Source organism: Patiria miniata, unplaced genomic scaffold, assembly GCF_015706575.1.
Source record: "Patiria miniata isolate m_02_andy unplaced genomic scaffold, ASM1570657v1 HiC_scaffold_11, whole genome shotgun sequence".
In the NCBI taxonomy this organism is placed as follows: domain Eukaryota; kingdom Metazoa; phylum Echinodermata; class Asteroidea; order Valvatida; family Asterinidae; genus Patiria; species Patiria miniata.
This window is the reverse complement of record NW_024037049.1, coordinates 2,658,050-2,722,941: the sequence shown is the minus strand read 5'-3', so window position 1 is coordinate 2,722,941 and position 64,892 is coordinate 2,658,050. Positions and strand designations below refer to the sequence as shown.

General features: G+C 40.0%; 1 protein-coding gene across 3 annotated transcripts; it reads right to left on the bottom strand.

Annotated features, from left to right (window-relative positions):
- Window positions 1-4,408: 4,408 nt before the first annotated feature.
- On the bottom strand, window positions 4,409-44,998 carry LOC119741755 (protein SSUH2 homolog). 3 transcript variants are annotated; one of them, XM_038217640.1, is made up of 10 exons: window positions 44,786-44,997; window positions 25,214-25,404; window positions 20,848-20,984; window positions 18,539-18,668; window positions 17,741-17,801; window positions 17,414-17,538; window positions 12,122-12,184; window positions 8,412-8,542; window positions 5,210-5,302; window positions 4,409-4,547 (listed from the first exon to the last, which is right to left on the bottom strand). In XM_038217640.1, the coding sequence occupies exons 2-10, from the start codon at window positions 25,391-25,393 to the stop codon at window positions 4,424-4,426; spliced, it is 1,044 nt and encodes a 347-aa protein (XP_038073568.1). In that variant the 5' UTR covers window positions 25,394-25,404; window positions 44,786-44,997; the 3' UTR covers window positions 4,409-4,423. The 3 variants fall into 3 exon arrangements, with proteins under 3 accessions (XP_038073568.1, XP_038073576.1, XP_038073587.1); XM_038217648.1 differs by lacking the exon at window positions 44,786-44,997 and adding an exon at window positions 35,197-35,242; XM_038217659.1 differs by lacking the exon at window positions 12,122-12,184 and having other exon boundaries at window positions 44,786-44,998.
- Between the last annotated feature and the right edge of the window lie 19,894 nt (window positions 44,999-64,892).

The window sequence follows — 64,892 nt, the reverse complement described above, 5'->3', positions numbered from 1 at the left end:
TTGGAGGATTGTGGTGAGATTTTCAGGGAGCGGCGTACCATGGGTATGCGTTGAGTCTTTTAACCATGTGATGGTCCTACGCAGAACTGAACACTACTTAATACATGTATGCATGATATACATACAATTATTTTGCATCGCACAATGTGCGATTTATTTTGGAAAATGCGTAGCACTTTGTGCATATTTGCGTCGCAAAATGAGATGCGATACCGGGAAATCGAACGCTGACCACATCTATCAATGTCAGTCGGCGATGGCACCCTCAGTTAACATACCTACCACAGCCTGTCAATTGTACCAATATGAGGCCAGTTCACAGACCTATTAAAGCCTGTCACCGGATAGATTCTGACGTTTAGCTCATCAATACTGAGGTTTAGAAAAAAACTACTTCTAAAATATATGCAAATATACCATTCCAAACAATTTTCAGGTATCACCCCTTCTAAATGTGCTTTGTATCGCCAATAGACGTGCCAAATTTGGTGCTTTGGCCAGTCTCACGATTCGACCCTAAGCCACCGTCTATTTCTAGCTTTAAGCTAGGAATCACTGTGACTATTAATTGAGGTAAATGCAGAGTAGAGGTTTGATTTGTTTCCCTTTGGTGGAAATTTCATTATAAGTAATCACATTTGTGTGCATGTACACTGGCAATGCATTTGTACAAATTTTAGGTATTGGCGGGAGTATTTTCTTAGAAACTATAGAAAATCCCAGCAGATTTGTGGAGATTCTTAATAGTTGCTACCTGGCAACTTTTTTGGAATTTAACTTGGCATGGGATTACCACATTTTATAACTTCCCATATAGAAAATACATTAGCATTCATCCCAAAAAAGAACTTCGAGTCATTTTCCAGTTGTTGAGATGTACATTTCTTTTGTGAGGATGTGTACATTTCATAGTGAGGAGGTACCGAAAGATAATCTATGACCCTTAAAATGGTTCCCTTGTAACATACAGGAAGTTCATGTAAAACAGTCAGGTGTGGTAACAGACACAAATGCCCCGCAACCGTGACTGTTCCCATGACATGACTTCACTCATTTAACATCAACTTACATGTACCTGGGTCACATGGAACGTTCATTGACATCATAATTGTTTTCTGTAGGATATATGAATTAATCCAATGATCTCAGAATAGATATAACGTATTTCCTTGCTTTTCTGTTGGGAAGTCATTGTATGTGACTTAAAAGTGTGAGTGAATGTGAAGAGATCTTGTACAAACAAGCTGAATTTAAAAAAAAAACAGCTCAGGCCTTCATTTTTAGAAATTCGTGGAGCTCAGTTAATCGCTCCTCCTGGGAATCCGAGGAGCTCAATTTGAGCACCCAAATTGCTCTCCTGGGAAGTCCGAGGAGCTCAATTTGCATGTTTGTGCTCAAAGTAAAAAATGAATCCAAATCATTTCCTGAAGCCTTTCATATCATGCACACACACTTGCATCAGAACTGAGACAGATGCGACTGTTCACTACAAATTGAGTGCTTAATTCATGTCAATTTATTAGGTTTAAGTTTTACTTTTGTTGTGAATCATCCTGATGTGGAATTGGAAATAAAAATGAAAAAAAAATTGGAGTTGACTTGTGGTTCTTTAGTGGGGTTTTTTGTGTTCTATTTTACTTCGTTTTTATTATATTCACTTTATTTTATTTTTATTTTTTGTTTTATTTATTGTTTATTTCAGTTTTTTATTTATTGATTTTTTTTTTATCAAATAGTTTGTTTTGGTTTACTAACTTTACTAAAATTTGTTTTTGTTTAAATTTGCATATGTATCATGTGGTGTAACTGTGTTTTTGAGGGGTTCTAAATTTATATCCAAATTGATGAATAGAGCCCCCCCCCCAAAAAAAATCCAATTAATTTAAGTCCGGTCATACATCTGTCAAAGAAATACTTTTTTTGTCACATAAATCCTCAAAATTAGTAAAATAGAAAAGGAAAATAATTATATGAATATTTGGTTTTGGGCACAAAAAATAAAAGGATCGAAAGTAAGGTCACAGAAATGTACAAGTATTAAACGCCATTACAAAATGTCGAATGGTACTACGCACAAACAATGTCACCGTGCACGGGTGGCCAGTTGACCGCCGCGCTTGCGGGCATAGCCCGGTAGTCGACACACGGAAAATCGCTCTGCACTCTATCGTTGTGGGACAAATGAGCTCAACCTTTCGTAAGGTATTTCCAACCCAAACTTGTCAAAAATGAACGCTAGTTTCTTGTAGATGTACCGGAGATCATTCAAAATGCCGTTCAAAAACTCTGGCTCCCTTTGGAATATCACAACTTCCAGAAAAACGATGTAATTTCACACTGTTAATTGTCTGGCTGCACAGTATTAGATCGCGCACAAGTACAAGTAGGCCTACGCGTACTATGCGTGGGATCGGGACGGGAAACCGTCGCGATCGCCCGGCACCACACTCAACACGTGTGATTGGGCCACGTCCATTTTATCGAAAAATAGGGGTGTTGGTATTACAAAGTAGGTGGTTTTTAATTGCTCGGCCCATCCATTTCATAATTGTTTTGTGTTTTCACTTCATCGGAGGTTTATTTATTTAGTTTTACATTATAAATATTTATAAACTAATTTATAAACTGATCTCAACCGAAATTATTATTTCATTTTATTCACTTAATGGCGTGGTGCACGTCTGAATGACGATCCTGCCATACCAGTAACTGGTACCCTGCCTTGATCATAATGGAACGTGCTAAATGTCGTTGATGAAAAGAAATGGCTAATGTGTCCATGTACATGATGTATGGGATGGGCTCGAGTAACTGCGATGTTTACAAAATCCTTGCGATGATTATGGGTGGATTTTACGTAGGTATTCGACTTACTTTTGTTGATTTTTTTCACAACAAAATCGTTCAAACATCGGGATGACAAGTTAAGAAATCAAGTATATAAAATTTGGATTGACAAGATTTTACTGTTGGCTTTATGTAGACAAAAACTGGAGTCGACAATTAATAAGCTTACAAATTTACCCAGGAGCGCTATTATTCGCGCGCCAGAAACCGTGTTAAGGAGCGCGAAGGAGCGCGATCGCGCTCGCGCTCCTTAAAAATGAGCTGCTGTACATAAAACAAAATAAAGGATCCCATTTCAATTTGATACTGAACAAGATTTAAGATAGGCTTCTTACGGTTACCAAGAACAATCCCCAAACCAAATCTGAAGTTCATACGTAAAGTATTTCTCAAGTTATCGTGCTGACAAGATTTCTATTGTTTTAGCCACTGTTACCTTGACCTTTAACCTTTTGGCCCCAAATGCAATAGGCTTCTTAGGATTACCAAGAGCAATCCACAAACCAAATTTGAAGTCCACATATATGAAGTATTTCTCAAGGTATCGCCCTGAAAATATTTCTATTGTTTTAGCCAATCTGACCTTGACCCTTGGCCTTTCGGCTCTAAATGCAATAGGCTTCTTAGGGTTACAAGAGCAATCCATTGACCAAATGTGAGGTTCATATGTTACGTATTTCTCAAGTTATCATGCTGACAAGATTTATATGGTTTTAGCCACTCTGACCTTGACCCTTGACCTGAGTTCGAGTCCCACCCGAAATGCAATAGGCTTCTTAGGACTACCAGGAGTGATCCACAAACAAAATTTGATGTTCATATGTTAAGTCAAGTTATCCCGCTGACAATATATGTCAGTGCAGGGCAAAACCTAGTTGTATGAAGATTTCTATTGTTTTAGCCACTGTGACCTTGACCCTCAACTTTTCAGCCCCAAATCCAATAGGCTTCTTACGATTACCAAGAACAATCCACAAACTAAATTTGAAGTTCATACGTAAAGTAATTCTCAAGTTATTGTGCTGACAAGATTTCTATTGTTTTAGCCTCTGTGACCTTGACTTTTAACCTTTCGGCCCCAAGTTAGGCAAGTTATTCGAGCTATTCGAGCTGACAAGATTTATACATTGGTGCAGGGCAAAACCTAGTTGGATGAAAATTTCTATTGTTTTAGCCACTGTGACCTTGACCCTTGACTTTTCGGCCCTAAATGCAATAAGCTTCTTAGGATTACCTAAAACAATCCACAAACCAAATTTGAAGTTTATATGTTAAGTATTTTTCAAGTTATCGCGCTGACAAGATTTCTCCGGACACACACCAAACCCACCCACCCACCCACAGGAGGACAAGGCGGAAACAGTATGGCCCTTTGGCTTCGCCGCGGGGCATAAAAGACTAACTTTTTTGATGGTAGATGTTACATTACAGGAACCTGAGTGCAGGCGAAGACTTGAATCCACGTTTAGTCTTTGATTATTACAACTCCGCTTTCAATGATATATGATATGTATTTGTAAGGGTTTTATACCAAACATTTATTGAGGTTTTAACCATCACTGATTGTTTGCAGTTCTTACAAGACACGCATGCTTACCCTTGGTTGTTCCTCAGTGAAAGCAACTTCTCCTGTGACACCTCGGATCAGCTCATCAGGCAGAGAGGTTCTCTCCACAATACTATCACTCAAATGGTTGAACCTACCATTTATCAGAAAATACATTCAAGTGTACATGTCATTGTCTTTCTTTTGTAAAGAAAAATAATCAAATTCCATCTTATAAAAACTTTGGTTGTGGTACCTGCTGCTACATCAGACTCGAACCGACCGGCTGACCCCAACAAGCTAGGTGGTTCAGAGGTAAGACGTCTGCACTAGTAGGCAGGAGGTCATGAGTTCGAGTCCCACCCGAGTAAGCTTGTTGAGATTTTTGCAAGCCCTTGGACAACACTGAATATAACCATCCACAACCAAGAAGTATTAAAATACCTATAAGCATGTTTGTAACTCCACTGGTGCATGTAACACCCCCCCCCCCCTGCAAAGAGCTATGTTTGGTGGTTTATGTGGGTAGCCACTGAAATTTGATCAATCAATACTTTTTTTTCTAGACAATCTTTAAGGGATAACAAATGACAACTAGTTTTTGATACTGCCTGTGAGAAGAAACTGGTTGGTTTATCAATTAAATGTCTAGAACCAGGCCAAAAGAGATCGATGAAGTCACACTATTTTTTCAATATGAACAGGCACAAAAAAGGTACTGTTGTCTGTCACTCCCTGCAATCAAAAATTCTAAGGCATCAGATTATGTAATGTCGAGTCATACATTTATATAATGCACTGTAGGCCAATACTTACCACTCAATGGTGAGCTTGATGAAAACTTTCAGGTTTCCAGCTCCAGCACAACTGCCACAAGTCACTTGTCCATGGCCATGACATGTTTTACATCTATATGTATCAAATACAAATTAAATAGCACCAATTGGTAAGTACCATATCGTAAATATAAATATATTGTAAGACATTATGTCAGAATATTCAATCATTAACTACACATTTTCAATGACAGACTAACTTGATACATGTAAAAGCACAAAGGCACTTCTTGTAAAAGATTCCTCTCCAGTGTCACATGATACGAGGTCATGTAGGAATGACTTACATGTATGTATGAAGAGTTTCTCTTGGAAAAACACTTCTAATGAGGGGCACCCTTGTGCATAGTAGACTATTCACAAAGGCAAAAGACTAGAGAAATGTATGCAAAGACAACTTTTAGCACTTTCTAGAACCACCATACTTTACTAATCACTACACTGCAAAATGAAATATGAAGTATCTTACAATGGATACATCATGGAGGAAGGAACATCCTCCATGTTCCTTCCTCCATGGATAAATGAACATGTATTTGTATCATTCAGGAAAGAATGTGACATGCTGTCAAAATCAGATACTTCTTGGCAGTTTGGCAAAAATAAGTTTTGTACTGTACAAATAAAGATCTTACCCCTTTGAAATAACAATTTAAAACTTTCACATTATATTTTAGACACATTTTTTATCGGGTCATTCTATAGACTTATCTGGTGACTGCTGTTTTCTGAGGTAGTGCCAGGCTTGCACGAGTCATGCTCAGGTAGTACGCACCCACTGGTCGGCTCCCCCGACCAATAGAGAATACCAAAATGCAAGCACACATTACCTTTAGGAATGCCTGCAGCATGCTTGCGGATGTGGTTCCACCTCCAAAATAGCTTCTAATTTTGTTTGTCGGATTAATCTATGAATTTGGGGTCCACTTTTCCTGTCCCTGTTACATCTGGCACCTATGATGTTATAATTCTGATGCACTCCTTAATGCAGTCATCCTCCAAGAGAGATCATATATTGCAAACTACTTACCCAACATATAACAAAATCATTTAAAGTTATTCTTAATGATACTTCCATGGCAATTGCAAAGTACCAAAGTAACAGGGACAGGAAAATAGGACACCTAGAACCTTAATTTATAGAATGAAACGCACTTGGTAATGGGGCGTGGAACATTTTTATTTGAAATTGTCAAACTCAGTTGTAAAGATTTTAATGAAAAAAAACAGTTAAATATGAAATTCAAACTTGTTATACTTTTAAGCATTTATTAATTTGAACAAATGCAATATAAATGATGACATCACGATAACGTCACAACTTATTTCACATCTTTGGATATGGGTTCATGTTTGTAAAAGGTTTCATCTTTATCCCTTGAACCATTTGAATGAAATTACGTCTGTCTTAAAGGGAAAATACAACATTTGCAAACATCAAAAAATAAAACTACCAAATGATTTTGAATAACCTTGCTGGACTGTTAGTGAATGACAGTGTAAAGCATCCTGTAAAATCATGGCAACTGGTATACTGTCATTTTCAAGAAAAGTGCTATTTTTGTATCAATTTCCAACGCTGATCGGCCGATCAGCGTTGGAAACAACTGGCTTTTTTTCAAATACTGGCCCCAATTGACCATCGCACTTGTTTGCAATCGATTACACACCTATGAACGGGTACAAGCCAGCTAGACTGGTTCCCTGACCTTACAATTCCCCAATGTATGTAAACTGCTCTGTTTCTTCTTATATGGAGTCAGGGAACCAGACTACAGGAAAATGATTGTTTTCTTGGTTTTTATAGCATTTTCGAACCCAAAACCTCAAAAAAGTCAGTGTAACTATATTTGCTATATATTTCCAACCCCCCAATTCCATCCATTTCTGAAAATTACAGCAAAAGCAAATGATGTATATTCCCTTTAATATCAACAATTATTTCGGTATTTTGAATTCGCCAAAACTTGACCATTCTTTAAACCCAGAAGTAAAGGTCAAGTGACTTTACGTACAAATGTTTATCAAGGCATGGTCTTTCAGATAATAACTTATGAACATGATTCTATATTTTGATCATGAGTTATGATTGGAACATAACAGTGACTTTATGAACTAAAATTGCTTGTAATTTGACAGATTATGTCATCATGACTTCACACTTGTATGCACACCTCTGTATCAGGGTTGATGTTCATTCCAAACTTTGAAGTTCATGCACTGTTTGAAAGAAAAGCCGCAGAGAATTATTGTCAAGAAAAAAAATTACACACAAGAACCAAGAAAGAAGACAAAAAACAGCCCCATCACCCAATACAGAAAGGGAAAACATTCATCTCCGCATTGTTTTTTGAGTAGGTAATATCTCCATTTCAAGTGCTGCCCGACAAGTATCTGATTCTGACAGGTAACATCACAAATATAATACTGGATGGCTTTGAGGGTGATAAAAGTATTATTGCACTTGCTATAACACAGTTGCACTTGTCTACGAACTGTGCAATATTGTTATAGCAAGTGCAATATATTCTTTTATCCCCTGAACAAAGGCATCAAATGTTCTATAATTATTATTTATATCAGGCTGACTTGATCCAAAACATTATTGTTATTTATATTGGACTGACTTGACAAAAAAAACACCACAAATTTCCTGATGGTGCTTTGTAATAATTGCCATCTGCTTTCCTACTTATACATTTACCAAGGTTTAATTTAGAACTTTGACAAAAAACCTGCAGCGTAAACTTTTTCAGCGTCTTAAAATCTTTCCGTAGATTTTTCTCTGCCAAATACACTGGCAGTATATTTACTCTCGTCTTGGTTGCTTTCAAGATATTTCCAGCGTCTTGAGTTTTCAAATTTTCATTTAATTATTCTCTTGCAAATTTTGCACTGCTCGAAGCTACCCATATTTGTTGTTAATAAATAGAGTGTATTATACCCTGTGTGCGCCTGCGCTCTGTTGACTGGTTGAAAACTTTGAGTTTCTACACTCTTTGAGTGTGGGATCCAAAAATGAGCGTTGATACCTTAAAATATTGCGTTGTCATCCAGGGTTTTTTTCCAGAAAGCATACAATATGACGTTGATTTATTTGGACTCTGTGGAAGCTTGATATAAATAATAATTTATCACTGTTTTCTGTAAAGTATACTTTATGTTATGTAACAAGCGCTTACTTCTGATGTCCAGTTCCATGGCACCAGGTGCACTCAACATGGTTGTCATGGTGATGATGTCCATGGTGGTCATCATCATGCAAGAGAGGACTATGAACATGACCACTACCATTACAGTGATGACAATGAATCTACAAACCCAAATTAAATAAAACAAAATTTGAAAACCTTTGTAGAAATCCTTTACATGCTATAGCTGGGAATTAACCAACCAAGACCCACTTTCGTTGCTCTGCTAACCACAGAATTCCACACTTACATGTACAATGACCATTCTGTGCTTACGTGCTGTAAGCACAGAATCCTTATTTATGAGTGAGTGTAAGCCAGAATTCCTCACTAACCTGTGAAATATGCAAGGAGTTTTCTGCTATAGTAAGCAGGGATTTTCTACTTACAGTATACAAGCCATAATATCGGGCCCAGGATTTAAACCTGTCACCTTCCATGTACATGTACATGTATAATGGAGTCCCCTATGAAGGGTGGCATGGGTGGCTTGTGCATAAAGCGCTCGCCTCTCACCAAGGTGACCACGGTCCGAATCCTGGCCGCGGATTGCATGTGAGTAGAGTTGTGCGTTGGTTCTCTCCTGTGCCAAGAGAGTTTTTCTCCGGGCCCTCCGGTTTTCCTCCCTCCGGAAAAATCAAACACTTTCGATCTCAGGCTGTGCTCCGTGGTCATATATGGGTCGATGTGCCCGGCAGCCATAGGCGCCTTTACGTGCCAGTGGCCCGACCACGTTGTAGCCGCGTCCTTCACAATTCAGCATACCAGCTGCGAGTAAGGTTGATTAGCCTCCCAAATTATTATTATTGTTATTATAAATGCAGCGCACTTTGATATTTCTCCCCGACTTTCCTCATGCACTGTTTTAAAACCTCCTTGTTGACAAACTTCAAATTCATTCAGTTAAATACTGGTACTTAAATTTACTTAAATAATGCTGGCTGTTTTATACCTTTGTGAACTATGTCACGAACAGTGTCATGAAATTTAGTCAAATATTACAAATGTGTGATACGGATACTGTGCTCGGTGTAGGCATGGATGTACAGTGCCCGTTCGGTTTCCTGACGAAAGACTCCCTAACGATGCTTGATTGAATGGTAGAGAAGAGTCTGATTCAACAACAATTTTCCAGCAACATTTTTTGAAAATGAGGATCTGAATTTGGGATTTTAATATTTTAATTTTTTTTACAATTGGGAAGCCCTTTAAATCCTGAAGTTCACTTTTAAAAAATATTGAGGGCGAAACCTTTTATGAATTTGGTAAAAGTGTAAACTACACAGTACCTTTGAGCCTTTGGGGTTATCTTTGACCTTTGCTTTGTATTAAAGGGGTAAAACAATGAACTTTGTCCTAGTTCTCAACCACGATGATGTGCAATATTTGTGAATTGTGTTAGTGTATTGGTGTCGATGAGAACACTACTTAACTTAAGATTCATAAAAGGACTTGGACTCGGCGACAAGGACTCAGACACCAAGGACTCGGACTCAGACTCGGATACCAAGGACTCGGACTCAGACTCGGACTCGGACTCGCATACCAAGGACTCAGACTCAGACTCGGATACCAAGGACTTGGACTCAGACTCGGATACCAAGGCCTCGGACTCAGACTCGGACTCGGACTCGGATACCAAGGACTCGGACTCGGATACCAAGGACTCGGACTCAGACTCGGATACCAAGGACTTGGACTCAGACTGGGATACCAAGGACTCAGACTCGGATACCAAGGACTCAGACTCGGATACCAAGGACTCGGACTCAGACTTGGATACCAAGGACTCGGACTCGGACTCGGATACCAAGGACTCGGACTCAGACTTGGATACCAAGGACTCGGACTCGGACTCGGATACCAAGGACTCGGACTCAGACTCGGATACCAAGGACTTGGACTCAGACTCGGATACCAAGGACTCAGACTCGGCCTCGGACTCGGATACCAAGGACTCGGACTCAGACTCGGATACCAAGGACTTGGACTCAGACTCGGATACCAAGGACTCGGACTCAGACTCGGATACCAAGGACTCGGACTCAGACTCGGATACCAAAGACTCGGACTCAGACTCGGATACCAAGGACTTGGACTCAGACTCGGATACCAAGGACTCAGACTCGGCCTCGGACTCGGATACCAAGGACTCGGACTCAGACTCGGATACCAAGGACTTGGACTCAGACTCGGATACCAAAGACTCGGACTCATACTCGGATACCAAGGACTCGGACTCAGACTCGGATACCAAGGACTCGGATACCAAGGACTCGGACTCAGACTCGGATACCAAGGACTCGGATACCAAGGACTCGGACGGGGTGGGGTGGACTGGACTACAGCACCGATGATCGGTGCTTGATGTACACATTGACATGTACACATTGATTTGGGATCCCAATGATGGAACACTCACTATACAATGTGCATGTGTGGTGTCTGCCGTGTGCGATCAGCCTGACGGGAAAATTCACTAAGCGCTCCATATGCCTCTTTCTTTTATTAAGCGCTGTGTGATTGTTATTTACAAGCTGATAGGAAATTCATTACTCGAATCGTTCATTTTTTAGGCCTTTGAGAACTCAATTTAAGCATTTTTAATGCTTTTTAATGTCTTAAAACTAGTTTCTTCATCTTACGATTTTTAAAGCTTTTTCCACATCCTTTCTTCAACCTTACAAAGTATGCCTAAATAAATTTCATTTGCTAAAAGCTTTGTCAGATGCAAACAATAATGGCATTTTGTAAAGCTTCTTTGAAAGATTATCTATCATCAAAATAATAAGATCATTTAATATTTAAACTTATTGCTGTCCTAAATCTAGGTAACTCTTCGGTAAGATATTTAGGCCACTCTAGTTACGACAATGCAACAAATGAACTGGAAATCTATGCCATAACATCCCAGCTATACTATAAAAAAAGATATACGTTTTCGCGAGTTTGTTGAACGTTGAACAATAGAGGACAATAGGGCCCTCAATTCCCAAAGGTCCCCAATTTGGTGATAGTGTACAAAACATATGGGAGATCTTCCTAAAAAGCTAGAGTACAAACAAAAGTGGGACAATAGTGGTATATGCTATGTGGACATTCCTTTGTTTTCGTGTAGTTAAGAAAACTCGGTACAAAAAATAACTTTGCTTAAACTGTGAAAACTCTTTCAACCCCAAATTTGTTTTTGATTTCCTTGAATGTTTCTCTTCATTCTGCGACAGATAACCCTAACCCGAAAATGCCTCTAAACCTGTTTTCCAGAGAGGGCGAAACGTTATGTGGACACGGCTTAGGCCACAACGTCAACACAACCTGCATTATGTGAACATCTTTTGTTCACATGTCCACATAGTGACTGTGAGACAACTCACTTGTGTGTGTGTGAGTTTGTTTCTGCATTCAATAGGGGACATCGATCAACAAATGACTCTACAAGGATACAAATTTCAGTTTTGTATGTCCCTCTTTTGTTTGTACTTTGACCTCCCATATGTTTGTATCTATTGTTAATTGTGGACCTTCAGAAATTGGGGACCCTATTGTCCTCTATTGTTCAATGTCTCCTATTGAATGCAGAAAAACAAACTCATACACAGACACACACATGGAATACACTACTGCAAGATCCCCCTTTCTTGGCTTAAAAGCCAAGGGGATAAAAAAAGAAACTTGATTAATGATAAGTACATGTAACTTACATTACCATCTCCATGGCATGAATGGCAACGTTTGCGTCCAATACCCACGCAGTCATGGCAAGGCTATAAAGAAATGTCATATGCATACATGTACATACATAGTGATGAAGCAAATTCATTGTGGAGGAAATCACCAAGGGTTCAGATTTACCCTGAAATAAGAGAAATGTTAAGTTTGCAATATTTGCTGTGAAAGTTTTTGACATTTTCATTCAAGTTATTGTGCCCAGGACATTAAGTTTCCTTAGCTACACATGTATGTTCACAACTGCTTTCTACTAAGATTGTTATTCTCCATAATTTATTAGTAATGGGCTTTTCCATAAATAGGGGTCCAAAGTGGGACACTGTTATATACAGGGTGAGACAAAAAAAGAAAAGCCAAAGTTCTGTATGTAGCACTTACGAAATTTAAGATATCAAAGCCCAATTAATAAGCTTTCTTTTAGTAAAAGAATCATTCAAATCACTCATGTACTTTTCAAGTTACAGAATTTTAACGCAAAGACCGTTTTAAGTTCTGTCCGAGGATCACAAAAAAGGTAAGTGTTCTTTCAGCAAAACAAAAACAATTCACATAGGGAATTTTGCTGAAAGAACACTTACCTTATTTGTGATCCGTGGACAGAACTTTACAACGATGTTTGTGTTCAAAATTCCGCAACTTGAAAAGTACATGAGTGATTTGAATGATTCCTTTTTCAATATGGAGGTATCCTGAATCTGCCGAAATACTCCAAAACAGGGGTATGGATTTTGATGGATTCAGGATGGTTAGGGATAAACATAAATTTTTCATTTTCTGACTTGATTTTCTCTTTACATGTCGAAAAAAAATGGTTCACCATGTAACAGGAACATCGACATGGTACGTGTGAAATTTGTGACTTATCTGTGCCATTACTTATGTTGGTTTTCATTAAATATGCTTAAAGTTCATATATCTTATAAAGCAATAAAGATACCTGTGTACGAACATTTGAATTTTCAAAGACAGGCTTAAGAAATATAAGCCTATCACAAACAAGTTGCTAGAATCACATGTAACAGGGACACCATGGTGTCCTCCCAAATGTCCTTTACAGTGTGAAGCAAAATATACTTTTGTGCAATATATCTGTTAGTCTGAGTAATATCCGTTATCCACGGAGCCAAATCTCCTGTATCACGTCTGATCTAAACATCCAGATATATGCAAGCAGCTTGCCAGCCAATCAGAGTCGACTTTACTAAATCGCAGTGTTGTAGTCAAGTACGTTTTGCCGAGTACCGAGTACTGCCGAGTACCTAGGTTGCCTAGTAGGAATACGAGTACTTGTGCTTACGAGTACAAGAACAGGTCTCCGAGTACGAGTACTTGAACATCCGAGTACGAGTACTGGTGCTTACAAGTACGAGTACTTGTATTTACGAATATACATTGTGCTTGAAGCCTAAAATTATGTGTTCTGTGATAATTGTGCTTGAAGCCTAAAATTATGTGCTCTGTTAATCACTTGTGATACAAACTAGGGTTCATCTTTGTAAGCTTTTTCAATTAATTTGTTTTTTTAAATCGGCAACAGCAGTCTCTGTCAAATCAATGTAAATGTATTTTCCAAGGAAATGCTACACAGCTGAGTTACAGACGTGGAAGTTTAGGTCACCTGTCATTTAATAAAATTATTTGTATTTGGCTTTTCTGCATAGTTGCGGAAAAGCCTTTCTTTTTGTTAAGATTTCTCTTTCTGAATCTTCTTCTTTTTGTCGCCTGAACCCCATAGACTTTGTACATGTTTTTTCTCAACGCCACTTTTGGCATTAATCTTTGTCGTACATCATTCAAAGTCAGCATAGGCATAGTCCTTATGGCATAGTTGCGTCCCGAAGAGTGACGTCATCATTACGTCATCATGGGTCACATGACGTCACGTTAAAGATTAATAGACTTAATCTTTGAAAATCAGTATAAAATTAGCCGTGAGAGACCCGAATTTGACGTTTGCGGGAATTGATAGAATAATCCAGGATCTTCACTTTATCTCGTGTGAGCAGAATCACGTGACCCTTCCTTCCAGTCTAAGCCGGAAGTAACTCGAATTACCTTATAATTTAAAATTGGAAAAAGGTGCGAATTAGCTTGCAACGGTGTTAGTCTGTGGCTAGGTTGCACTTTTTAAAAAATTTACCAGTGACGTCATAACTTGTTAGATCGCCCTCTAGTAGCAGTTTGAAAAAAGTGTAAAATGAATTTTCAGTAGATGTCTGTGGCGAAGTTAGCGGTAATCACTTCAAAATTGGTTTATATGAGTTAGGCATCTCTGTTTTCACAAAATACACATTTACAAAAGTAGCAGGTCTCCAAGACGGCGTGGTAAGTGGAAAGCAAACGTTTTTGTCTGAATGATATAAACTATGTGGACTCTCAGTGTTTTTGGCAGAATTTTGTTCCCTCAAAGTTGGGGTGTGATTTTGAGGATGAGCTTTTTTTCAGTTCCTTCGCTATGACTGGACTAGATTATGAAAAAACTTATCCCATACATCGATGAAGGAAGCAGCTTTCGTCACGGTGTGGCGACATGTTAGTTGTTTGTCTGCCATGTCTTTCGGTTTGTACGCGGAGCGTGTACAGTAAATCATCATGCACATGAGCACATTTTGGGGGGCTTCGGGGCACATTTTTAGGTGGCTGATTTTTTCATGTCATGCATGTTAAATTCCTGTTGTTATGCACATTTTGTTCATATTTATAGAAATGTGTTTACATGTATTTACAATTTTTCATTTTCTTAATAGATGGGACAGTATGTACAGCTTCCTAGCTACGGTATTTACTCCCGAATCCTAGTTTTAGCGAGCTATCTATGAATGTCTGCTTTTCGTGAAGACAGTTGGTTTAGTTTTGGAAAATTCACTGGAAAACTAGACAACATACGGTGCATTTAGGCTGTACAACATATGTACACTGTACTTTGTGCTTTCGGTCATACAAAGAAAAACTTACTTGTCATATTTTCTTTCACTATCAATACAGGAACATGTCCCAGCCAGTTAAATGCCTCGGTCCTCAGATGCCGTTGACAGTTTCATTGCCTCCAACATGAGAATATTTCTTGAGACTCGGATTCATGCAGCATTAAATTCCAGTGTGCTCAATTTATGATTTTTGTATTTCAGTGAAAAGGCTGGTTCATACTTTTAATAGCCAATGGAAAACGATTCTGATGTCATGAAACATTCGCTTCAAAATTCTCCGGAATTGGACCGTGCCCAACTTTTTGCAAAATCACAGTGCAAAAACGTGTTGTGACATCAACAATTGCATTTGCATTCGCAAAGTATGAACCGGTCTTTATATGCATTGCGTAGTGCCAACAACATTGACAAGTATCATCTCCAGTTTGTTGTTGCTATGTTTACAAAAATGGTTATGTAAACTCATGCCACAGACATCCACCATGCCAAATAAAGTAACCAAGGATTATCTCAAATTTACCTGTGTACATATAAACATTGTTTCATGTACATAATTATCGTGCTCAGTGACACTATGCCAAAGAATGTGGTTATTGTTATCCTCTTCACTGTAAATTGTTTCAACTGAAAGTGTTAAAACCACCAGATTTTAGCAGTTTTGATTGTGGGGGAGTTGATATTTTTGATGTTGATTTTTATTGATGTTTATTTCTTAGCCAAAGATGGACGTTTGCATACATGTACGGTATGCCAAAGCTCATTAAACTGTTTTTGCCCCTCCTTTGCACTTACTTGCTGATATTTTTCTGGCTCCAAATAGTTGGCATTATTATTACTTTGTGATGTGAGATGTCATGAAAAAAATAAGGAGGGTTTACGTTTTCGAGTAATTTGACTAGTATCAAACTACAGTATGTCTTAAATTTCTTAATTTAGTTGTTAGTTGCAATGTAAGGAATTGTTTTCAAGCCCAAGTTAAATGTAAATGTGAACTGCTTCCATTGAGGCCTGGTGAAATCATTATATAATTATTAGGCATGCACAGTTGATTCATTTGATATAATTGCTGCTTTGGCTTACTGTGCTTCTTAAAGAGTAAGGCAAATATGCTACACACTATTGTGTACCCATGACTTTTAATATTATATCTCAGGTTTTGGGTCCAAGCCCTTGGATCGGACTGGGTCTCGGCTAGCTGTTGAGTGGGTTCTCGGCCTGTTGATTGGTTAATTGGATTCAAGCCATCAACTAGACCAGTTGTGGACCCCAGCGTGTCGTTTGGACCTTACTTCAATGCATGATCCCATCTACAGTTTTCACTTGAATCACAGCTCTTGAACTGGAACTGGTGACCCAGGAAACAGATTATCTTTTGAGGAATTCTTGTCTCTGTCTATTACTAGGAAAGAGTCAGACTGAAACCCAGGGTCATGGTAGATTTGTATTTGTGTTTGCGTGCTCATTTACTCATCGTTTAGTGTTATTTAAGATTTCAGTTTTCAGTTTGTTTGCTAAATGAAACAGGTTAACTCAATATGCATCAATATACAAAATCCGAAATGACATCAACATGACGTCATTAACAAATTTCAAATATTTTATATCTGTTAGCTACTAGATCAACATTACTTTTAATGAACTTTGAACAAACTTTGAACAAACAATATCATTAACATGACAGCACATTGGCAAATAAAGGATAAAGTCGTACAGAAAAATATAAGCGCAAAAGCCCTATGTTCTATTTTTAAACAGACATAGACCTCTAGTTATTATTATTATAATTCACGTATTTTCGGGTCCTTGGATTCCTCAGACTAAAACAAAAAAGAAAGTACAATAAGCACTCAAATGGCTGCAAAAAGATTTCTTCATGCGAAGCTGAAATGCGCACCGAGTAATTACGGGATGCCACACATAATTATTAGCGATGCACATGGTGCTCTTTGCGCGTAAACGGTGTTGCGTTCGTCACGTTTTCGCGCATTATTTGTATCTCTCCTCCAGCACGTGACCCTCCATGCAAGTCCAGCCAGTACATGTGTGTACATGTTGTGACAGACTTGGCAGGGCTAGTGCCAGCAGTATTTACTTGACCACAAACATTGCAAAAGAGTTAAACTGTTGAGATCCTGAATCCATCAAAGTCCCCCAATAGCTCAAAATGGAGGTATCCTGAATCCATCAAAATCCGCCAGTTCCGCTAGGCTTCGAATCCTGAGTCCATCAAAATCCCCCAGTTTGTTCAATATGGAGGTATCCTGAATCCGCCGAAATCCCCCGAAACAGGGGGGTGGATTTTGATGGATTTAGGTACGTTAGGGTTAAAGGTCCTACCTTGACAGATGCAGTATGAGGCACTTCTACAGCAGTTTTGTGGTTCTTGAATTTAGCAGGGGGGTTGCACTGCATATCCCATGGCCCAGGTGCAGGTCCATTGGCGGGCCCATCAACCATTTGCCCTGATGAAAACAAAGGAAATGTCCAGCACTCTCAGCAAAACTTATTAAATCATAAAAGAAACATACTTTTTGTTAATTGACTTTCATACATTACAAAAGTGTCACACATAAGTGTGAAATGTGGAACACATACTCTGACATTCTTGTATTTTACAGCACGATTTCAAAAACATTGACATCATCAAATCTAGTCATTGTTTACCTTTGAAAGGTTCTGAAGCCCATGCAGTTGTCCGCTTTTCTGTGAAAGTTTCCAACTTGTACTTTAAAGATGGAAGGGGAAAACAAGGAAGAAAACAGATACACATGTAAAGTGTTGACCTGGGGAATATACCAATTGATCAAGTTCATCCCCATGATGTTGTGACCAATCACAGCCATGATTGATGTCTGCGCAAATGTCCAACATGCGTGCACTCACATGTGAAACCTTGTCTTGAACAATGAGCAGGGATTAATGGGATCAGCACACTTCAGGTGGCAAACCAATCCAGCCATGCCAAAGTTAAGTTGACTGCAGTCGGTTTAATACAAGAAACAAGGTAAACTTTTTTTTCTATCAGGGTTATTTAAATTATACTTCAGAGCCACATATTTATCTTCAGCCTACCCTGGTATTATATTCTGGCAGCCAATAATTTGAAATTGTAAAATAATTCAATAACTAAACATTGGCCGATTTTCTTTGGTAGATATGCGTATCTCATTCAAAAATGATTAACTTTTGTATTGCTAGAAAAGTAGCAAATTTAGGAAAAGAATTGTTTTCTTGGGATGAAACTCAAAAGCAAGGGGAATGCAAATTTAAAATCTACAAAGCACCAAACAAGGACAGAAATGAAGCATACGCACACACACATGTACATGAACAGCGCCCTCAAACATCAAATGATGCTGCCTATTCGGTTCACCCACAGCCAGCGATTTATTACTACATGTATGCTATTGGTGACTGCAAAACATTCAATTATCAAACATACCTGTATACAAGCATACTTACATGGAAGGCACTTGAATGACTGATATCATTGAAGACCATTTCTTGAGCAGCCTTTTTACCATAACAGCAATTCTCAGCCACATGACTAAGCAGGGCCTCCCTTGCCTGTTCCACTGTCACGGTGGGCATACTGTTAAGTAATGCAGTAAAGACTAAAATAGGAGGAGGATCATTCACTATATCCTGTCAAATCTATCAATTCTACCAGTAGGAAGGTTGGAGGAGGGATGGGCATGATAAATAACACCAGCACAAATAGAAATCTAATCCCTGGAGTGTAAATCATGCATCACAGAGAGTGTGAAATAATGGTCGGAAATGGAATAATTACCAGCCACATGCCAAGCTCGTCTATTTTGTACTGTTCATGTACGTGTATGCACTTATTAAAGTGCATCCATGTATGACAGCCTAAATAAATCTGCATCGTACACTCAAGAAATATTGAGTAGCCACTATTTAACAATTGTTGACTGCTGCAATGTGGGTAACTTTTGTTTATCAAAAGTGGCTTTGATGTGTAAGTGAAACCAAGTAAGAGAAGAAGAAATCTGTAAACCTTTCATGGCTATTGGATGCAGCACTCAATGTGAAACTATTATCATGCTATCACCACTAATGGGTTTTCATTCAATTTGCCTGGCTCATTAGATAAAAATTGAAAAATCACGTAGATCGACATTCGACAATCAAAACGAATCATTCAATTTCACTATCCGAGCATTTTATCGTCTTTTAGCTTCACTCGTCCCTGTAAAAGATGCATTCAAATTAAAACTATCGCGTTGTTCATTAAACTTTGTCCAAACCAGTAGTAAGGGGTTGATTGGGCATTCCTTTTCATTAATGAGCAAACATATTTCACATTTTGTCATCTTGGCATAAATCATATCCAATGTCTTCAATTCGTAATTGCACACCTCGCTTTCTTAATTAAAGGGTTCGTGCAATGAATTTTTCTCAGCACATGCTTGGATCACTACATGTATAGGGGAAATAAATTCTGAAAATTGCATGAAGATACGGTCTTCCAAATAGGAGAAATTAATTTTTAAAGATTTCACCCGCCAACATGAACATGTCTGTGTACATGTAGTTTCATTCAAAATAAAGTGATACATAACCTTTAGAAATCGCCCTTCGCAACCATATGGCTGATAATCCTTTGTTTGTACTACCTTTTTTGCAACAACTCTCATTGGTTTTGTACACGTTTTCCAACCAAGGAGTCCTTGATTCGATTTTTGACCTCGATTCACTGATGATGTTGCACGTGTGTGTCCTCGATTTACACCATAAACAAATGCATACGCACACACAGATACATGTATATGCACAGACGGAAAATGCTGTCGCAATATCCCCCTCCGGCTTACAGCCACTTGGTATAAACATGCGTGCTCTTGTACTGTATCAAGCTTGAGGACAGACAACAAAAGGAGCACAAAGGGACCTTTCATCCTCGGACGACGGTGCCTATTGTCCTCGAATGCCGGTTTGCGCGCTTAGTCTATGGGAAAGGTTATTAAAGGAACAAAGGAAAACATTAAGCCGATCCTCGGAAGCATAGCAAAACACGACTGTCTGCGTGTGTGTGTGTGTGTGTAAACCCCGGCAATCGTGGACTATGGAGGAAAGAATACGAGCATTAACCAAAGGTCCATATTTGACAGCACGTCCACAATTGAAATTTGTGTACAAAACCAATGAGAACTGTTAAAATAGTAAAGGTACAAACAAATGAAGGAAAATTAGTGACAATAGGGGGTCCATGATTGCACAAAGCCGCCTTTCGCCTGTGAACTGGGCGACAAGCTTTGCCTTTGCCCCCCCCCCCCCAAAAAAAATACTACAAGAGCAAAGTACAATGCAGGTGTACACGTATATGCCAGTTTATACATTTCCATATCTTCAAACTCCTTTAAAATCAAAGCAATGTACACAAGCACAAATTGAAAATGTAAATATTTGGATTAAAAAGTCGCCCACTTCAAAAGGGCCAAACTTCAATGATTTTGTATAGAGAAGATATACCAATGTACATTGTACCAAAATTTCCTTCACGGTAATACACATGTACACATTTCAAATGGGAACATTTAATTTCTATAGGCGGTAACAGAAAAATACAACCTTGCACAATGATTCCCTTGAATCAAGTTGTTACCATGAGCTTTAACCATACCTGATTGTTACTTCTACATCAATTATCTTTCTCCCGGTATGTTAATGTGGCAAACAAAATTGCAACTGGAAGTGAAATAGTCTTGGGGGAAGTTGAATGGGTTCAGAGGGCACTTTACACTCACTTGGGCAAATCCGAACGCTGTGGTGGTTCCATCATACTTTGATCATAGGAAGGAGGGGCCAGCGGGGCACCAAAATTGCCATAACCAGCAATAGCATCCATATTGTCCGATGGTGGGGCAGTGGCTGCTGCTGGGGGCTAGAATCAAGTAGAAATTATGCACAATAAAACAATGCAATCATACATTCTGTGCCACAATCATTCACTCAAAATCAATCAAGTGACTGTTTTCAACAGTAAAGAGCTCCCAGCCTACATAAAGCAAATATGATCTGACTGTTGGTGACTAGCCTGTGTAAAAGGCATGGCAGGTGAAGAGGATTGTTTTTGTTTTTTTACTGTCTGTGACTGTTCAGATAGCTGGAGGTTAATACATACGATAGTACGTGTAGCAAATGCTAACTATCTTCAGTGCAGTATACCCCATGGCTCCAAATTTTAAAATACAACAAACAATGTTGTATTTTGGTGTTTGCCTTCTAGAGCAGGGATAACATTATGGGCAGATGTACAGTTCTTAGGAAAATGATGTCCAGGATGATGTTTCGAGAATGTTCGAGAGCACCTGTATTTTTAGCAACTTTTCTCAGTTAAATTCAGTTATATATTTTACCAACCAGCAGGGACAAAAATCGGACAAGAGAAGAGCTTTTTTTTTATAATTTTAATCTATTAACAATGTGATGACTATGCATCCAATGCTAAATGCATCCAATCATGCCAATGCTACATGTACAGATGTACATGTACCATACATACACACATGTTCACCAATGTATACCATTTTGTATACGGCTACAGTGCCACAGTTATACCATCTAGTATTATATGTGTATAAATATGATACTGGGTCACTAAAGTGTGACAGGCATCTCAAAAAATTGAGTTCAAAATACAGTAAAATTTCTGTCTTTATTTTAATCTATGATCTGTGTAGGAAGCAATTTAAAAGTATAGAGATAGTTTCTTACCAAAAGTACAGTTTTCATAGTTAATTATTTTCTGAAATTCAAATGTAACGTTCGTAACAAGGTGTCCTGTTTGTGCTATAAACAGCATTTATGAGGTTGGTAACTTGTGATATGTGGTATGCATTGGCATTAGTCAGGGAGCCCAACACTTGAAATATCGACCTATTTGGACCAGGACTTTGGATTATAGAGAAATGACCAACTGATTAATGTACTGAAAGACGCCGTTACAAACGTTACCTAAAATGTACAGAAAACATTTCAAATTTTGCTGTTGGTTAATTTTAGTTACTAAATGTTATATTATTACAATCACTTTGTCATTTGAAGTACAGAAATGTGCTAAAATATTGTACATACCATGTTGGGAGATATTTATTAGACATTAACGGCATAATATCTTAAGTTTGTAACAAAAGACACCAACATCCACAAACTCCCTTAAACCACAGCGACTTATGGAATAGGCTAATAATGAACATTAAAATGAAGATTCTATACAATTGCAAGCTAAGTAATCAAAATGCTTTGTAAAATGTAGCCTACCGGTATTTTACAAATTTCATATTTTGCTGTAACGTATGTAACACGTATCAATTGTGTGGACCCCAAAGTTCAACCATGCGCCTATTCATAATTCATATTTGAATGTTATGAATTGAGGATAGTACAAGATGTATGCATGGGTAGCTTCACTTCAAATATAGTTTAAAGCGAATTGCTTCCATTTGCTTCACTCTGTGTAGGAGGAAAAATGGAATGTTACGTATGTAACAGTTGGACACCAAAGTGATCTGTGTTCTTAACGTGATTTTTTTGTACATGGAAAGCACATGGAGACGACTTTTTTTTTTTTACAATATGTCATGACTGCTGATGGTTCACAATCACTCCACTTTCAATCAGGACATGTCTGTTTTCAGTTGCTGTTATGCCCATGTTATGTTTGTAACATTTTGGACACCAAATGTTACAACCGTTACAGTTTCCATATTTCCTCATTTTTTTCAGAAATTTCAAGTATTTTCCACGGAACTTCTGGTATTTATAACAAGAAGCTTTTATAGAAAAAAAAATTGGCTAAGAGAAGTAAAATAAATAACATTTTATCAGGAAATATAAAAGTTCTAACCCCTTATGTTGCATGTCACATTTTGGTGTTCATTTTGTGCCCTATTTTCACACTAAATAACTGATCAAAATTAATTCCCACGTCCAGTGGTCATAAAGTTATCTCCTTTATATCTCTCACTCTATATGCACATGAGAAAAAAATAAAAAGACCAAAAGGTAACAAGAAGGTTAATCAATCTGGATCCAATTTTCTCACCCCAAAATCTCAACAGTATTGTATTTATATACATATAACTGACATACAGATCCTTGTCATTTGATTGGTGGAACTCACATCACGTGACATTCGTTATTGCTCCCATTTACGCTGCGGCTCAAAAAGTACTATCCGCCCATGGGGAATGGGAAATACTATTCAACAGTTAGGATCATGGCGGGGTACCGGTATTTGTGTGCAAATGCATGTTGGTGTGCGCGTTCAGTGTGGGGCGTAGCGCGTGTTGTTCCAAAGAGCCAGCGCTACAGCGTTGGGTTCAAATATTTTCGTGAAGGGGTGGTTTGGAATAGAGAAATTTCCTCCAGTTTTGTATTGAAGAAAATAAATTCCAATCAAATGACAAGGATCTATATGTCAGTTAAATAAAACAAATATTGAGTGGCTTTAAAATGTGAAATGGGAGGACTATTATCGCTCGGTAAAATCTTGACTTTTCCAGTTCACTCGGCTTCGCCTCGTGAAATGGAAAAGTCAAGATTTTACCTTGCGCTAATATTCCTCCCATTCCACGCTGAGCCACTCAATATTTGTATACCATGCACTACACAATTTAGTACCTTGATCCAAAGCTCCACTTTTTGACATACCGCTAATTTCAGTTCCCTTGTAAAGTAATGTTGGTACCAGTTGGCCATTGGTATGTTTATATACAAAAATGACCAAGTATAGTCATGGACGTAGTGTTTCTTTTGTAGGTATTTTTAAGCTCTGGCAGGAGCTTCTACATGTCACTTCGTGTTTTGACAGTCTGTCGGTCGGTCAGTTGGTCGGCCGGCCGGCCGTTCAGTCTGTCTCCGGAAAATTGACCAAAAACGGGCTCCCCAGGTTTCCCATAAAACATAACTACCAATTGACCAAATATTTACCAAATGCAATGCCGTTGTCTATTTTGCATATAAAGTGAGACATTCCGGAACCGGGCCAGAGCTTATTGTGCACCGCGCTTGTTTTACTCAACTTCAGCTTCCAATTGACATAAAAAATATTGCCTTAGTCCAGCTTTCTTTGTCATGTTTGTTGGATAAGTATGTCTGAAAGAACAGGTTTAGAATTACTTAGTTGTTTTTTGAGAGGTGTGTCATTTAGTTGTTTGTGGTTAGTAAAAATAATCACATGCACCAGTTGTAAAAATGGCTTCAGCACATGGATAGCAAATACTGCAAAATCGTTGACCAATAAGTTCTGAATTACTCTTGAAGAGTTTGACCAAAAAACGTCTGAATTATCAATAGCCAGGACCCTAACCAAACTTGTATATATGCTCCATCACATTATTATTACATTATTTTGCTGCTTTTCTGTATGTATTTGGAGGTCTTAACAATCGTACTTGTAGTGATACCACGCGGCTATTTCCACTGGCAAAAATGGTGAAATGGCTTTTTATGCATGCTGAAACTACGCAGCACAGACGGTGGTGGCCAGTCCCCTGTAAATAATGGTGTGCATAGTGGTGTGTACCGGTACGACTTAAATGCCCCATTATGTAGAAGTATCGTCGATTTCAAAAAAATGCTTTATTGAAGGCATTTTTTTTTTCCATTTTGGGCGCCAATTTTGATAGCTATTGACTGGTGCAAATTAATTCGGCCGAAAATACTCGTATGTGCAGCATAATAATTTGCCTCCCCCCCCAAAAAAAATAACAGAGCAACCGACCCTTTTTTTGCAGATATATTTTTGACCTTATTGTAAATAAATCACTGGTAAATTTGTTTCTTAATCACTTTTTTTAAATACAATATGCAATAAATGTACATTTTCTTAGATATAAATGCAACTTGACTTCTACACATGTCAATGTTTTTATTAGTAAAATAGTGTTTATATTGGTACATGCTGCTCCTGGGTGGAACTTTGCAGCACAAAGGCTTTAGGCCTAATACATGAACATTTCGGTATTTGAACATGGTACTGTTGTGCACATACAAAAAAAGTGTTGATTTAAGTTCTTCTTTTTTTCGGGGAGGGGAGGGGAGGGACGGGTCTTGAGTAGTAGTCTCTGTTCTGTGAAAATGTTGAAAAATTTGGATGGCTGTAAGTACCTGTGTTGCTGAAGTGTTTATTCCACCGCTTTGCCCCTGGGGCTGAGGATATCCACCACCTTGCCCCTGGGGTTGTGGATATCCACCACCTTGCCCCTGGGGCTGTGGATATCCTTGAGGTGCCCCTCCCTGTTGATACCCCCCTGACTGTGGCGGGTAACTGCCTTGTGGCTGCTGCATCTTAGAGAGCTCTAAAGATGAAATAAAAGTGTGACGTTAATACATGTATCTAACAACTGGCAATTAAAAATGGCAATTGTAAAGGATCTACAAAAAGATGGTGACCAGTACTACCATGGTACTATACATTGTAAATGTACATGTACATGTAGCTAATTATCTTACTATCTAAAAATAAATGTTACAAAAAAAGTTTGATGACCACTCAATAATACATACACATACAAAATGAAAAGAGAAGACATATGTAATACATTAATAGTTTATTTGATAAACCTCAAACTTGTTTACCAACGTGAACTCTGTGCAGGTATGGTAGAACACACTTGATGTACAGAACACACTAGATGCACACACTGGTTTGTACATGTATGGTGCAAAGTACCGTTACATGTACATGAATGCAGACAAAAATATTTATCTGAATGTACACAAACCTGCAGTGTTTTCACATGGTTCCTGGCACATACATGTACGGTAGTACTAAAGTAGCCATCTTTAATTGTGCGTAGAATCTACGCATGTACATGTATATTACTGAGAAAGAACAACCTGCTTCCATTTTACAATGGGTGTGCTTATGTTGTCTAGGGCATTTTTGACAATTTGAACAAGCACATCTGGTGAAGGTTACGTGGGGACCAAAAATATAAAATTGGTGTCCATTTGCTACATGAAGGAATGAAGGAATAGAAAAGAAAAGTAATTTTCAAAGTTGAACAAAGAAATGACTGGAGTGAGGTTTGAACCTGAGTCATTCCATGCCAATTCAACGGGCCATGGCACCATAAGTCACAGATTTTGTTCAAACTTGGTGAAAAGGTTTTGTTACATGTAGTTGTTCTATAGATGAGGTCGAAAGCAAAAATTCAAATTACTTTCCGTTGAGGTGTTACAGTAGCACAAAGTTTAATGAACTTTGCCTAAAAAGGGGAAACTGACTGGCCCATAGAATAAATCGTTGACTTTAAGGACCCATATCTTGAGATTGAAATTGATTTGGAAGCTGCATTTGGATACATGGGTACAACTACTGTAGTAGAGCAGGAGTAAAGGAAAATTGTACCCTTCATTCTTTACACCTTAATTTTAGGGGGGGGGGCGCCAAAAATGATCAGTCATGATACGTCACATGCATTTTTTTTCAAATATTGAAGACCCCTAATCTTGGAACTTTGCATTAACTTTTTATTTCAATTTTTATGTAATCTCTGACTACTAATATTGACATTTAGGCCTATGCGAAATAAAAGGCAATTGTAGATGTCGTTCCTGATTTGGGTGACCCCCAATATGGCCCCAGCCAAAAATCCGCCTTCAAATTGGCCAAAACAAGGGGGAAATCCCCATGTGGCTCAGGTGATATAATTTTCTAGAAAGAGGGCATCTTCAAGATTTATATTATCGAAAAAAAATTCATGCGTATCTGACATTTTCATGAAAAATCAAAGCTGCAAAAACACCCCCAAATTGGGCGACAATGCAATGTGTGTTAGACTGATGGTCTTTGACATTGGGTTTGGCATACCTCCAGAAACTAAGTCCAACAGTGTGCGTGTACAATTTCCCATGTGGGTGTTGGAATTTGCCTGAATGGGTATAATACATACATGGTTCCTAGTAAATTATGCTTCGGAGTTAGGGTTAATAAATTTAATATTCTAAACTCAATAACAAATCACACGTGAGAGACCAGAACTTGAATTGTACGGGAATTGATATGATGATACATGATCTTCATTTATCTTGTGCGCGTCCTATCACGTGACCCTTCCTTCCGATTGAAACCGGAAGTGCCTTATAATTTGAAATTGGAAAAAGATGTGAACTTGCTTTCAATGATGTTAGTCTCTGCCTAGGTTGAACCTTACAAAACAATTATCGGTGACGTTGTGAGATGTTCGAGCGCCTTCTAGCGACAGGTTAGAAAATGTCAAACACGCACTTTCATTGCATGTGTGTGACAAAGTTTGCGGTAATCGCTTCAAAATTAATGTACCATATACAATGACCTTAATGCAGACAAGCCTTGTGCTTGAAAAAAAAATGATTACGTCATCAGACCGGAACTTATATTGAAAAGACACTTTGAAAAATTACTGAAAAATCAACCGCGAGAGGTGTAATCCAGAGTTTTGCTGGAAATAGCACAGTTATTATAGCCCTCAAGCTTTCTGGCAATGACGTCATCAAGTATCGTATTACAACCAACCAAAGATTTCTAGATTTCTAGAAAATCAACATAAAATCAACTGTTAGAAATTTGATTTTTTTTTTTATGGCAATCGATACAATATTGCAGATCTACTATCAAGATCTACTGAACATATTTTTTTTTCCACTTCCGAAACTCCTAATGAAGCAAACCTTGAAAATGTTAAATGGACAGCAAAGCGTGCGGATGTATATCAGGCTGGCGGGGTTTGCACGTCTTACACCAATTTCAGCATGAATAGCATTAATTCAGCATATAATGAACGACATTCACTGTCATGGATTTATCAAAATAAAAGTAGGCCTACCGGTAGGCTATCACTGATCACGTTCAGAACAACCAGGCCTATGAGTTTCACCCTGTACTTTTCATGCTTCTGAGGGTTTTGAACTTGAAGGCCATTTCCTCTTCGTGACTAGCCTATGCTTTAAGTTTGTCGTGGTCACACAAATACAGGCAATTTATTCCAAAACTTACCTAGCTACAAATTCAAGGTAGGGGCCTAGGCTAGGCCTACATGTATGTAACTTACGACGATCATATGCGGCGCAGCTGCTTCGTCTCCTTTATCAGCTTTCCAGGTAAATTTGGTACCTGTGATAAGTTTTGTAGAATTTCTCTTGTACTACACAACCATCTTTCAAACTTCAAATGAATTTTGGGCACATACCCAGTCTGGAATTTCAAAAAGTTGTACTCTTTAACTTCCCCGTTTTCAATTTTTTTTTCTCCAAAATCATTGAAATATATCAGCCACTCTCATTGTTGCCATTGTTAAAAAGTACGTACATGTACATCATGCTACACACAGTACACACGTTTGTTTACTTTGACCGAGCTGATGGCGTTGCCATACCGTTGCTAAGGTGGGCTGGGCTTATGACCAAATTCGGATCTGTCCATTATCTATCATAATAAGTAGCATCCATATATTTATGTGCTATGTATTTTATTAAGTGAAATTTTTTAAAAATTGGGCTCACCATGGCCATTTTTGCTTCCTCTACCCCTAAATCACTCAAAACTGCTGTAAAGTGGGTGGCATAGCAAACGTGCATTTTATAATAACAGTGCCAAATTTGGTACAGATATAGACCAATATCATATCAACAAATGTGGATATTGGAATGTGGAGATCTGGCCCTTGACGGCCGTGGGAGCCATCATTCTAAAAGTGTTGAGTCATGCTGAGTCAGCACTATTTTGAAATGCATTTTCTCGTGCATATGGATAATGGAAGCTAACATGTTTTTCTACCTTTTTTTCTACACGCTTGGATGCTAAACAGGCATAAACAATGAATTTTCTGTCAATACCTTATTGAAAAAAACATAATTATGCCTGCCAGCTGATGTCAGGCCTGGCTACACCTGCAAGAATTGTACTGCACTGAAATGTAGAATACAGATGACCTACACAAAGTTTAGTTGGGAATTCAAGTTCTGACTCCCCAAAAATGACGTTCTGGACAAGTTTAAGACCTTCCACTATCATAGCAGGAAGGGATCTGGCAAAACCCTTGCCCAGCAAACAAAAATCAACTGATTTTAGTGACAAAAAAAATGCTGAACCAGCATTTTTTTAAATGTAATTCTGTTTCAAGCTTCGGTGAAAAAAAATACATTTATGGGGTTAGTCGGTAAATACAAAAGAGGTTATTGATACCGCCATGTAGGATGGGTTGCCCTATTACTGCAGCACTTATCACGTTTCTCGTTCGGAATAGAGATTCCCCACTAACCTTCCTAAATTGTCCTGTCTTTTGTGTAGTATAACTCTTCCTTTTCAAATTGATATAAAAAAATCCGATGGTGGTGTGTGGTTTATTCCATGTACAATGCCTGTGAAAATAGACATGCTTGGAGTGTGCGAACGGAGGTGGACTCCCTATTATCGCAGTATGCGGGAAGTGTTTTTTTATAATGATCTCATCTTTTTTGTTCATAGTTAATGTTTGACCAAAACATCCCCTGAATAAAGTCTAATATTTTCCCTGTAACGTTCAAGTTGATTAAAGATTGTAAATGTCTGCTGGATGATTTTTTAAGACCCTGCCCTTCCCCCGAAAGAAGAACACAACATCACTGAGGCAAGTCTACTGATTAGTTATTGGGGGCGCCATTCATTTTACACTGTGTGCCGTTTTATTTTTATCACACTCGGGATAAAAGGAACCATCGAATGAACGCTGGGCATGAAGACCACATGGCAATTCAAACACAAATCGGAAATTTAACGTGTTCACGATCGCTAGGGGAGCTCTCGGAATTGAACAGGAAATTTTACTTTTCATCCGGATCGTAAGTAAACTTCAGTACAACCATCTTATTTATTGATGTCTACTTGTACCTTAAGTGGCGTATCTAGTAATTTGGAGGATGCTTTGAGGGTAAAATCTGATGTTTTTGTTGGGCAATGTTCGATTTTTGGGTCAATGACAGAATTGTGTTGCTCGGCATATAAGGATTAGCTTGGACCGTACTATCACCAGACCATGTCCGAATGTTTAAAAGGCGATAAGTTGGGTCCAAGTTACTCGGACTAGGCTAGCCACACTCGCCCACTGCTGAGGAGGTTGTACTTAGGTTTACTTACATGTATGATCCGGATGAACACGTTAAATTTCCAACTCGTGTTAATGTTTGAATGATGAGATGCGGTCTTCATGCCCAGCGTACATTTGATGGTCCCTGTATCCCCAGTGCAATTCCGTTACCGGGCGCGATGCATCGATTATGATAATGAGTAGACTGGATCTCATTTGTAAACACAGGTACATTTCGAACGATAATAGGGAGTCGAGAACTAGGGCACCTTTTATGGGCGGAAACCAGTTAAAGCTAGTTCCCGATTCCCTTTAACCGTTCGAAATGCACTTAAGTTTACAAACGTGATCCAGTCTACTCATTATCATAATTGATGCATCGCGCTCGGTAACGGAATCGCACTTGAAAACACAAGTGAATTTCGAACGATAATAGGGAGTCGGGAACTAGGGTAGATTTTATGGACGGAAACCAGTTCAAGCTAGTTCCCCACTCCCTATTATCGTTCAAAATGCACCTGCTGCAGTCTTCATTATCATAATCGATGCAGCGGGCGCTCGGTAAAGGAATCGCACTCGGGATACGGGGACCATCTAATGAACGCTGGGCATGAAGATGCCATCTGATGTTTTTGTTGGGCAATGTTGGGTTTTTTTGTCAAGGACACAATTGTGTTGCTCAGCATGTAAGGATTAGCTTGGACCCTACTATCGCCAGACCGTGTCCGAATGTTAAAAAGGCGATAAGTTGGGTCCCAGTTACTCGGACTAGTCTGAATGTTAAAAAGGCGATAAGTTGGGTTTCAGTTACTCGGACTAGTCTGAATGTTAAAAAGGCGATAAGTTGGGTTTCAGTTACTCGGACTAGTCTGAATGTTAAAAAGGCGATAAGTTGGGTCCAAGTTACTTGGACTATGGCTAGCCCAGGTTGGACTCCGTTGTGTCAGTCGCAATGCAATGGGTAATACAATGAAGACGTTGTCTAACCTGGGCTAGCATGTGGCCAGAGATACAGCGCAGCAATATCGCGGCCACACTAGTGGGGCTATAGCCTTTACAGTAGTTTTCCTAGTTCCGGATTTTTCCTAGTTCCGGATAGCTTCAAATAAAAACCTACCTCTTTTGGATTAGTCTCCAATATTTTATTTCTGACAAAATTGTATGCTTCTTGATATACGAAGATCTTTTCAATAAAATCTTTAGAACAGGAATTTCGGTCAGATTTCTAACTCGCACTTTGACTTGTTTGGACGGTTTGTAGAAAATCGCCGGAGCTGGAATCGACGAAAAAATGTTCTCCTCGGTACACTACTTGAACCATGTGATTTCGAATATTTTGTTTATACACTACAGTCGTAAAAGCTCTTCCATCGAATGTTTGTTGTATCAAAATAAGTTGTAGAGTCTCTAGTCCGAGTAACTCGGACCCAACTTATCGCCTTTTTAACATTCGGACATGGTGTGGCGAGACTATGTCCGAATGTTAAAAAGGCGATAAGTTGGGTCCAAGTTACTCGGACCATAGAGTCTCTAATTTTTGAAAATTCGCCAACAAATGACTAGTTCCGGAAAGCGCGTGTACTTATTCATCCCTTATCCTTACGACCCAACTACACGCGCATTAATCAATTTTGTGTGACGTATTCTGTGTGCTGTGTCAAAATGTTTTCGGTCCGTGCGTGAGTTCATGGCGCTGCGCTGCAGACAAACGTTTCAAAATCATTTACGTTTTTCTCTTTGTTAAATTTGGTGGAATTCTCTTGAATGAACTATTTTGGGAAAATTAAATAATACTTTATCAGAAAATATGCTTGATTCGGTAAATTCTGGCTGAAAAAAAAAAAAAAATCTCATGTGATTCTTTTTTTTTTTGCGCGAAGCAGTTTTTGATCGATTCGGAACTGATTGAACCGATCCAGAACTGGGAAAAGTGACATCGGTACTTTTGACGTCGTAAAGTCAAAATAAAAAGAGCCTTAACAGTCAGTACGCAGTGCACGCGATAATGAGGTCAAATCCCGAATTTTATTTGAACGGCCTACGTCACGAAACCGCCACGAGACTTACACGTGTAATTGCGAGAGTTCGCCCGATCTTTTTTCACGAACTACACATTCCAAATGAAGCAGCTGGTTTCCAAGATGGTGTGGTGAGTCGACAGCGAACGTTTTTCTGAATCGAACGATATAAAATACGTCGAGATTCTGCATGTTTTTGGCAGAATTTTGTTCACTCGAAGTTCGGCTGTGATTTTGAGAGTGAGTTTTGTTGTGTTTTTATTTGTTGTGCCCTGACTCAGGTAGAAAATAAAGACGAAAATGATCACTACACAACGATAAAGGGAGCAATGAGCTTTCGTTTGATACATATTTTAGCTTGTGGCGACATGTATGTACTTTTCTCCGAGTCACTTTTCCTGCGCGAGATTTCAAATTTTTCGGCCTTTTTTGGCGTGGCCATGTGCAGCGTGTACAGTATGATGTACATGTACATGTATGTTATGTATGATCACGCACACGAGCACATGCATTTTTAGGAACATTGGTTAGTTTGTTTGTTTGGATTTTTTTTGGGGGGGGGTGTTTTTTTTTTAAATTAATATTGAAATAATTTTTTTTTTGTGAGGCCCTAATGCATGGTGCCTGAATATTTGTGTTACTTAATTTTGGAAAATTTACTATGGACTGCTTTACAACATAATGAAGGCTGCTTTTAGGCTGCGTACATGACTAATTGGTACTATGCTGCAAGAGTGCTTTTATAATAATCTGAAGAGTAATTCCAAAAAAAAAATTCTTTCCATAAACTGACGATTGTCATATTTTCTTTCACTCCCAATCAGGAACCTGTCCCTGCCAGTTCGGCGCCCTGAATGGTCCTCAGATGTTGCGACAGTTCATCACCTCCAACACGGGAACCATGATGATTTTTGTATTTCATTGCTAGGCCTAATGCCGGTTCATACTTTTGATCAATGATTTTGATGTCATGAAATATTCACTGCAAAATTTGCCCGAGTTGAAATTATGCTCAACCTTTGCAAAATCGCAGCGCGAAAACTTGCTATGGCATCAATCTTTTGCGTTTGCATTCTCTTTCACACAGAGTACGAACCGGACTTATGTTTTGTGTAGTGCATACAACATTTACAAGTATGTGTTAATCAACGACATTTGTTGTTGCCGTCACTGTTAAAAATGGTTATATAAAGTCATGCCACAGATACTACGCCGAAAATATCAATCAAAGAAAAATTTATTGATGTACATGTTGCAATTATACATTTTAGATGTTTCGTGTACATAATAATTATTGTGGTCAGTGACACCATGCCAAAAATGATCATCTTTACTTCACTATAATTATAAATCATTTAAATTTAACCTCGTACCTCATACTACCAGATTTGGGCAGTTTTTGATTGTACCGTAGCAGAGTTGATGATATTTGACAATGTAAATTTTTGTTGATGTTATTTCTTAGCCAAAGGCAGTCATTGTCAATACATGTGTGCCAGAGCTCTCTTTCATAAAAGTGTCTTTTTTCACCCTTTTTATATCAGACAATATTTTTCTGGCAGGAAAAACAGGTATTAATAATATATGTACTTGTACTGTGATGCAAGATGTCATGAAAAATTAGTTATCAGATTTTTTCATAAAGTGTTCGAAAACACTTATTTATAGCAGCTGATGGTGTAACAGTCATGTTTTCAAGTACGTGTACATGGGAGTTTAGATTAATCAACAAACAGGTATTATATTTAAACATATAGTTTCTTGCATACAATTAGTTCATAGCACAAATTAAATTTTTATATGATTTTTTATAAGTTGTACTTTGGAAGATATCAATAAATGCAGAACATGATTATTCTCTTTAAAACTTAGTCACTTGTTCAATTGGCTGATTTTGAAGTTGCATATAACATTTTTGTATTTAGTAAAGGGATAAAATTTAAAGAAAAAACACAGTCCAACAATATTGAACTGGCAATGCCAGTTCAATATTGAATTTAACAGATAAATAATGTCCGAAGGGTTCTAGACCTAAAGAAAATAACTTAATAAATGCCGCAATTCCATGGCATCGATGTGTTGTGCGTAGTTCGACAGGAATGCACCAACTACACGTTATTACCAAGGCTTTGTCAATGACGTCATATTTGACCAATGAGAGCACTGGAAAACAACGTGCTGTCATGGCGGGATGTTTCGTCGTAGTTTTTTTGGACAAACGTTAGAATTTTGTGTGCCCTGACTCGGGTAGAAAAAGATCAATACGAAATCATCCATCTTTTGATAGAATATGGAATTATCTTTAACTTTAGTGTAAAATTTGGCTGTGGCAATTGTCAAAAGATGGAAAACCTCGTCGTGTTTGGGAGGCCGATTTGTTGAGGTTCGAAGCTTTTTTTGCGTTAAAAATTTCACCCTCTAAATATCACGTAATTTCCAATCTGATTTGATAATATAACTGAATATTTCCCTATCTGAAAGAAAATATACATAATGTTGACAATTGAAAAATAAAATTGATATTCTGGACCACATTCCAAGCGTCGTCAGCAGCTCATTAAATATTCAAAACGAGGTCACACACGGAATGCCATGCATACAGCGCAAATAAACTGAACGTCTTTTCAGTGCGCTGCGGACTGACTGTTAATTTGGAAAATTATTATGTAGTATCTCCATCACTCAAGGTAAACTATTATTATATTAAACCAATGTCACTTGAATTCGTGGAGTAATTGAGCTGAAAGCAGCCTGCTGAATGATGTTTGCTACTTCTGAAATCAGAAGGCTTCTCTCCGTCAGCCTTCTGAGAGCCTTCAAATTCGGGGTTCAGCACTCTATGGCTTTTGGACATGCCCTTTGGGCTTTGATAAACGAAATACCTTTGTTTGAAATTCCACTTTCTGAAATGCAAATCCACCACAAAAGTTGAGCTGGTTGATCCATAACTCTGAAATGTTTTCCCACAATTGACATTTGGATCATGGGACAATTTTTTGGGTGATAAATTTGAGTTTTTACTCACCAGCCTCGCGTTGCCGATCCGACGAACACAGTGGTATAGTTCATGTGTGTTTATGTATGTTGCGCGTGCGCTGATCTTCGCGTGACCTCAGCAGGTCAACTCTACATTCGGCTCGACTATTTGGGATGGAGGGGAGATTGTTTGCTTTGCATCGCGTAACAGTACATCATGATGCGCGGACGTGGTCAGACGGGCCAATCACAGCCTCGACTCCATGGGCGCATGCGCGTTCCTTTCACTAACCCCTGGCCATGATGATGACGTAACTGACGCTGATTGGCTATTCACAGCGTACTGCGCGCGCATTTCGAAGATTGCACGCCGGGCGCGCCCATAATGCGCTCATGTGCTTTGCACGTAAACGTCACGTACAAAAAAAAAATTGTTATTCAAAAGTCGCGATGCCTGTATGATATGGATTATGGCAGCCTCGTTTTTCACTAAAAAAAACCCTGTATCTTCGGTTGTACTGGGACGAAAGGGGTACGTACAAATCTTTGCTAAATAACGCAACGTCCATACGTTATGTTTGAAAGGATTGATTCTTCAAAATCACAACTTTTAACATTTTAAGATGGCGTCAGAACGTAAAACGGATAAACTACAGCCTAATTATAATGTGCCATATTTTGACACAAATTACACAATTCCAGGGATTAAGATTGCGCAAGGCATGATGGGAAACAACATGGCGCAGCAAGATCGTACCCATGGGGATCGAGGTTGGGCCAATCACGAGGCCAAGTGCATGACGTGTTAAATTCTGCAGATAATTTGGAATCGCACTTACGATCCGGACATGAGGAGTGCCCGGAGCGTCAGTGCGATACCAAATTATCCGCAGCATTTATCATGTGGCTTCGTGATTGGCCCGGGCTGACGCCGCCCGCGCATCATGATGTACTGTTTCGCGATGCAAAGCATACAATCTCCCCTCCATCCCAAATGGTCGAGCCGAATGTAGAGTTGACCTGCTGAGGTCACGCGAAGATCAGCGCACGCGCAACGTACGTAAACACACATGAACTATACCGCTGTATTCGTCTGATCGGCAACGCCAGGCTGGTGAGTAAAAACTCAGATTTTCCACCCAAAAAATTGTCCCATGATCCAAATGTCAATTGTGGGAAAACATTTCAGAGTTATGGATCAACTAGACCCGTGAACGTGGCTATATGGCTATACATAGCCATGCTTCAATCTATAGTAAAAACACTCTATTGTGATCCACGGTTACTGTGATCAAGTGACCCGTCTAGCCGAATTTCGGCTACATTTGACAGAATATTTACATACAAAAATGAGTTGTCAAAAAATCCAGCAAAATATTTTTTCGGCAGAATTATGTAGATGAAGGACAATGAAAAAGATTAGAGAAATATGGACACATTTGGTTTGAAAAACCTTCGTTTTTGAAATATCCCTGAAACAAACCCTTACACAATGGAACAACAATATATACTGGGTGATTAGCAGAATTTTACATGGTATTACGGTCATCCTGCCAAAGTGCCATGTAAGACTGTAAGTCGGGTACCCACTGGTGGGACTCCTACAGTTTTGCGCATGCGAAACTCGGGGTACCAGAGTGTCATGCCTGTCTTTAGTTTTTTGATCATTTTGAAAACATTCGTTGTCACAAAGTTGTGCCGTATTTTACTTCGAATTTCTTGACAATAACAGATCCAACACTCGCATAAATTCACAGGAAGCTTAACAAGTAAGTGATTTACCTATGAGCAAAATTATACGTAGTTATATATAGCGGATCAAGATATAATGATTTCGCTTGTATATAGACTATGGGTCAACCAGCTCAACTTTTTTGGTAGATTTGTGTTTCAGAAAGTGGAATTTCAGACAAAGGTTTTTTCGTCTATCAAAGGGCATGTCCAAAAGCCATAGAGTGCTGAACCCCGAAAATGAAGACTCTCAGAAGGCTGACGGCCGGAGAAAAGCCTTCTGATTTCAGAAGTAGGCCTAGATGTTTGCTATCCGGAACTAGGAAAACAACTGTAGTACTCCACTGGAGCTATACTCAAGTCAAGCTACAAAGTACAAGCCTCCTACATGTAGAGTCTAGCCCAACTGCGTCTGGCCGTACAGTACTATCGCAAGCTCTGTAGTACGGCCAGACGCTCAATGCTTCCACACAGACTGAATTTTTTTCCCGCTGATGTAGCGATTTTGCTACAGATTTTGATCGAGATTATCTTTTCATCCAGGACACAAATTTCCAAAGTTAAGGTTCTTAGTCGTAGAGCAACTCATACCTTTTCGAAAAAACGTTCTTTGGACTCAATATTTTCATATATCTGGCCAAACGACGACTTTCAGTCATCATCTTCCACAAATATCGTCCCGAAAATGCTCCCCCATGCGATTTCAAAATGGCGGCCGCGCTGTAATGTATGCATTATGCGGGCGCCCTTGGGCAAGATAATGAATATGCATTATTTAGTTCATGACCTCGTGTTTGTATGGCCAGCCGCGCCGCGCGCCCGACAAACGTCATAAACTATGATGCATATTCATTATCTGGCCCTAGCACGCCCGCATAATGCATACATTACAACGCGGCCGCCATTTTGAAATCGCATGGAGGACATTTTCAGGACGATATTTGTGGAAGATGATGACTAAAAGTCGTCTTTTGGCCAGATGGATGAAAATGTTGGGACCAAAGAACGTTTTTCTAAAAAGGTATGAGTTCCTCTACGACTAGGAACCTTAACTTTGGATATTTCTGTCCTGGACGAGAAGATAACCTCGATCAAAATCTGTAGCAAAATCGCTCGTCAGCGGAAAAAAAATTCAGTCTGTGTGGAAGCATTGAGCGTCTGGCTACAGGTACTATATAGTATAGGCTGTTATGTACTTTTGCATTTTTTTTTTGCTAAAGAAGGAATTTTTGTCATATTTAGATAGAGTTTACCTTTCTAAGCCAGAAATCCATTGGTAACATTTTTTTCCATCTACCATGTGGCGGCCATCTTGGATTTCAAAATGGCCGCCATTTCGAACCTAATGACGAGCGGCAGCCATTTCGAACCTAATGTGTATCATAACTTCAGACCTGATTGTCATATGAAGTCCATTTTGGTGGCAAACCCTATGTTTTTAATACCAAGGAACCCACATAAATCGTTGTTGATGGGATACTCCAAATGGATGGCAGCCATCTTGGATATTTCAAAATGGCCACCATCTAGGGATTCATTCAAATAATAACGTTGCACCTGAATGTGGTACGAAGTCCATTTCGGTGGCAAACGTCATATTTTTGATACCTAGGAACCCAAGTAATTCATTGTTGACGGAGTACTCCCAGTGGATGGCAGCCATTTTGGATATTGTGGTGGCACACCCCATAAATTGGATACCAAGGAACCTACACATTGTTACCCCGATGGAAGGCAGGTTTCTCTGGGAAGAATGTTTCAAACCACTTGGAACAATCCTTGGAGTGTTATTACCTCATTATGATCAACAGCACGATAATAATGACTGCTGGATATGATTGGACTGACTGTAACCTGACTGTACAGATCAGAAGCAACCCATGCAGACTTGGTCTAAACCACTGTCACAGTGTTCAACCATTTTCCCAGGCACCCGATAGCACTGAAATTGGTGTGAATCAGAGTTGTAACGAGCCGCTAATTTTTGTGACTCGAGTCAAGTCAAGTCATTTTAAAGAAGTGAGTTGAGTCCAGTCGAGTCATCAGTTTGAGAAATTTGAGTCGAGTCGGGTTGAGTCAAATATTTACCTCGAGTCAATTCGAGTTACGAATATTTGAAAACCACATGACAAAGACAAGACTGGGAAAGTCGTATCACTAACAGTTAACAAGAAGTGAAACTTCGATCTTATCAAGGCTATCTGGTTTGGCTTCGGGTCTTGATTTTATTTCGCTGACATCAAAACCAAATTGCAATATATACAAAACTGTTTCTGATTATTTTAAAAGTCGGTATGTTTCTGTTTAATTTTTAAAAGGAGGGCATCAATTTGCCGGCGTTTGAATCCAAGAACTTCATAAGAAACCGCCCAAAGCCAATGATGAAACAACAAATTGGAAAATGTGTTTAAAATCCGTCTCCTCGGTGGATAGTATTTTATGTGTTCCATAATGATGATGTGGTATGGGAGTCTGTGACACGTGGACATTACAAGCGGCCGCTGTAACTGTATTCGCAAAGCGGCATCAACATAAATGTTGCACCGTACGTCATTGCAATTATTTTTCGCAAAGTTTTGCTTTTATTTTTGAGACTCGAGCCTAATTATCCTTCGCTTGAGTCAAGTCGATTCATTTGCTCACCGTGATTCGAGTCCAGTCATTTACCCTTAGGGACTTGAGTCGAGTCACCAAAAGTTGTGACTCTGCTTTCATATCTAGCCTAGCCACGACAGGACCAGGGTTGTCTGGGCATGTGATGCAGTTGATGCAGAGAGCCACTTACGAACAAAAAGAAACCCAGGCATTTCGAGAGGTCATGACCTATCTTTATATATTTATAAGATTATCTCGGGTAAATGCCACTTTTTTCATGATGTGAGGGCATCATATCTGACGTCTGATACCTTGGAGAGGTCAACGAACTTTGTATACTTTATTTGTCGATATCTATCATATTTATTCCATAGTCATGTATTGAATTCAGACCCCATGCACAAACAATTTTGAGGTGACCTCTTAACTCAATTTTCTTTTCTTTTTTAATTAATGGCAGATTCAACATGCCCTAATTGGAATGCAATGGAATGTATACAAATGTCAAGCAGTATTCATTATTGTGTTCTTATTACACTCTGTTATATCCAGATGGACTTGAGTAACCACATTTTTAACCTTTTTACACAGCCTACAGGTCACTGTTAGAGTGTGATGCTTGTCCAGTGTACCTCTTATATTCTTAAAGCAGGGAAATGGAGATCAGAAGTCATGATGACAAAATTGTCTTTGGGTCTGAATCATTACACACTATAGAATAATTGTTAAAAAACACTTCTTTTTCACTATTTAGACTTAGGTAATGAAAATTGGCATTTGGAAGATTAAATAAATAGCGGCAATTAGGGTATACAAAGTTCATTGGGAAAAGATGTTGCATCTTGACATCAATTTTTTTCATAATATATCATTTCCAATTTTGTTAAGAAAATACTTAAAAAAACTTTCTTGACTCTCCATAGACTTTGTACACAACCGCTGAAGTGGTATGTGGATTCTACATTCTTCCCCTACATTGACTCTTCACAAAGGTCACCAGAGGTCAGATTTGAAATGCCTCTATTTCTCGAAAATTCTCGTCAAGGCATGAAGACGTGATATGCCAAGTTTAACCACAAAGTGCACAATTCTGTCACTATGCCGCTCTACTATTGCCAATAATTAACAATCCAGTCCACGAATGGTCAACACTTGTCACTGTGCTATAGAGACCCTTTAAAAACTTAACTGCAAAATGGTGCTCATTCTGAAATATCCAAGATGGCTGCCATCCATCGGGGATACCTCATCAATAATGTATTTTTTAGATTCCTTGGTATCAAATTAATGGGGTTGCCACCAAAATGGACTTAATACGAACGTTCAGGTGCAACGTGAGTTATTATTAAAAATGAAATCCAAGATGGCGGTTATTTTTAAGTATCCAAGATGGCTGCCATCAATTGGGACTACCCCGTCACATTTCATTTACTTGGATTCCTTGCTATTGAAAACATACTGGGTTTGCCACGAATGGACTTCATATGACAAGTCCGAAGTTATGATACAAATTATGTCCGAAATGGCGGCCATTTTGAAATATCCAAGATGGCTGCCATCCATTGGGAGTACCTCACCAACAATGATTTACTTGGGTTCCTTGGTATAAAAAACATGGGGTTCGCCACCAAAATGGACTTCATACGACAATCAGGTCCGAAGTTATGATACAAATTATGTCCGAAATGGCGGCCATTTTGAAATATCCAAGATGGCTGCCATCCATTGGGAGTACCCCGTCAACAATGATTTACTTGGATTCCTTGGTATCAAAAACATAGGGTTTGCCACCAAAATGGATTTCATATGACAATCAGGTCCGAAGTTATGATACAAGTAGGTACTAAATGGCGGCCATTTTGAAATATCCAAGATGGCTGCCATCCATTGGGAGTACCTCGTCAACAACACTTTACTTGGGTTCCTTGGTATCAAAAACATGGGGTTTGCCACCAAAATGGACTTCATGTGACAGTCAGGTCCGAAGTTATGATACAAATTAGGTCCGAAATGGACGCCATTTTGAAATCCAAGATGGCCGCCACATGGTAGATGGAAAAAAATGTTACCAATGGATTTCTGGCTGAGAAAGGTAAACTCTATCCAAAAATTCCTTCATTAGCAAAAAAAATGCAAAGGCTAAACTGTTTGCTATATAGTCGTGTTCCCTAACGTGGCGCACTTCGAGGCTTACCCAACTTTCCTCGTGTAGTGTTGCCAAACCCTTTTGTTGATAAACCTCAAATTCATGCAGTGAAATACTGGTACCTTTACCTTTTTAGAGCTTGCTATTTAACCTCTGTGAACAATTTCGGTTTCACAAAATTTAATCCGAAATGCAAAAACGGTCGCGTCCGGAAATTGGGCACAAATTGGCGGAGTGTTCCCTAACGTGGCGCACTTGAATAAATCTCGGAAAACTCCAAATAAACATTTAAGAATTTCTGTAAACTTGATAATTCTGATAACTCATTATTATCTTTACTTACAAACCCAGCAAGATGTTTGTCAGAAAATTATTTACTTATTTTTCGGGGCATTTTCAAAGGGTTCACTTTGCACTTGAAAATAAAATCGGAAAATCACGCCAAAATATTTTTTTCTTTTAACTTTCTAACGGGTAAATAAACTCGCGATTTATGAACGGGAGTGTTTAGAACTTGATGAAATTTCACTTTCAGAGAAATTTCAGTTAAAAGTTTTGCTCTAGCTAGGCGCTACAGGCGAAAAATCAAAGTGCGCCACGTTAGGGGCCGCGCCACGTTAGGGTACATCAACAATACAAAACACCAACTAAGTACAAAAACGTCCATCCCAACCAAGCTTTTTCCCACAGAACCCAGGGGCAAACTGTGCAGCGGTTCTGTGGGAAAAAGCTTGGTTGGGACGGACGTTTTTGTACTTAGTTTGTGTTTTGTATAGCAAACAGTTTAGCGGGGTAATCTGCCTATCAAGGCTCCACTACGTGGGGTGGGGGGGGGGACATACCTTGATCATAACTGATGCAAGTGCAAAGCGCGAAGCCCTTACGTCGTGGGGTTCGGGGCCCGCTTAAGGGCCCCGAAAAAAAATTGGATTTTCTATGCTCTGTGGTGTGATCTGACTCCGAGGCAATTTCTTACCACTTTAACCAATAATTATCTTAGCACAAAAGATAATAATTTAAACATAATTTTCGAGGTTTTCTCAGCTAAAGGCATAAGAACATTTTGTGAACATTGTTTTCGAGGTTGAAGTCATTGAATCAGCTACCAGAATTCTGAGCTATAGGCGTGGGGTTCGGGGCCTGCTTAAGGGCCCCGAAAAATTTTGGATTCTAAATGCTCTGTGGTGCTATCTGACCACTTAAACCAATATTTTCTAGATAGTGGATATTTTGCCGGAGGTAATAACGGCAAACTAACGATTACTAAAGGTTTGCCGGCGGCAATCCATATCAACAGAGGGCGCTGAACTCTTTAAAATAGAGCTGAATTATAACATGTATTAAATTCCCACCAAAAGTTGTGTAGCACGTTCGGTGTAATGGTTAAGCAAAGGCTCTAGAAAGCGGGATGACTCGCGTTCGATTCCGACCGCACCACATTTTGAAGGGTTTTTTTCTCATCCCCAAATAAATAAGAATATTCTTCTTTTATTATTTTAACATGTCTCAAACATTTTTTGCAGAGTATTACATTTTCTTTTTCAGATTTGTGGCTCTGGAGGATTTTTTTTAAAAGGGAAATAAAGTCCGAAATTATAAAATGGTCTGAATCCCATCTTGTGAATACGAGGTAACAACGATAATTTTGGCATGGAGCCAGTCTAAAACTTGTCACCGGAAAATGTTTAAGTACAAAAAAACAGTAACTGCGCATGTTCAGTGCATATCCGGCAAACTAACGTTTACTAAAGGTTTGCCGTCTCCGGCAAAATATACACTGCCTATTTTCTAAGCAAAAGATACATTGTACTTGTAGTACATAATAATAATTAATATTAATAGGGCCCATGGCGTCATGTAGATCAATGATAATTTTTTTAGAAACTCAAAATCTCAGTCATGTCAGTGGGGGGGGGCGACTGGGGGTCGCCCCCCACTCCCCCCCCCCCCCCCCCCCCCCCCCCCCCCCCCCCCCCGGTGGCTACGCCATACTCCTAGAACTATGAGTATGAGGCTCCACGTCCACTAGTCATAGTTCTAGGAGTAGCTACGCCACTGGCCGTACTACAGAGCTTGCGATGGTACTGTACGGCCAGACGCAGTCGGGCTACCTAGCCCTGGTGGACTCCCTTTCCTCCCTACGTTACGGAGGGAGTCCTGAGTACACATGTGCTCACAACCGAACGAAAACATTTCTTACCAATAATTTCAATATTTTTACCTTGTTGGAGAAGCTAATTTTACGTCGTAGTATTCTATGTGTCCTTATCTGTTAGCACGCTGGGTTCAGGAATTCCATATGCGATGCTGACTGACGTCAATCAGGAAAATAAACTCGAAAGCATCGTTAAACTTGTACGTGTTTAGTCTCTTTTCATCAGTTTCTCATCGCCGAGTCTATTCTAGTCGTACATCATACCATGAACGTCTGTGCAGCGTGTAGTCTGATTCCCTAGACCGGACAATTATTCTCGACGCTCATATCACATCTGGACCGAGGGACAGACTATGCCGCATGAATATGCAGTGCGCACGCGCGATTTGCTTAGTAACCACCCTCATACGCACGCGCACTTACTTGAAGGCGCGGTCGCTAATCCAATGACCGAGCGTGTTTTCGCGCCAGTTACCAGAAACACGTTTCGGCTTTTGTCATTGGTTGAGCGTTTTCGTGACATCGGTTGGCTGGAGTGACGTCACGGTTCCAACCAAACTAAACAAATGAGGGCGCTAGCGTGCGTGCGCGCTTTCGGATCGTACGCACGTACATTTTGTACATGTACATTGTACATGATGCATGACGTACGACTCTGGGAATAAACTGATGAAAAGAGACTACAAACACGTACAAGTTTAACGTTGCTTTTGAGTTTATTTTCCTGATTAACGTCAGTCAGCATCGCATATGGAATTCCTGAACCCAGTGGCCAATAGATAAGGATACATAGAGTATGTAGGCGTGAAATAAGCTTCTATAACGAGGTAAAACATAACAAAACTCTGGTAAAAATGTTGGGATGGTTTCATGTAGAAAAGTCTTGTCCTGGACGTTAGTCGTATTGCAATGAAGACTTCGTCCAACCTGGGCTATCGGGCTACCTAGAGTCCTACTGGAGGGCCGTACGGCCATTGATGTCCAAAACTTTAATTGAAAAACTAGGCCTACCTTCACTTCAACCGTGCTGCCAAGCCTGGTCTAGCCCCTTGCCTTGCTTGATACTGCAGCTGCGCGACGTCCTCCCTACACGAACGACCAAGTACATGAGGTACGTATGTTGCAACACGTATTCGCACGTGCCCGTACGGTATAGGTATACGCCCACGGTCGGTCGATCAGTAGTCTTGGTTTCCGGTTCCAAGACGTTACCATCGATGGTGTAATTAACACTTTCGCAAAACAATTTTTCCATCAACAGAGGGCGCACTTTACAGGACCACAGCGCACGTGTGACATGTGGGTGCACTGAACCAATTCAAGCCCCATTGAAAACAGTGTCAAATCAACAAAGTTCAGGGCCAAATAACATGCAAGCCGACATCACTGGGGTTTCTCAAACAAAACTTAAATTATTGTGTTGTACTTCATCTTTTCATTTCTTTTCAATTTTGGGTAGATTAGCCGATTACATTTTTAAATATTCACACCACAACAAAATCACCTCCCGAAAAGTGATAATTTCCAAGCCTGCATGTAGCCGTTTTACAAGTGGCATCCTTCCACTTTCTCATACAAATAGGACCCATTTTCCAACCGTAATTTTATCAAGCCTGCCCTCAGATGCAAGCCCCAAAACCAGGGAGTTGATCCTTGGCTACATTTGCACAATTCCACCGTTTTTTAAGCCAAACGGTCTCCGTTTCCAAAAGAAACTGTCAGCTCGCGTAGAAATTCTCACTTGAATTAGTTCACTGCACCCATGTGTGCAGGGGGGGGGGGGGGGGGGGGGGGTACGAGCGAAATTGTAGACTTGATGACAAGTCGTTAGACTATAGTGGTTTATGTCCGTCATCAGCGCCAGAATCCGCATACCACCGCCGGTGTGGACGGTAATTCTGTCCCCCGGTAAAAGTGTCCGGGGGGACAGAATCACCTAGGTAAAAGTGTCCCCCTGTCCCGTTAATTCTGTCCCCTCCAGGTAATTCTGTCCCCTCCAGTAAATATGTCAACATTGTAAACAATATGTCAACATTTCAAAAACGTATGTCAACATTTCAAAAATATATGTCAACATTTCAAAAACGTATGTCAACATTTTAAAAATATGTCAACATTTCAAAAAAATATGTCAACATTTTAAAAAAAATATGTCAACATTTAAAAAAAAAATTATGTCAACATTTTAAAAAATATGTCAACATTGTAAACAATATGTCAACATTTAAAAAATATATGTCAACATTTTAAAACAATATGTCAACATTTAAAAAAAATATTTGTTCTGATTAATTAACTAGAAATTACATGTCAACATTTGCCAAAACTACCTACTACTTGTTGACAAATATATGTGTCAACCCATCCTGCGACATACGTGTCAACATTTCGTCCAAAAATATGTGTCAACACTACCCGATTAAAAATATATGCCAACATTCACGTGACCGTCACGACGGAGTACATGCGCGAAGTATGCTGCGCTAGCACCCGGTGTCACGGTCTCACTTCTCCGGCGTGCTGGATTCTCCGGGTGAATGCGGCGGATAATTGAGCACGTTACAGTGCACGTTACATGATGAGCACGACACATGCTCATGTGTCCGCTGTTTGGCTTAAAAAACGGTGGAATTGTGTAAATGTAGCCAAGGATCAACTCCCTGGTTTTTGGGCTTCCATCTGAGGGCAGGCTTGATAAAATTACGTTTGAAAAATGGGTCCTATTTGCCTGAGAAAGTGGAAGGATGCCACTCGTAAAACGGCTAAATGCAGGCTTGGGAACTATCATTTTCGGGAGGTGATTTTGTACGGCGCTCCACGAGTGTCATCCACTTCTTTATTTACTATTCATCACGTCATGTTGACATATAGCCGAGAGTAAGGCGATTTAATCACATAATTGTATTGCCCAGTCGACTTACCGAAGTCAACTTACCGAAGTCAGATGCATTATCTCTCCAAGTCGTCTTCCATAAGTCGACATGACGACTTGTCCAGATGTATTATCTCGCCAAGTTGACTTCTCGAAGTCGAGATGACGACTTGTCCAGATGAAATATCTCGCTAAGTCGACTTCCTGAAGTCGAGATGACAACTTGTAGAGATAAATTATCTTGCCAAGTCGACTAACGATGTGAAGATGATGACATGCAAAAATCTCGTTCTGCATGGATATCCTGTTTTTTGAAGCATTGTCGTGGATTCTTTCTTGTTCGTCGGTGCATTTGAGGTTTTCCCCACCCGTTCTTATATGAACAATAAACTGGCAGAGGAACAAGAGATAAACTGTAGGGTATTGATTTGATCTGGGTCGAAGTTGATTTGTGTTTTTTTTATTTTCATCTTGTTTTAAATTACTCCCCCAAGCTTCGTAGGAAATCACACCTCTACCTTGTTTTCCCCTAATTCCGGTGGGTGGGTGGGGTGGGGCACATGGGTGCACACAATTTTTAATGGGGCACTGAAGGCAAATGACAATTATTTGTTCATTTCAAGATTTTAAACGGGGAGCGCCGGGCGGGGGGGGGGGGGGTATGGCACGGACATTTGTTGGGGGGGGGGGGCACAACCCAGTTACGCCATTGATAGTACCGGTATGTTTTACCTTTTTTTCAAGAAATATAACTGTAAATATATGTCAGCATGTTTTTTAATATCCTTCCTTTATCACCATGCAAACGACGGTCATATTTTACAGCATAACCGGCTAATTCGACAATATTATACTTTTATCACACCTGCCTGTGAGTTGCGCAAAAGGAACGTTTTCCCTTTGGAATGTTGTTGTCAGTCTCTCTTTTTGGAAAAGCCGAATATATTGGTTAATAGGACATGATGCAAACCGCCATGCGAGTGGTCGGTCGGTTTCAGAGTACAGGTTACTGATGAGGCTACCGTGTATACAACCATACATGCGGTGCTCAATCGATACCGATTCGCAAGGCTTTCTACCGGCTTCTCCTTGCAGGGGAGTCAAAAAAGAAAATGACTGAATTTGAAAATATTTTAAAATATTCGGCTTGCTCAATTTCATTATGAAAAAATGATCAAGTACATCTTATTGTCTTTTAACTGTGAACATTTCACGTCATTTGCATACTTTATTCCCGCGTTATGTCTAAAACAAGATACGTTTGCGGTAGCACCATGTGAATAAATATCTTTTGTGAGTATGTGTGGTTCTGAAAAGAACCGAGGGACTCAACGTTTCGAACAGTATGCTCTGCCCGTCGTCAAGAGAATGTTATTCACATGGTGCTACCGCAAACTTTTCTTGTCTTAGTATCTTTCCACCATGCAAACCTTCAAATCTCACGTTATGTCTATTTGAATAAAAAAAACTCGGCTGTCCACCTCTGATAATTCTACGAGCTGGTTAATACACATCGAGTATTATGAAACATGGACGTTTTCCCACCTCGATGAATGAACGAGAACTTACAAAGGATTTTTATATCGCTAGCAACATTTCAGAAGAAAAAAGAGTTGACTTGTTCCTCATATGCAAACCATTACAACTGACAGTAAAAACAATGGTTTTGATTTCAATTATTAATATCTCATTTTAATGAATGCTTGTGTGTATTATCACTACGCTCAATGGCACTCCAAGGAGAGCTATAAAAAATGCTTTCTTTAAGTAAAACATGCATAACTTCTGTTGTCAGTAACTGCTTTTTTTTTCAGATGAGTGGAAGAACATGCTCTTATTAGACATACTTCATTGTATCAAATTTGTGTATCAAATTTGATTGCATTTTGAATCACCTTGTAGACGAAAATAATTGCCGTATATGCACAACAACAATCGGGGGCGGAACCAGGAATTTTTGTGGAGGGGGGGGGACACTTGGCTCCTTAAAATCAATAGGGGGAGGGGTGGCTCGTATACCATACTTTCAAAGCGGTTGCTGTTCAAATCCGAAGATTATTAACAATATGTTACGGGATATGTACAAATACCCCCTAACCCAGCAGGTTCTGTCCGTATGTTGGGGAAAGGCGTATAATACTAGTATAATTTCTCGGGGTGTCGGAGTAGGGGCGCTGGGCAGTGCTATTGTATAGGATTACCCCGTAACATCACACGAATGGGCTATTGTGTACACAGATGCATGTAAAGGCCTCAATTGAATAGCCATTCGGAACTAGTTGAACATAATTTTTTTTATGATTTGGGAAAAGCTTGGCTAGGCTTGACTTGTCTTTTTTATTGCCACAAGAACATTTAATTTTACCTCAAAATAAGTCATCAACTATTATTTACATGTACATCATTATGATGTTATCAAAATATAAAACAACAAACCAAAAAATTCGACGAAATTTATTTCTTTGTAGATTATGTTTATCCAGCTTACAAACTCATGGGGCATCGAACCGGGGACATCTGTGGTTTAGTCGAGTAAAGACACACAAAGACATGTAAAATTAGAACTAAAGGAAAGTTGAGTGTCAATACGTTTGTGGTACATTTTGAAACGTGTAAATTATTTTCGCAAACGGGCTTGATATTTCTCAATTATTAAATAGCATTCCTAGAAACTAATACCCGACGACACCGAGACTGAACATTTGATCAAAATGCGGCGTGCAGAGGCAACTTTGTGTCTCTTTTGTTGATGTTCATAAAAAATGCAAAACGTCTGCTCGTCTATTTCCTTTCCACACATGAAGCGGCACAAAGACGGATGATTAATGATGTCATTAGAGTTGTTTTCATTGAAAAGGTATTGTTGCTTTGATGCAAAGCGTTTGGGTATTATCATCTATGGAGAAGCTATTAAGCTTGACGAACATGCAACGCATGATTGTATAGTTTTGGGAATTTGAAAGGTTATTGTTGGTATAATTATATACCCGCTTTTTCAAAATTTCGATTTTTCTTTTCCGAACGAAATGTAAAAGAATATAATGTCCTGCAACAAATGCCCCCCCCCCCGGCGCTCCCCATTTAAAATCTTGAAATTAACACAAATTTGTCTTTGTCTTCAGTGCCCCAGATTTAATGTTGGCAATAAGAGCTTTTATAGTGGCTTTTTATTAAATATATCAGACAAGAGTTTTGCTAAATTTCCGATATTCCAATTTAAGCCGTGAGAGTCGTTTTATCTTAAATATGATCTCAATATGATTTAAAGCAAATCTTGGATTTGTAAGTGTCATTTTTAGGCAACCTGTCAATAAAGACATTTTTGTGAATTTATGATTGTTAATGTTTAACGTGAAGTGAATTACTTTTCAACGGGATAAATAGGGAAAAACAAGGTAGAGGTGTGATTTCCTACGAAGCTTGGGGGAGTAATTTAAAACAAGTTGAAAATAAAAAAAACACAAATCAACTTCGACCCAGATCAAATCAATACCCTATACAGTTTATCTCTTGTTCCTCTGCCAATTTATTGTTCACATAAGAACGGGTGGGAAAACCTCAAATGCACCGACGAACAAGAAAGAATCCACGACAATGCTTCAAAAACGGGATATCCATGCAGAACGAGATTTTTGCATGTCATTATCTCCTCATCGTAAGTCGACTTGGCGAGATAATTTATCTCGACAAGTTGTCATCTCGACTTCAGGAAGTCGACTTAGCGAGATATTTCATCTGGACAAGTCGTCATCTCGACTTCGAGAAGTCAACTTGGCGAGATAATACATCTGGACAAGTCGTCATGTCGACTTATGGAAGTCGACTTGGAGAGATAATGCATCTGGACAAGTCACCAAGTCGACTTCGGTAAGTCGACTTGGCGAGATAATACATCTGGACAAGTCGTCAAGTTGACTACGGTAAGTCGACTTAGCGATACAATTATTATGTGATTAAGTCGCCCTACTCTCGGCGATATGTCAACATAACGTGATAAATTATCTGAGTAAATAAAGAAGTGGATGGCACTCATGGAGCGCCGTAATTTTGTTTTGGTGTGAATATTTAAAAATGTAATCGGCTAGTCTACCCAAAATCGAAAAGAAATGAAAAGATGAAGTACAAGACAATAATTTTATTTTTGTTTGAGAAACTCCAGTGATGTCGGCTTGCATGTTATTTGGCCCTGAACTTTGTTGATTTTACACTGTTTTCAATGGGGCTTGAATTGGTTCAGTGCACCCTAAGGGAATTTTTGGAACCAGACTAAAGCTGCTGCAACCTCATTCCGCCGAGAGCTAGAGGTAATCGAACTCGTTGGTCCGTGAATCTTGATATAGCTTGTATTCATAGATTTTTTTAAATGTTGACATAATTTTTTTTAAATGTTGACATATATTTTTTAAATGTTGACATAAGTTTTTGAAATGTTGACATATATTTTTTAAAATGTTGACATATATTTTTTAAATGTTGACATACGTTTTTGAAATGTTAACATATATTTTTTAAATGTTGACATACGTTTTTGAAATGTTGAAATATTGTTTACAATGTTGACATATTTTTAAAAATGTTGACATAATTTTTTTTTAATGTTGACATATTTTTTTAAAATGTTGACATATATTTTGTAAATGTTGACATACGTTTTTGAAATGCTGACATATATTTCTTAAAATGTTGACATATATTTTTTAAATGTTGACATACGTTTTTGAAATGTTGACATATATTTTTTAAATGTTGACATACGTTTTTGAAATGTTGACATATTGTTTACAATGTTGACATACTTTTTTAAAATGTTGTGATGTATTTCATAATGTTGGCAGTTGCCGCGCAGGGTTGAATAAATTCCGCTTTGGCGTGCCATACACGCCCACCATGCAAAGTCGTCATCAAAACGGGAGTTGTGCTTTGACGTAAGCACCATTCCTGAATTTAGCAAGGCGCCGCGCAAAAACAGTTAATAACTTCACTAATATACAGTGTGGGTGCTAGACTTGTGACGTTGCACGGGGACACATTTACCAGGGGGGACACATTTAACGTCGTGCAGGGGGACAGATTTACCTGGAGGGGGACAGGTTTACCTAGGTAAAAGTGTCCTCCGGACAGATTTACCGGGTCACGACCCGGTAAATGTGTCCGGGGGACACATTTACCAGGGGGGACAGAATTACCTGCCACAGGCCGGCGCCGTTCATGCAACGTGAGCGCTACAACCAATCATGCCAAAGTCATGTACTACCGCGCGGCATGGTCACACGCATGGGATCGAACACGCATGGGGTCAAAAATGTACGTAGCATCCCCGCTACTAGGACAGCACGCGGTACGTCGTACCCCCGGCCGGCACAGAGCTTGGCAGTTGAGTCGCGCGCGGCAGACGCGATTAAAACCACTCATTTGCAGAAATTGCAGACCAGTAAATCGGTCCAAAATTGCCTACGCCGGCCTAGCCTTGGTCAAGGCGCTAGTTGTAATTCATCCGGCCGTAGCGCGTGTAAAAACGATATTTTCGCTAGCGCTATGCATGCAGTCATTATGTCTATGGCATATGCATGCAGCGCATTAAAAATACATCGCGAACAGCGACCTCACGCGGCCACAATTTTTATGCAAATCAGTTGGACCCGATCTAGCGCCTTGGTTCAATCGTCCATGAGGTTTTGGGGGTGGTGCTCATTATGTTAATAGCCTTAGCTGACCTTAAATGTCGTTTTCTTATTGGTCGATCGTTGCGTCGGAACTTGCATAGTGAAACGTGGCACCGTACATAATCCATACACGTACACGTTGTGTGTCTCTGCACACGGCACCAATGCACAAAAACTGTGGTTCCTGTCACGTCCGCAAAAGGCGAATGGCTGCAAATAATTTGATGACGTCCGGATTTACCAAGGTGTGATTGGACACTCTACATATTAGCCCCGCCTACACTTATCTGTATTCGCATACGAGGTCGTGCGCTAGAAATCCAGCGCAAAAAGTGTTGCCGACGATTGAAACAAGGCGCTAGATTCGGTCCAACTGATTTGCATAGAAATGGTGGCCGCGTGAGGTCGCCGTTCGCGCTGTATTTTTAATGCACCGCATGCATAGCGCTAGCGAGGATATCGTTTACTGCGCTACGGCCGGGATGAATAACAACTAGCGCCTTGACCAAGGCTAACGCCGGCCAAATTACGATTTGAGCATGCTGTGGGCCATGAACTTGAGAATTTGTAAAAAATATGGGTGGAAACCGTGCACAGGACTGTGAGCTTGTAGTTCCGTTCAATTTGGATAAAATCGGGTCCCTTAAAGCGTTCTATTTTGCAATAGAGTGTAGGCATCGGTTATCAAAATGGCGATGGGCTTCAGGACAATTTTCAGGGGTGATCATTTTCAAAGTGAAATTTCTCCTAAAAGTCATCAGTTGACCCCCCCGAAAATTGAAAAAAAATGAAAGATGATGAAATAAGCTTTAATTTGATGTGTGTGTAGACGAACACCTTGGAGAGTTGTGAGTATTTTTCCCGAATTTCTGAAGTGGGAGCATTTACCATTTGGGTCTATGGAAGTTTATTTACTGGTCTGTGCAACGATCAGTGTATCCCAGCGTCCTGTTTGGTTCCCAGACCAAAAGATTCTGACTATTCCCGACCTCGTCCCCAGGGTGTCGAACAGTACGCGCCCATCACTACCTGCTCTCTCACAATGGTATTGGATCAACCTCGTCCCCAGTGCTTACTTTATTTCCAACCTCGTTTCCAATAGTATACCCTGGATAGGAAACTTTCTTCCTGTATCCTGATTCGATACCGCAATTGGCTATTCACAGCGTACTGCGCGGGCATTTCGAAGATGGCGCCGGGCGCGCCCATAAGGCGCTCGGGTGCTTAGCTTTGCACATAACGTCACGTACGAAAAAAAATTATGATTCAAAAGTCGCGATGCCAGTTTTTACGATCCCCCGATGTGGATTATGTCATCCACGTTTTTCGCTAAAAAAACAACCTGTATCTGTGGTTGTAAAGGCACGAAAGGGGTACGTACATTTAATACAAATCTTTGCTAATTAACACAATATCCAAACGTTGTGTTTGAAAGGTTTGATTCTTCAAAATCACAGCTTTTAACATTTTAAAGATGGCGTCGGCACGTAAAACGGATAAACTGCAGCCCTAATTATAATGTACCGTATTTTGGCACATTTAAATTACACAATTCCAGGGGTTACGATCGCGCAAGGCATGACGAAAAACAACATGGCGCTGCAAGATCGTACCCACGGGGCACGCAACCTCGTCCCCAGTGCTTACATTATTTCCAACCGCGTTTCCAATAGTAAACCCTGGATAGAAAAACTTTCTTCCTGTATCCTGATTGGATACCGCAATTGGCTGCTACGAATTGACTGTAACGCTAATGTGTAACGCATATCCAGGCACCAGACTGTTCCTCATTTACATACGTGTTAAAAAATCGTGCACATGTATGCAAATGATCCAATACCAGGGTGAGAGAGCAGGTAGAGGTGGGCGCGTACTGCTCGACACCCTGGGGACGAGGTTGCGGGGCACGAGGTTGGACCTAAGATTCATCAGGAATAATCAGAATCTTTTGGTCTGGGAACCAGACTACCTGTTTACACAACTATCTGGGGTACTCACTTTGTGCGCTTTCCTATGGAGCATGGTTAAAATAACCTGGCTTGAGTGGAGGCTACCGTTTTTCAACTTTACTTGGTACGGATTTCGGACATTATTTTCCGTTAAAAAAAAAATCCTCCAGAGCCTCGGATCAGAAAAGAAAAAGAAAATTGCTGCTTTTCAAGTATGGTATCCGACTGAAAAATATCGTTCCTAAGATAAAACTTTAATTGTTGAAAAAAAGAGAGCAGAATCTGAGAGGTGCAGAGCAAGGAATCGAAGTCGGGACCTTTGATCTATAACCAGAATGCCTAACCCCTAGGCAACAGCGATGCTCTGACAAACTCCGCAACTCATAAATTATATACTTTAACCATAGATATAGAATACTTTCACCATAGATATAGAATAAAAAGACTAGATCGGCAGTGCGTGAATACCATAGAGCTTTATACAACGCCTGAATAAATCCCAGTCATCTGATTGGTGGATCGTTGATCACATTGAATTATTCGTGCCCATATGGTTGTGTTCCCTCATGTGGCGCACTTCGAAGCTTACCCGAATTTCCTCGTGTAGTGTTGCCAAACCTCTTGTTGACAAACCTCAAATTCATGCAGTAAAATACTGGTACTTGTACCTTATTAATGCTTGCTATTTCACCTCTGTGAACAATTTCAGTTTCATGAAATTTAATCCGAAATTCAAAAACGGTGGCGTCCGGAAATGGGGCACAAATTGGCGGAGTGTTCCGTAAAGTGGCGCACTTGAATAAATCTCGCAAAAATTCCAAATTAACATTTAAGAATTTCTGTAAACTTGATAAATTATGATAAATAATTGGCACAATTGCAGAATACCCTGCCACTCACCTATCCCACCTCGTATCCGGATACGCGGATACGGAGTCACGCTTTGATGCTCATCCAAACCCACACGCGTGTGCCACCCCGTATCCGCGTATCCACTTCCCGGCACCTACTTTGGACTTAGACGTTTCCCCCAAAAACCACACGTGTGTGCCACCCCGTATTCCCGTATCCACTTCTTGGAACCTACTTTGGACTTGGATGTTTTTTCCCCAAAACCACAGGCGTGTGCCACCTGCACCCCCGTATCCCCGTATCCACTTCCCGGCAACTACTTTGGACTTGGACGTTTTCCCCCTGCTCCCCATTCAACTCACGTTGTCTCTGCCTTCGTTATTTTCCAACATGGATATGGATGCTTCGTTCTCAAAAATATTTTCCTCCGCTAAAAAGAAAGTCCACCCCGTATCCCCGTATCCACTTCCTGGCACCTACTTTGGACTTAGATTTATTTAACCCCTGCTCCCCATTCAATTCACGTTGTCCCTGCTGGCCGCATTTCTTAATACAGGGAAATAGCGCCCTCTTTAGACCCTCCAGCGCTCAAATCCACCCCGTATATTGTATCCGCGTATCCACTTCCCGACATCTACATGTACTTTGGACATTTCTGCAACATTTTCCGACTGCGGAGCCATTTATATTTAGGGGGTAATTTTCGCGTGGCGGGGTATTCTGCAATTACTCCAAATAATTATTATCTCTACTTAAATACCCAGCCAGATGTTTGTCAGAAAATTATTTTCTTATTTTTTTCGGGCCATTTTCAAGGGGTTCACTTTGCACTTCGGAAAATCACGCCAAAATAAATGTTTCTTCTAACTTTGTTACGGGTCAAATAAACTCGCGATATATGAACAGGAGGGTTTAAAACTTGATGAAATTTAACTTTCTGTGAAATTTCAGTTAAAACTTTCGCTCTAGGTATATACAGGCGAAAAATCAAAGTACGCCACGTTGGGGGCTGCACCACGTTAGGGTACAGCCAACCTCGTGCCCCGTGGGTACGATCTTGCAGCGCCATGTTGTTTCCCATCATGCCTTGCGCGATCGTAACCCCTGGAATTGTGTAATTTAAATATACCAAAATACGGTATATTATAATTAGGGCTGCAGTTCATCTGTTTTGTGACGTGCCGACGCCGTCTTTAAAATGTTAAAAGTTGTGATTTTGAAGAATCAATCCTTTCAAACACAACGTTTGGACGTTGTGTTAATTAGCAAAGATTTGTATTAAATGTACGTACCCCTTTCGTGCCTTTACAACCAGAGATACAGGTGTGTTTTTTTAGCGAAAAACGCAGCTGACATAATCCATATCGTACAGGCATCGCGACTTTTGAATCATAATTTGATTCATAAATGATCGCGAAAACACGTACTGCACGTTGTGAATAACAACACCAAGTACACGATATAAATCCATTTCTAGCCAATTGCGGTATCGAATCAGGATGCAGGAAGGAAGTTTCCTATCCCGGGTTTACTATTGGAAACAACGTTGGAAATAAAGTAAGCACTGGGGACGAGGTTGAGGTCCGGTAGTCTCCGGTAATACAATGTATTACAATTTACGTCACATGACTAAAACGGGAGGAATTCCTCCTTTTTCCGAAAATTTCCGAAGTTTGCCGAAGTTGTTTCGTCGACAATCGGATAGCGCCCGAGTATTTCCGAGTATATAATATAGGTTTAATTATTAACTGCTAATTGCTTATTAATTTTATTTTAAATGAGTTGATAATTAATATTCATTGTTTTCATTTAGAAAACTTGAAATTCAACGACGATTTTGTGCATCAAATAAACTCGGATCGTACGGGCAAACTTTGTGCTGCGTCATGTACAATTTTGAATTTGACGACCGTTACCGAGATTTTCCAAAACTCGGTCTTAATTCGGCTCCGCCTGCTAACAGTGCTATTTGATTCCCTAATTTTGAAGATTCCAGATCAACATTACTCAATATTATCTTACAAAAACATCGAACTGTATTATCATAACTGTATGATATTACAAAGCAAGTGATTTATTTAAAGATTTGATCAGAACATTAAAAGCTACAAGTGATAAAGCGAAATCGGAAACGAAGCCGCGCTTTGAAAAAGGGCCATTAATGTCGTCATGTTTATTTTGAGCCACGGAGGCTGCCTTGATCTCCATAATGTGGAGATCAATGTGCCTGACCTACAATTTAAGACGTGACAATAATTGTCAGGTCTGGGAACCAAACTATGATGGGCGCGTACTGAGCTTCACAGAATCTTGTGAAGGAAATGGCCTATGACCTATGTATAAAGCATCTGGCTGCAGCTGTTCAAGACCGCAGTTAGACAATGTGCGCAAATGCTATCCGAAAACTTCCCATAGAAATGCACACGTTCCATACCGAATGTGATTTCTGTTTCATTGAGGACCATGTGGACAAAATTTTGAGCGTCGCATAATGCAATCCGACCGTTCGTGATTCGAAACGAAGCCTGAGCAAGTGACGGGAATTGTAAATTTACAACACAGTTTTACAAAATTCTCTACATTATTACGTTTTTCAATGAAAAACTACGTTTGTCAACTTTCAATGCCGAGGGGAGCTAATATCGGCTGTCAAAACTCATGGCTGTCCACCCAAAATAAACCATGTTATATTTGTTTTACTATACCTAATACATATTCAGCGCCGATTTGTTAATTTTTTTCGTTGCAGTATATATGCACCTAAAAAAAAAGTGTTTTGAAAAACTTGTCCAGTTCACCAAAAGAATCGTATTGCTCAAATTCACTAGTTCAGTACGTTTTACAACACAGTGCAGCTGTAAATACAGTAAATAATGAAAGGTTTGCGGAAACACCATGTGCGAATAATTTCTCAACTAAGAGAATGGTTCTGAAAAGAACCAGAGGTAAAATACTGGTACTCGACGCTCCGGTCAGTATGCTCTGACCGTCTTCAGGAGAGTGCCTAAACTCTAAGAAAGTGAATACTTAAGTAGCAAAAGGCGAAAAGTGTAAAGTTCCATCCTGTGAGGATGCCAAGTGGACGGGGTCCTAGAGCAAGCTTGGTGCCCACTGAAGTGGAACAGTAGGGTTGCCGTGTCAGTAGAGGGAGGACCTAGGGTATAGGAGACCCATCAGTCTAAGGTGGTAGCTGAGGACCTAGGGTATAGGAGACCCATCAGTCTGGAGAAGTGGGAGCCAGATGTCGTTGAGGTGAAACCCGATGTCTTGCGGAACTGTGTTGTGCTTGCGGATCTCGATGGCTTCCCGTATGCGTCTTGGATGCCAGAACTGGATCGGTGCGATGAGTTCGGCTGCATCCCAATCAACTTTGTGGTTGTTGATGTGGGAATGTTTGACAATGGCCGATTTGTCAAAATCCCCTCGCCGTCCATGTGCTCTGTGTTCCTTGAGCCTTGTGGGAAGGTTCCGACCGATTTCGCCGATGTAGACTTTGCCGCATTCACATGGAATGCGGTAGACTCCCGGCTTGGAAGAGGAGTCCTGCTTGTCCTTGTGAGTATGGAGGCTGCCTTGGAGCTTGTTGCCAGATGAGTGGTACACCTTGACGCCGGCTTGTCGGAGGATGCGTTGCAGATGATGAGAACCTGGACCTATGTAAGGAAGAGTGACTGAGGGAGATACAGTGGAAGGACCTTGGGTATAGGAGACCCGTTGGTCAGGTTTGCTGATCTTGATGCGGTTGGGTTTGTAGTCGTTCCGTTGTAATGACGCCTGGATGTGCTTGAGTTCACGCTTGAGGTTGCGGTTGACCGATGACTTGATGCTGGGGTGATGTAACGACCGATGAGGAGGGAGGAAGACTCGAACTCCTCCATGAAGATGTCGGCTAGGACAGGGGATAAAGGAGATCCCATGGAGGTCCCAGCCGTTTGCTCGTAGAACTTGCCTTGCCACTGAAAACAACTGTTTCCACAAACCTTTCATTATTTAGTATCTCCACCATGCAAAGCCTCAAATCTTACTTATAAATACAGTAGTTTGTGTACAACATTCTTTTGTACTGGATGCATCTCTTTTGTCCATAAATATTCTCTAGTTCGGCATCATTGAGCTCGGGAAAATAACGCCCTGTGCAGCCATCTCTTCGTGCGTGTGTAGCTCGTTTGGGCGATGTTCGCGCGTGCGTACTACACCCGTGCGACAGTTTCATGGCCATGATTGCTTTGTACAATTCACACACAGGGTAAATACGCATGCGTAGTAGACTGTCAGTCTTCTACGCATGCGTATTTACCCTGTGTGTGAATTGTAAAGTCGACCGGATCCTGGTTTGTCACACGCCAGACGAAGGAAACCACAGGCACTATTCTTCAGGGTTTCGGGGCTCTACGGCCATTTATTCTTTCCACTTTCTTTACACGAGGCTCTCTCTTTATACAACTCACACCAAAAGGAACGCTATACAAAAGTCACACTACTGAGTCGGCGCAGTCCGGCAACGGGTCTCCCTGGCCCAGCAGCAGGGGTCCCAACACTACGGGTGCACACCGGTAAATCGATCTGCCAAGTGTCACATTTGATCTGTAATTTTCTTATTTTCATGTGTAATTTTCTCATTTTATCATTAAGTTTGTACAGGTTGTTCCTTTAACTGAATAAAGTTCCTTTAAGAACCAGTCTGTGTCTATTTATTTCCCCAATACCTTGATTGGCTAATAGTTTAGGCCTAATGAATATTTAATCAGGTCTTGCTCTCACATACTTTTCTTTTTCTCAGTTGAGTGAATGTACTTTATAAGGACAGATATGTGGTGTATGGTTGACTGTATGAGTGTTGCTGGAATGTGACTATTGTTGAGTGCCATGGTTAGTGGAGCTTGGAATTTTTGTCAGTTTTTCTTGGGGTGCGGCCTAGTCAGTTGAGACCAGAGACCGATAGCAGAAGAGTCAATATTTTGCAGGACTCTTGAGCAGAATTTTGCTTTGCCAAACCTATCCAGTGAATCATTGCCTAAAAAGTGCTGAATATTTAAACAGCCTTGTGTGACAAGCAGATTCTCTGATTTATTCGAGTGAAGAAACTCCTAACCATGGCACGTAATTCCGGGGTTGAAGTTGAGCTACTTTTACACCATCTCTGTGCTGAGAGCTACCTGTACTTCCCCTACCGCACCGGTTAGAAGTGACGTACCACCTGTATCTGATCTGTTGGACGGGAATCGGGGTGTGGCACTGCACATATAGACTGGGATCACCAAGCTTAGCATCGCCAACTTCATCACCTACCCTTATAAACTGTGACGTCCCCGGAACGTTTAGGACTGATAACATATTAAGTGTCGGGAACAGTTTTGTAAATATTAAGATTTCCTGATCTAGAGGTCCGGAGATATTGAAAATACTTGTAGAAAAGTAAAACTTGCTAAAAACAGGAGAAGGTTTATGGCATATATAACTGAAGTTGAAGGTTTTCAGAAGATTTAGTTTCGAGGTTGACGATAGCAGATTGAGGTTAAAATTAATATAGATTAAGGCCGGTTGGCATTGAAGATTTCAGTGGATTGTAAAAAGGTTAAATTAAAATTTTGATGTGAAAAAGGTTTTCCTGAATTGAAAACCGATTCAAAATTTTGGCTTGAAAGTTGATGTGAAATCTGGAAGTTGAAAACAGAAATTTAATTCACATAGATATTGGAGTTGAAGTTTATTGGATTTGAGATTGTTATTGAGGTGAATTTGGAAAATCTTGAAGTCAGTAGAAGTCTGGAGACTATATTTTGGAAGTGATTTTGAAGACAGAAAATTTTCTGTTAGTTTAAGTGAGTTTCGTAAGTTTGAGAAGTATAGATTTTGAAACTCGAGTAAAATTTGAAATTTAAGTGTAGAAATGTGAAATTTAAGGTTATTGATCACATTTCGAGACAATTTTGTTTTTAGAGATTGGTTATTGATCAATGGTTTGAGACCTGAAGTTTGCAGATTGAGAATTAGTGCAAATTTATTGATATTTGAAATTCTCGTAGTTGAATTTGGAAGTGATTTGCTTTTGAGAGTATTAATTCATTGAAGCGTTGAGAAATACCAAATTTGAAGAAGTTTGCAGATTGAGAATTTATTGGAAATCTGTACCTGATTTGAATAAGTCAAGTCATAGAAAGTGTTTTGGACTTGTGAATTTATAATTTTGTGAAATTTGGGGATTTTGTGTAAATAAATTTGCTTGTATATTGTATATAGAATACTGAGAAGTGTCTAGTTGGTTTTCATTCATTTCATGGGAGTGTATGGCATATTTCCTAAATTCTATTTGTCCGATGGAGTCACCAAAATTGACTGTGTGACACCAAGCTCATGAATAAAAGTTATACCCTCAAAATATTCTATATAAGAGAATTCTGAGCGCCGTAAAATTGGGGAAGTGAAGAGATATGGTAATGAACCTCTGGCCCGGACTTGGGGCTTCCAATTCTGAGCATTTTGGATGCTATTGGGCTCGAAAGTGGCGCTATTTTGCCATGTTGTGGAGGGATCGTTTTTCAAGATGGCTACTTTTCCGCTTTGGGGAAAATAGGGGTCGTCGTTTTGGGTGAAAATATCTCGAAAAGTCAATGGTCAACCCACCAAAAATTGTAAAGAAAACGAAAGATGACATGTTGATTATCATTTTTCGGTGCAGCTTGAATACCTGTGAGAGTGTTGAGTATTTTTAAAAGAATTTTGAAGTATGGGCATTTAGCACTAGTGTCTATGGGAGTTCATTTGCAGGTATGCATCCCTACGGTTGCACCGTGGGTCCGTGCTGGCGCCCTCTGCCGGCGGCCCGGCACCGCCGTTACACAGCCCCCTCCGAGGACTCTTGTTCGTCCCCGAACAAGGCGGCGCCTCCACTGGGTATCCGCTTGGGTCTCCTGGTCTCCTCTGTGGTCTCCTCTGTGGTCTCCTCTGTGGTCTCCTCTGGGGGTCTCCTCTGGGTTTTCCTCTGGGTTCTCCGATGAGATCACCTCTGGGTTCTCCTCTGTGCCCAACCCGGGGTCTCCTCTCCATTGACTCCTGTGCGGAGCAACTCCATCGGCTCCGCTCCATTGACTCCCGTGCGGAGCAACTCCACGGTTCCACTCCATTGACTCCCGTGCAGAGCAACTCCATCGGCTCCACTCCACAGACTCCCATGCGGAGCAACCTCACCGGCTCCGTTCCATTGACTCCCGTGCGGAGCAACTCGATCGGCTCCGCTCCATAGACTCCCGTGCGGAGCAACCTCGCCGGCTCCGCTCCATTGAATCCCGTGCGGAGCAACCTCGCCGGCTCCGCTCCATTGAATCCCGTGCGGAGCAACTCTACTGGGGAACACGCATCCGGCGCTTGTACATGCGCGGAACGGAGCCGTTTCGGAGGGAGACATGCCCGGTGTATTAGTGTCTGTGGAACGGAGTTGTTCCGGATGAGAACATGCGTCCGTTGTATGAATGTGTGTGTTACGGGGCTGTTCCCATCGTGGGCCCTGGCACGTGTGTGTTGATGTGGTATGGTATGGTTTATTTTATTCACATTATCACATTGTAACCCGAAGGTCAAATTGCATGATAATTTACAATATTAAAAACATCAAAATCACAGTAAACATGAATTAAACAAATTAAGAAAAACCCATACAGGTTGGTTGAGAATCTAAAAAAATAAAATTAGTACACTGCACATACCTGTAGATTTGTCTGCCTCAAATCTTTGAAAAAATTTAAAAAGCTGCTCACAGAGAATACTTATTTAGATAACTGGTAAAAGATAACACGGGCTGTTTTGTTATTAATCAAAATGCGAGTAATAATCTTGCACAGATTTGTGGTGGCTCCAATTATAAAAGGATTTTTAAAAAGCTGTTCACAGAGCAAAAGATTCTACTTGTTCAGCAAGCTGATGAAATAGGGTACTGGGCTGTTTTTGAATCGTGATGTCCTGGTGCGTAAGTGGGAAAGATGATGTGCATTACGCAGGTTGCGGTCGTGAGACTCCCGTCTGGTAGGAGGGAGAAGATCATTTGTACGTTCTGCGAATTGGCAAGTCCTTCGGCAAAGCTGAGACAATGATTCTCCCTCCTATCAGCAAGAGACTCAAGCCCGCAGAGCTGCATTGCATCCGCATACGAAGTATAGCACTGTGCCAAAATGGTTCTGCATGCACGTTTTTGCAGGTGCTCCAGAGTCTTCTGGGCAGCAGTAATTGAGAAAGACCAAGTAACATCAGCATATTCAACAGCAGGCCTCACATAACATTTATAAATTGATATGAGCTCATCATCATTGAATCCAAACCTCTTAAGCAGGCGGAGCATATACAGTTTTTGATTGGCTTTTCCAGAAATTTCATTGATATTTTTCTCCCATCGGAGGTCACTCTGTAGCCAGACTCCTAGGACCTTTGCCTCGGTTACAAAGTTCAGAGGGACTCCCGCAATGCTCAACTCGGCATGTGGTGGGGGTTTAGTTTTGAAACATGTTTGGATGGCTTGACACTTGGAGGGATTCAGGCTGAGTTTGTTGGAGTTGGTCCATTCAGTAAATTCATCAAGAACTACCTGCAGCCCACTAGGTTGGAAACAGGAACGATTTTCAGCAAGTGTCAAGTCATCCACATATTTCCAGCACTTAATCTTTTCACCCAGATCATGAGCAGCGTCGTTAATAACGACCTGGAAACCAGGTGCGGTGTCTCCGGACGATCAAGCCCGGCCAGCCCTGCTTTATCAACAGGCGCAACTCGGCAGTGTTCCGAATGGAACGGAGCGTCTGTTGCGCCGTGGTGCAACAAATAATGAAATGAATGTTTCACGTTCGTTGAATGAATGTTTCACGGTGACAGTTTCATGTTTCACGTTCGTTAAATGAATGTTTCACGGTGACAGATGAAATGTTCCATTCCACTCGGCTTCGCCTCGTGGAATGGAACATTTCATGTCACCTCATAAAATTATTCTTACCATTGCACTCACAAACCATGCACAAACATTCATTATTTGTATAATATTAAATTACTAGAGCGCTAACTCGTCATCATTCTGCGCGCGGAGACGCTTTGAAGCCGTCCTGGGCGCAGACATTTTGAATTCATGTGGGTGTTTGTAGAACATAATGAAATTAGATGGATTGAATTTTGAATGTGTACTCTACATGCAACACGCAAGTAGAAAGGAAAAAAAAAAAAAAAAGGCCTATAGGCCTTTCTTTTGTTTGTAAACATTGGCGCCATTTTGTATGGGCTGCCATAAGCGCATAACTTGAAGCCGTGGTTGGCAACATATTTTTCCATAGTTTTGCAGGCCGTGGTTGGCAAAAATGCAATTTGCCAACCAAGCGCAGAAAGGTCTACATGGTTGTTTAGCGCCCTCGACGATACTTTTATGATACGCACGCAGGTATATAATTATTTGTTTCCCAACGTTTTAATGAGCAGTGCCACCACAGTGACCGTTTTAGCCGATTTTCGGCTAACTTTGACAGATTTTTGGTTAAAAAAGGAGTTTGACAGAAAATTTGACAGAATGGATTTTTTTTGGCAAGGTATCTGGCAGAATTCTGCAAAAATGGTTATTTGACAGAAAAACAGCAAATTTGCAACAACAAAAAAGGTACACTTGTTTACAAAAGCGTCAATCTTTTCAAAGAAACCCTTGCAAAATAAAACAGGTTGCCTGGTGTAGGTGCATGCTGAGGCTCACTTAGCCTTTAGTCAAGTCCCACGCGCTTACCCGGTACCCGGACACGTAACGCATCCCGGATGCTGGC

Bases quoted from the DNA above. Each gene is read 5' to 3' on its own strand.
- LOC119741755 (XM_038217640.1), bottom strand. From the start codon at position 25,393: ATGCAGCAGCCACAAGGCAGTTACCCGCCACAGTCAGGGGGGTATCAA. The intron at 20,985-25,213 runs GTACTTACAGCC...ACTTGATTCTAG, and splicing joins TAAACACTTCAGCAACACAG to CCCCCAGCAGCAGCCACTGC. The intron at 12,185-17,413 runs GTAGGACCTTTA...ATTTCTTTATAG, and splicing joins CTCATACTGCATCTGTCAAG to CCTTGCCATGACTGCGTGGG.